The following is a 68,804-nucleotide window of genomic DNA, read 5'->3' as shown; positions in this document are numbered from 1 at the left end:
GCCGTCTCAATTGGGACGGATTGCAAAGCGCTGCATTTCTTTTTATTTTATTCTATTTTATTTGGGAGCCGTATTTTTATGAGTATAATTTTATTTATTTTATCAGGTATTGTTGATTTGAACTCATTTCTATCAACGTATAATTATGAATAAACATTTTATTTTACTTAATCAGGTATCAAGTCGTGGCAAATTTTAGCTGTTGGCCTTAATGTACCGTAAGTCAGGTATGGCTGCATGAATCTGTGCAACTACTGAATCAGTAATCTAGTTTCTGGATGCAGGCAGACACCAGCTTCATATCAGTTAAAAACAACCATATAGCAACATATTTGGGAACTTTTTGTTATTATTCATCACTACAATGAAAATCAAAAAATACTTACAGCGTAACTGAAGCGGTTCAATGGGGTATTTGGGCTTTTGCCAAGGCTTTTGGAAGCGCTACAATAAAACTACATTTCCCAGGTATTGCCTTCATTGCCTCTTCTGCTAAAGACAAAAATAAATTGGAGCATCCCATAGGTAACATTAACATACGCCCATGACAAGACATTTTAAAAGACGATGTTTTCTTATTTCATTACTGAATAAATTGCTGTCTTGTAGCAACGACGATGCTATAACCAAAATTTCACGTCATTTCACGTTTCCCGGAAGTTCCCGAATGCCATGAAGAAGAACTGTCCAAGGTCCCTAGATTGTAAGTGTTTCGCTGCGCCACTCTAGCTTGATCTGCACATCACACATTTTTATGTTGCTTGCACTATGTTATCTACAGTTAGCATGCTATATATACACACAACACGCGCGCACACACACGCGCGCGCACACACACAAAGGGAATAATCCTAACACCTTCCTTCCTAATGTACATTTTGCTTTCTTTCTTTTAAAAGGCTACTAGATTTTGTTAAAAATGGATGTATCTCCAAGGTCCCCCCAATGTTTCACAAGCAAATGGCCTCTGACAAGTAAATCTGATTTCCAACAAGGCCCCGGGCCCCCAGAACGCCAGACCCTTCTCCGGACAGCTGAGTCCCACAGCCTGCAGCTCCTGGCTGCGCTCAGGTCATTTCGAGAGTGCAGCTTGATGTTTGACTTCACCATTAATGTGGCGGGACGTGCTTTTCCCTGCCACCGTTGTGTTCTAGCTGCAAGCAGTGATTTCTTCAGGTATTCTTTGTTTCTCCACATTTGGGCAGGAACTGTATTTGCATGCTGATGAAGGGTGACATCAGCTCTGAGGGATCATCATCAGTTCAACGTTTAGTTCAATATTTTAACTGATGATCATTAATAATGCCATAGGTGCTTTTGTACCAGAAAATTGTCAAAAAATTGTCATAAACTATGTATGTGATATGGTTTTCTCTGTACAGCATCAGATTCCATAGTTATCTAGATAACTCCCACATGCTTGTTTGGGGTTAGGCCCTGGGATTCTGTAAAGTGCCTAGAAACAATTTTGATTGTAAAATACGTTATATAAATAAAAATTGATTGATTGATTGATTGATTGATTGACATCTTCACTGAGATCTACCAGAGAGCCAACTGGACTGTTGAAAGAAAGTGGAAGACATTTCTTTAGAACTGAGTATTCTCCTAAATGTTAAAACAGTCCCATTGAGGCTGCCTTAGACTTTGGTCAATTACTCTGACCTCCGTTAATGAAAAACATTTACTCTTCTGTCAGTGAACCCTGATCTGATTCTAATGTTGACTATCCTGCTGTGCCCAAACAGAAACACAATTTTTACATGTAAAGATGAAATTCAGTTAGTTAATTAAGTTTTTTTCAGTTGATTGGTTTAATATACTGTTGAGATGAAGCGGTAACGTGTAAGGTTTGAAATATTTACCAGATACAGTTCAAGCACATGTGGCTTTCGGTCTCTGATCATTTGGAAATCTTTCTTTAATTACTGACACCATGTTTTTGGGTTATGTTTTGCTGTCTATGTTATGTGCTCCTGTTGGTTTAGGGCTATGTTTGAGGTGGATATGCTAGAGCGTGGTGATGGTTCAGTGACTCTGGATGACCAATGTCTGGACGCAGTCAGCGCTTTCCTGGATTTTGCTTATTCTGGAGAAATACTGATCACCAATGGCAACGTAGACACACTGTTTCAGCTTGCTGCTTTTCTTCAGGTAAAATGTGGAACATTCTTTCTTTCCATTTTTTTTCTACACATACGCAGTACAATATACAACATTCCCGTCAAATGATGCCATCACTGATGTCCTGACATTTAACTGAATGTTACTGAGTGGTACGGTTTTATTTCGCTGTTCTCAGGTCTCGGTTCTTTTGCGGGCATGCACCGAATTTCTGATAGGAAGTCTGGATCTTTCTAACTGTCTCTATCTGATCTCCATCGCTGAGGCTTATGGCTCTGACTCCCTCCTCCAAAGTGCCAAAGACTTTGTGGTTCAGAACTTCTGCGATCTCTCTAAAACTCAGGACTTTCTCAACATGCAGGTACTGAGCATTGCACAATAGAAAGTGGTGTGCTTTAATCTGATCAAGTTTTAAAAGAAACATGATTTTATATATTATCATTTAGGCTGCCTCAACCATGGTTTTACTGTCAATATATAAAAAGTTGTTTTAAATGAATGTCCTAAAGACATTTGACCACCTGAATGATCTCAGATGTGTCTAAGAAAACTAAAAGCTTTTATTTAAAGGAAAAATGTCCAACAGAAGGAGATTGCATGCAACAATAAATCCTCATCCCATTTAAAAGATATGTAAAACCCCACCTATAATATTATTATTGTTGGTATTGTTATTATTGTTAGCCAGCGGCTTTTACACCACGGAGAGAAATCAATGTACAGTAACAATTACTGTTACTGAGTAACATTCTGTCTGGTTCTGTTTTTAACTGTAGGTGAATATCTTAGAAATTTGCCTGCGGTCTGATGCTTTAAATGTGCCCAGTGAGGAAGATGTAGTGACATCACTTCTCAGATGGATTCACCATGACCGACCAGGAAGAGGACAACTATTGCCCAGCTTGTTGTCCTTAACCAGACTACATCATCTACCATCCCTGGAGGTAATATAACATGCAGCTGGACATGAAACTAGAAAGCTTTGTAGCTTGGACTAATTATTCAAAACCCTTTCTGTCAGACTCTGCATTCAGATGTTCTCCTTCAGGAGAGCGAGGCCTGTTGCACGTTGATCTCACAGGCTCAGGACCAACAGGAACAGCACAGTGGCCTGCACACCGATGCCAGGCCGGCCACCACACAGTCCTACATCTACATCCACAAGACAGAAGAGAACGGAGAGACCCGGCATGCCTTCTGCTACTGTCTGGGAACCAATCAATGGAAAGATTTGGGAAAAAATCTCTTGGAGGCAGCTGTCATGTTTCCAGACCCACCAGGATGCTGTTTTACTAGCTATGCAGAAAAGGTATAATTTACTAGTTATAATATGTATAAAGCTTATCAGGAGTTTCATTTTAGAAATATGTCGAACAAATTGTGCTTTTAAAGGATCTGCTATATGTAATGTTGTGGCCAAAGCTGCTACTGCAGCAGCTGCTATTGGTGACCTCCTCCAGTAGAGATTGTCAGTTAGGTTTCCAGATTCAGCTAGAATGTACTACAAGGAGCTATCCTGGCACGCATGGAATTTTACACTGTAAGTTTATCATCTGCTGATTATGTTTATGCTTTGTGAGTGATAGTCCATGCCTAAATGAATTAGAGTTAAGTTAAACAAACTTAGCTGAGTCTTACCTGTCCAGGAGAAACGGCGTCGGTGATCTAATTGTTCATCGTTTTTCAGCCATCTCCATCGAAGGCGACGCCTTTTCAACTTTACTTAAAAGGGTAATATTCTGGATGGACTACTGTCGTCAGTGATACAAATATTTGAAATGATTGAGATTCCTTAATCTCTGCTGACATACGAGTGCCATTTTATGACTTGACATACTTTGCATATATTTTTATATTTTAGTTGCTTTAAGTGTGATGAACACAATATCCTATCTGTGGAAGATCTTTGTGACAGGTGGTTGCCGGGGGAGCTGCTGCCGTGCAATACATCTACATGTAGCTCAGCCATCCCATGATGCCACAGACGAGGCCTGGTGCTTCTGTCCGGTTACCCTAACCTGTACACCCACTCCAGCCATGCTGAAAGCTAGAACCATGCATGCAGCTGTCACATGTCTTGACAGAGTGTATGTCATAGGAGGGCGGACCAGAGGATCTACAGGGGAAGCTCCCAGTCTGGTTGAGGTAAAAACATCACTTTTTTAATACAGAATATGAAAATTATTTTTAAGTTTGTATGTTTTTAATGTCTATTTTCCAGGTGGAATATTACAACCCTCTGACCAAGACCTGGTGCTCAGTCAGCCCCCTCCCCACTGCCATCTTCTACCCAGAGGCAACTTCCTGTGGCAGCCTCATCTACACTCTGGGATCTGAGGTGGAGTTCACAGAGACATTTAATCCCTTACTGGACTGCTTCTTCTGCTATGATGCTCAAAAGGACCAGTGGAACCGTCTGGTTGCGGAATTTGGTCAGTTCTTCCACGCAATTCTAGTCAAGGCTGTGTCAAACAATGATACTCTTCATCTATGTGACCTGTCCACATATAAGGTGAGTCAATCAGAAGAGGATAAACCAATTTTTTCCTTTGAGTTTTCAGGTGTGTTTTAATAGTATGCTAAGATGTATGCTGTCTTAACAGGTCTACAGCTTTTGTCCAGAGACCTGCGTATGGAAAGGTCAAGGGTCATTTGAGTGTGCAGGGTTCAATGCTGGAGCAGTTGGTACCAGAGACAGAATCTACATCCTGGGTGGAGACTATTCACCTGATGAGATCACTGATGATGTTCAGGTAACCCAAAGAAATAGCTTCCTCCTATTTAGGCAGCAAATCAGCAATTCATCTTGAAGCCTTTAATCCAGTTTGGAGGCACTTTTGTAGCCTGTGTCAGAAGATCTGCTTCACATTCATTGTGTTTTGTTTTCAGAGTGTTCGGTGTAAATTCATATTTATAATCATTTAACATGATGAGGCCTGGTCAGCCTAACATGCTGTTGAGACGAACAGCAGAAGGTGAAAGATGATGGTTCTTCTCTGGTGCAGGTGTATCACAGTGAGCGGAGTGAATGGGAGGAACTGAGCCCGATGCCCAGAGCCCTCACCGAGTTCCACTGTCAGCTCATCAGCTTTACCAGACACAGAGATCCCTGGGATGCTACACTGTGACACACATAAATCATCCACATACAAATGAGTCAGTTATTTTTATTGATTGTTTCAATGTTTTTAAAGCTCTTCAAAGGCTATTGCATCCTCTATGGAGGTGCAAAAAGGGGTGTTTTATGGAAAGAAGGCAACATAAATATAAGGTTTCATCATTTGCATTGCTTTACAACATGCTTGTTTTTTCATATTTGCCTTGGCACCGTGATACCGTAACATGATTCAGAGCTCACACATAAATCTCACAGTGATTAAGGCTACAGTCTCTACAGGCTCGAATCGTTTCCTTAGTTAAAAAAATGTGAAGAGAAGATTCAAAGCTGACAGTTATATCCTCCTTTGTTAAATGTAAGTGAACTTAATAGTACAGATATCTAACCTCTTCAAGTTAAGACAGTGGCTTCAGTTTTACTTGTTTTGGCCTTGTTTTGGCCTGGTGATTTCGTATTTCATTAAGAGCCACATTAAAAATGCATCAGATTGGAAATACGGACGCCAAGCACATTTGTCATGGATATTCTGTTCTTCTGATTGTGGCCAACGTGTCTGCTTATCTTTTACGTCACTGTAATCATGGAGCTCTCCATGAGACTGGCAGCCAAATGGTTAAATAACAAAATATTATCATGGCCTTGTGTGAAAGGGAACAACTCAGCAAGTCCCTTGATCCTCATGCTGGCAGTCTCTCCACGGCGCTTCAGTCCTGGTAAGTTTTCACAAGTAACCACATCAGCAGCACAGTGATTAAGACGATCATGAAGTTGAGGAAAAGCTCCCTGGCTGAGCGCTCCATGCTGATGCCTCAGAAGTGACAAAGTCGAAGAGGAGGAGATCAGAGCGCAGCGCCGATGACACTGTTATGTTGCCTCTTGGGACCGTTGTCCTTGACCTGACAAGTATGCAGTGATAGAAAATTACAAAGCATCTACAAGGCGAATACACGCACCATTAGTAATGTAATACTTCAGAGCCTCCGCTGCATTTGTGAGCGTGTGTGTTGCCTCTCTTATCACAGATCAGAACGATCAGACTCATCAGTCATCAGCCAGGTGGCTTGCTACATCTGTTACCAATGACCAGGGCCAACATTAGGCCTCGTAAAACACGCTGCATGTTGCACAGATTTAAAGGCCAAATTATAGTAATAAACCTGTAATACAGACATGATCAGATTGATGATGATAGACTCAACAATGTATGTTTCTAGAAAAAGACTGAAAGTGACTTCAGTGGAAGATGGTGAAGCAAAACTTACACCACTGGAATGTCTTCCACTTTTTTGAGTTTACTTTCTTAAAAGTAAGTTTTAACAGAAGTATTAAGCATATCAGTGACAGTAGGAACAAATGTTTTCAAAAATCAAAATGAAAGTATATATTGATTGAATTACAGGGTTCATCAATAACAGATGAAATAGAAGCTTCAGTCATTCCTAAAATGAAAAAATGAAGTAACTACAGGCTGATTTTCTTGTGGCTTTCTACATCATGAGACTGATTGTTACCTTTCCTTCGTCAGCCACGGCCGTTCAGTGATCAGTCAGAGGAGGTGACAGATGTGGTGCGGGTCGGGAAGCCTCTCTTCTTACTTCTTTGTTATTACTATTATTATTATGAGCATCTGCCTGTGTGCAGCATCTACAATAGGCTGTGCTGACCAGCTTTTCTCTCCCCTGCCAGAGACCTGGCGCTTTCCTAAAGTAGCCATCCAGAGAGGACCGCCCATGGTTGACGTCACACAGCAACCAAACCACCAATAGATAATGTTATATTTTCCACAATCTTCTCCACTGGAGTGTTTCCCATTTGTAACCAAACACAGTATCCCTCTCTTTCTCTCTGAGACACACATGCACAGCAGAAGGGTTATTTATAAAACATTAATGCAACCACTTAAAAATGGACTCATGTGATGCCACAATTCATCATGCTGTCACAAAACATTGTTTTCTTTCTAAAATGAATTGGACACTTTGTGTGTTATTAAAGAACTTAAAGGAAATGTGTGATATTCATGCATATTTTGTCATTTTCATAGTAGAAATAGTTTGTTATATTAAAATCATCTTAAGACAAGGAAACAGCAGCTACTATTTCAGTTTGCATGACAAATTTCCACACACCTGGTTTTTAAATTTGTTTGACAATGCTGGCATCACTCCTATCTTACACTTGTTTTCCTTTATTCTTGCATTAGAGCTTTAAAGTTTCTTCATGATACACTTGGTTGTTTAATCTCTTTAATCTAAACTCCAATTACACTTGTAGCTGCTGAGGGTTTAGATGTAACTAGAAACCTTTGTCCCCTTGAGATTTTTGGGATCTCAGCATATTCTATTTTTGCTGTCATGCATTTGCACTCACTAGGACTGTAGCTGGAACGTACCTGCTCAACTTTTGAACTACTTTTCCTTTTGAAACAGCCCGATGGGAAATGTCCGAGTGATTCAGCACCGTTAAAACACTACATCTCTCACTTGCATCTCGCATCAAGTTGATGTATCTGAAAAGTAATATTTCACTTTTGCACTTTGCAAACACAAATAGGAATTCTATTATTCTATTCTATTATTATTCTATTATTTCTTCCATCAAATATTCAACAGCCCTCTCCAAGAACTTGCACTGAGGGCGGCAGTTTGACAGCTCACCTCTCTGAATTTCTCAGCTCATCTAACATTTGACAGCTGCTTACAATGGTGTTATCTAAACCCCTTACACACACACACACACAAGTCTTACACACAGAGGTCAAAGGGGGATGAAGTACTGGTTATTGCGGCTCCCTCAAAATGTTCCATTACAGGATTCCAAGGCCATCCCCAAGGGATTTAACAGATCAAATGACATCTATTCTGTTGCTCTTTGTCTGACTGCCAGTAGTCACAATTTGACCCTGGGATTCCCATTGTCACGGAGATGCGGCACTATGGTGATCAAATTAAAGATTGTGAAGTGTGCAGGCATCTCAGTGTGGAGTGGACTGTAGCCCAGTGTGACAGCTGCTTGTGTGTGTTTAAGATAGAGTACTGGCTGTGTTTTCCTGTAAATCAGCAGATAGACAGAGGGGGTGTCAACATGGCCCCAGACACACCATTCCACACATTCTAGGACACTCTGTGTGTGTGTGTGTGTGTGTGTGTGTGTGTGTGTGTGCGTGTGTTTGTGTGTGTGTGTGTGTGTGTATTTTCTTGTTTGTGCGACATACAGTACTTAGCACCAAAACGTTCATTCTACGAGCAAAGAGGACATTTTGGCCGGTCCTCTCAACTTCAATATACATGTGTGCATCTGTTATTAGCTCTATTGTTGAAGAACAGGCAGGTGTAAGAGCATGAAATAGTGTCGTATTGATTCAAGACCTAGTATGCTTTGTATTTTTGTGCACCGGCAAACCTTGTGTTTACTCGTCTCCCATGTCTCGTGTGTCATATCCTTGGGGAAAAAATGACCTGTCCAATTTTTTGAATAGCTTTTTATTTGCTTTTAAATTATATTTTATTATTTTATTAGTCATCACAAAGAAGAGCATGAGATTTTCTTACAGCCTTTAAAAATAAAAATTAATAATGAGCCATTTTTTGTTCTTCCCATTTCAATGTATGACTCCGACTATTAGAAAGGCAAATATGTCATCAATTTGTGTGCTCACTTGTGAACCTCTATTTTAAATGGCTCAGCTTACCAAAGCAGTTCAGGTCTAACCTTTTTCCAGCTTGGCTGATAAAAGAAAAGTCTATTAATAGGTCTAAATTGCTGTTCAGCCTCTAGCAGAATACTGGTCGCCTCTTCCCTCACAATCACTGTTGATTAAAGGCTGAACAGCTTTGAAGCCTGTTTTTGAAACTGTGTTTATGAGACATTATAACCTGCTGATGAGCCGTTCATAACTATTCACTGAGTGATTATCTGCCATTCTGATATTTTCTGTAAAAATATTATCATACAATATATCGTGTATCTCCACAACAGCCCTTATCTAGCTCATATTGCTGTTTATCACCCAACGCCCATTAAAGAAATACATTTTATTACACTTTTTAAAAAAAAACTTCATCAAACGTTCATACTAGGGAGGATGGCCATGGTCTCCTGTTCAAACAGCTGTTGTTTTGCAGACTAAACACAGTGTGCTGTTAAGACAACGAAGCAGTCCCTTTGGCCAGTAGCTCAGTGTGACACCAAAATGGTCAGGCTGTGCCATTGGAAATTAGAGGGCTGGCGACAGGTGAGGGTTTCATTGCACAATCCCTCCACATATTAATTCTCCAACCTCACTCTGGTGAAATGTACATGCAGCTAGAGGAGCTGCACAGTCATTTATCTGCACGGAATTCCTACATGGGAATAGACCAACGGGTCCAGGGTGGACCATAACACAATATATAGATAACATAAATGTTTTGTTCCATAAAAATGCTGCTTAAATGTTTCAGTCAACAACACAATCCTCAGATAAAGAAGGAATATCTTCAATGTGGGATGATGAAAAGGAATGCCCAACAGTCTCTCCAGAGTCACTCCCCTTATGTTTTTATCCCTTTGTATCATGTTAGGCTGGCCTATAGAATGATCCCTGGAGAATTTGGTCTATCTTTTGTGAAGAGATTAAGAAAGCATGCAGCATGGATTTCCCTGCAGTGTGTTTGTCCTCTATATTGGAAACATATTTCAAAACATGACACATTGTGGACTTGAATACCAACTAACAGTGAACACAACAAAGCTGGGCAATTAAGGAAAGAAAAACAACTGATATAGTGCAGAATTAGAGCTTTCCAAAGGAAAAAAAAAGCAAAGTACTAAATAACTGCATTTAGTTTTCCCTTTCACCTCATAAAACATTATATACAGTATACATTTATACATTCAATATATAACATTGTACTGTTGTGTTGTGCATTAGTGATACTTGTATACTGATAATTTTTTAATGATTTATTCATATGACTTTTGGACAAGAAGTTAAAGTAAACTCACACAAAATAATCCTGAATTAAAATATTGACATGTTTTAATCGTGGAAGAAAAATAATATCGTCAAAGCAAATCGAAAATACTGTAAACAAAAGGTGGAACAAGGCTTGTCTTCAGGAACCATCGGTCGCGCCTTTTTAGTACACGGACAACTTTAAGTAACGGACAATGGCTGACACTGTAGATAATACGATATTCGTAAAGAGGAGTAAAGTGAAAAAGAAAATTCTTCGAAAACAGTTAAAAGCCAGTCATATTTTATTGAAGCATGAAGGCATCAGTACAGTGTCACAGCCTACCAAGGTAATGTTTAGTCGACAACTTACGAGGAGTTACCGTATACAGCTGACATACGTCTCAACACATAAATGAGCCATACTGTCAAATTCGGTATTCATTATTATTTGTAATGCATCCACGGCAGAGTTTGGTAGTGGCAAACGGTGGCCTGGGTAATGGAGTCAGTCGTCAGGAGTTGTCTGCAGTCCTGAAAGAGTTCGGAGAAATAGAGAGGCTGGTTATGCCCCCTCAGAAACCGTATGCTTTTGTCACATACAGGTACTTCATAGACGAATTTATCATCACAACCTAATTATCACAATGCGAGACCAATAATCCTCTTATAGATTCTTTTAATCGTTGGTGTTTGTTTCCAGATCTGAAGCGGGTGCTCAAAAAGCTCATGCCCAACTCAATGGAAAATCGTTAAAGTGTGAAGACAATGTTGTGACACTTTATCTCAGTTATGTCCAGTCAGGTACGTTGTAATTTTGAGCATTTAAAATTCATTGGAATAACAGAGGCAAAATTACCTTTGAGCCAATTGTGTTGTAACAGCTGATTGATTGATCTGAACCCTTGTGTGGTTTGTGCAGTACCCTGTGAAGAAGCTGGATCCCTTTCTTTGCCAGTGGGGTTAACCTTGTTGGACAGTTTCGTGTCTCCAGAGGAGGAGGCTTTGCTGCTCGCTGCGCTTGACTGGTCCCCAGGTAACGATGAGGTTACTGGTGAGTTGCTGCTCCTGGATTTTTCTGTTAGTTCCTGGGTTGTGAGTTCCAGCTGTAACAGACTCACTCCACTGTAATGTCTCTGAAGCTCAAAAAGCCATGAAGCATAGAAGAGTCAAACATTATGGCTTTGAATTTCGCTATGACAACAACAATGTGGACAAGGACAAACCATTACCTGCTGGTATGTCTTCCTTTTTTTTGGTATCAGGTACAACAACACTTTGTCAAAAACCAGTGTCAGTATTATTTCTATATTTTGATGGAATTTAAATGTTCATTAAATTTCTGTGATCTTATAACTACAAGACTGCTTCCAATTGTTAATAAATGCTATCAAATAACAATTAAGATTCATAATGACATTATTCATCTTTGTTTGTTTCAAGGTATACCTGCCGAGTGTCTCCCCATTCTGGAGCGGTGTCTGTCCAATCAAATCATTGACATCCTGCCTGATCAGCTGACTGTCAACCAGTATGAGTCTGGACAGGGTTGGTTACTTCAGCCATCTAAATGAGTGTATCCAGCCTCTGAACCTCACTTAAATGAGGCAAATACACTCAATAGGCCACTATGACACTTGCTATTTCGAATGATAATAGATAAAGCAGTACACTTGTGGTTATTAGACAGAAGTACCCTGATGAGTAGAATGCTCGAGTATTTATGAAACAAGATATTATAATTCTAAATGCAGTTGCTGCATTACTAAGTTGGCGATCTTTTCCAGGGATTCCTCCTCACATCGATACTCACTCTGCCTTTGAAGAAACGATCCTGTCGCTGAGCCTGGGGGCGCAGGTAAGCAGTACTGTCCTTATTATTCATTCATTTGGACAGAACATTTAATGTATTCGCTAAAAATCTTCAGATAACACTGCAGCAACTGTTCAAGAGAACATTTAAAATGTCTACTATTCCCAAATAACCAAAGACATTTAATTTCAGTGAACTGAAAAAGCCTCTTGGATCAAAGGGGAAACATCTTCAAACTCTAACACAAGCCCAGTTGACTTCTCTTCAGCCAAGATGTCTCTTCACCTACTGTAGACACCTACTGTCTTCATGTGTGCCTGTTCATTTTAGACCGTGATGGATTTCCGTCATCCCGATGGTGGCCTCGTTGCTCTGGTGTTACCTGGTAGGAGTCTTTTGGTGATGAAGGGAGAGAGCAGATACCTGTGGACCCATGGGTGAGCTCCAATTTGTTATTCCGACCTGTTGCTTTTTTCCAATTCAATTTACGTTCGTTTTATTTATTTTGCATCAAATCCACCGAAGAGTTTCTCTAAGTTGAAAGCCAGAGCCTTACCCCCGTGCTGGCCTCTGTTCTCTCAGGATTACTCCTCGCAAGTGTGATGTGGTGCCATCCTGTGACCCACAGTCCTCTGCTCCAGTGCCAACTGACAATCAGACTCAGAGCAGGTTGACTTTAAGCAGGAGGGGCACCCGCACGTCCTTCACATTCCGCAGGATCAGACACGAGCCGTGCCGCTGTGGTGGGAAACTTATTGTCCTCTAACTGTCATGTGATTTTTAACTGGCAGCGATTTTTCAGCACCTCTTCCTTCCCTTAGGTTTTCCCTCTGTTTGTGACAGTCAGAGAGTATCAGCAGTCCCTGAACCGTCCCTCCCCTCACTACCCACTTGCCATGCTGACGCAGCTCATTTGGAAAAGGAATATGTCCACAGAGTATACAACTCCATCGCCCCCCATTTCAGTAGCACTCGTCATTCTCCCTGGCCACGTGTGTGCCACTTTCTGTCCTCGCTCCCCCCTGGCAGCATGGTGGCTGATGTGGGATGTGGAAATGGGAAATACCTCAGTGTAAACCCAGAAGTGATTGCAGTAAGTATTTCATTATTGTCATTTTGTGTTCCCACTGGGATGTTTCCTCTCAAATTCGATCTATCGTTAGTGTAACGACTCCAGGGCTGAGGCAACTCCACAACATTCACGCAGTTCTCCCTCATCTGCTCCTGCTTAAGGGTGTTCACTCATTAACAGGAGAACCTTTACCTCAGTTTTTCATGGAGTTCTTTGCTCCATTCAGCCTTCAACCCTGAACATTGAAGCCCTGCTGTCTTACACCACAGCATGATGCTGCCAGTTCCAGCGGAGGGATGCTGTTGGACCAGTAATGAGCAGGGCCCAAAAAACACCACTTAGAATTTAGGCCTGAAGGTTCAATCATGGTTTCATTTTCATCTGGAATATGTGATTTACATGTTATCTTTATGCTTCAATAACATTTTTTTTTTTTTTTTAAATAATGTAAGAATCTTCAATAGAAAAAGAAGTACGGTATTTCTTGAAAGAATGTGATTACAAATCTCTGAAATGATGCCCGTATTTTGTATTTTTCAGGTTGGCTGTGATCGCAGCAGTGCACTTATTCAAATCTGTGCAGAGAGGGGTTTCCAGGTGTTTGTATCTGATGCTCTCATGCTCCCTTTGCACTCAGCCTCCTTTGATGCTTGTATCTCCATAGCTGTCATACACCACTTTTCCACCCAGGTAATGCACATGTCTTTGGATCCATTTAAAACAATTTTGGAAAACAAATGCATCTGCATATTTTTAGTCCCTCAAATATCTGTCATGTCATCAAACAAATATGCAAATATGGAATTGAAAAACAATTAATTCAATTATTTTTCAAATCCCGCATGGCATGCTAATGTGGGCTTGTGTTGCAGGAGCGACGACTGGCAGCAGTAAGAGAACTGGTCAGACTTTTGAAGCCTGGAGGTCAAGCACTTATCTATGTTTGGGCTTATGAACAAGAGTACAACAAGCAGAGGTCCAAATACCTCAAAGAACAGAGCAAAGAGAAGTACAGCATGACTAACAGCACATCAAATGGTACCCAGGATCTGTGTGAGAGGTCCAGTCAGCCTCTAGAAGATAAGCACAACAGTGGAGAGAACATACAGTGTGTCAGTAAACTGGCTGATGGGAAGCTTAGCATACACACTAACCGCACAGCCTTCAAATCCCAGGACCTCCTGGTTCCCTGGCATCTGAAAGATGAGAAAATACAAAGAGGGGAATACTCTGGGGAGAATTTAGAGTACAAGGCTTCCTCAGGTTATGGTTTGTGTTCTGGTAACAGGTCCGACTGTAACCCAGGTTCTGATTTTAAAATATCCATTGGATCAAGCCTTGGCCTCAGCTCAGAGTCTCAAACCTCACCAGATAGTGCGACTGAGCGCAGTTCAGTTACCGTGTTTCACCGCTATTACCATCTGTTCCAGCAGGGGGAGCTCGAGCACCTGTGTGGTCAAATCACTGGAGTCAAAGTTGAGAGCAGCTACCATGACCAGGGAAACTGGTGTGTTCTGGTAGAGAAGACAGCTTGACGCTTGGTTGCTTTTTTATGTAATGTTATAGGTGATGCAATGACAGATTTAAAGGAAGGTTTCCCAATATGTCTATGGTGTTCTTGTTCATTTCTTCAATATTACTTTATAGTTAATCATGATATTAAAAAAATCAGCATGGTGGAATCTTGCCTCCACGCTTCTTGTCACAAGAAACAGTAAAAATAGGAACAGATGAAGATTGATTCAAAACTGATCTTTGGGGGCTACAGTGATTTGATAACAGATTAGAAAAGCAACTTTTTATGGACATAAAATGAAGTAGTGACTGAAAACTTATCTGTTTTTACAGGAAGAAATACAGAAATCACCATTTTGAATATTCAATGCGATTGAAATTGCCAAAGAAAAAAATTAAATTCTCCCTCTTTTATCCTGAATGGATGTATTTAGCCTGTCTTGAGATTCACCACCATCTTTGTGAATGTAAATTTGCCTCCGTTCTTTTCTGTACCAGATTGTCTTTCCCACTGGGTTTCACTCTACGTGCCCCCCCCCCCCCTTTTTATATATATATTGGACTGTATTTGTGTTTGAACCAAAGCGATCTGTATAATTGTATCCAAAACTAATCTATATGGTCTATCTTCTTCTTATAAAGTTATCTCAAGTGTTCATATGAGTGTCCAGCCTTCTTTTAAACACATTGTCTGGTGGCCTTTGCCACAACCCTCTTCCACCATCCTCCACCACCATACTGTCGTCTGTAGACTGAATCTTCACTTTGATGGATGTGGCTGCCACCAAGTCATGGCAGAACATCAGAAATACCAGTAGTTTGAGATATGTTTAATAAAAATATACAAATATTACAAGACGAGTAAAGACAAAAAGTGCTGAGTCACTGAAGCCAACAATGGCGCTGCAGCTGGGTCAGGGTGAGACGATCCTCAGGTGCTCTTGCCAAACACTCATATAGAAACTTCTGGCAATCTATGGAAGACAACGATCATGAATATGAATCAGCACCATTGATGGCACTTTGAGAGGTTTGCTTGTCCCTCTAAATTCTGTACACTGAGATAGCCCCGTTTGGATCTGCAACTTATTTTGGAGGAATCTGGTTGTCTCAAATGTTTCCCCGTGGTGAAGTGTTTCGTACAAGATGACCCCAATCTGCCACACTGTGGAGGGCCCAGGCTTGTAGGAGCCATAAAAGTATTCGGGAGGTATGTGTTCAACGGTACCTGCAAGGTATTACAATGACAGCAAAAGTGTTTCAATGGATATACTGGAGACGATCACACTCAAAAGTCCAACTCCTTTATTTACCAAAGAAGATGCTGTATGAGAACCTTTTGGTAAAGAAACAGCTCAGGCCAAAGTCAATTATTTGAACCTGTGGCACTTCAGAACCATTCTCAACCAATATATTCTGCTGCTTGATGTCCCGGTGAAAATTTTTTGTTCCTTTCAAGGTCTCTTGCTGCATCAACCAGCTGTTTTATTATAATCTGCGATGGACCAAAGACAAACTAAAGCTCACAGTGGATGTTCACTGCAGTGACAAACACACACACACACACACACACACACACACACACACACACACACACACACACACACACACACGAGCATCTCACTTTGACCTGCTCTTCCTCTAGGCATCCTCCATTGACCTGGCAATATACGTTCAGGTCTTCATATGGTACTGGTCTCTCTATCACCAGTATTAGCTCCTGTTCCAGGTCATACCAGTCCAAGAGTCTAACTGGTGCCGACTTGGACACTTGTCTTTTACTCCCTGAAATTTTCAACATGACAGCAACTTCAGACGAAACTCATTTCCCATTTTCAGTCTGAAACAACAAAACAACAAAAATGGAAAACAGCCGATGAAACACCCTTAAACAAATCACAACATAACACATTTAACCACCTCTGTCAGCGGTGGGGGAGATTACAATAGTTGTACATTTGTACTCACCTTGTTTTTGCACAACACCTTTTCTTTGGCAACGTGTTTGATGGCCACCTAATACCAGATACCAGCGTGGCTTTCAGCACATCCTGATTAAACTCTGCATGTCCATCCATCCATCCATTCTCTACCGCTTATCCGGGGTCGGGTCGCGGGGGCAGCAGCCTAAGGAGAGAAGCCCAGACTTCCCTCTCCCCAGCTAAACTCTGCATGTACACATGTAAATGTCTGAATGTGCTTGAGGACAAAAGTTTAACACTTACAGGGGAATGACTAGATTTATTGTATCCAGCAAAAACAAAACCACATCCTCCTTTACCAAGAGGTTGCAACTCTTGATACTTGGCTGCAAATTCAGCTGTGACAAAAATTAAACAAATTAATGAACCCCTTGGCAAATCAATGATTACATTTTTTTCATTGCAAATCAAAGTCATCCTGCAATGTGCATGAACATAATTATATCCTCCATTCATAATTCCTGACCTCTCTGGGCTTCTACAAAGCTATGTTTGGCCTTATGCTGGTGCGAGACTATCTTTTGTTTTGAGATTCTTCCACCTCCATCTCCAGCCTGCTTTCTTTTTCTGCACCTCCTGATCAAATCAGTCTCAGTAGAAGACTTTATTGTGGTGACTGCAAAACACAGAAAGCCCTCAATTCATTGACTTTCAGCTTTTTAAAACGGTAAAATTTAAAAATGGTAACATGGTCGTCAGGGGATGCAGCAGTTACATTAGCTAAGAAATAAGATATCAATCAACAGGCTCACAGATAGAATGATAGACCGTCACCCTTACAGTTTCTACATAGACATGGAATGAATATAGAGCTAACATTTTTTCTCTGAATCACAATGATTCCTACCACAGCCTTATAGATGCTCTCACTATATATTTGGTTCTACTTGTTTCTTACCCGAGTCACCATTGCTGCGAAAAGGCATGAAATACAACACAGTGTCACCATCCATTATCACTATATAATAACTTAAACCCCCACACTCCATTTGGCACTAGACCTTGTCTCTTTGAGCTCTCGTATAACTTTTATTTACTTAAAATCCTTGCAGTCATACAAAATCTTTTATTTTATTTTGGTTTTATTTTGAGAGCACATTTAATTTAAAAGCATTTTGTCTTAATATACTTTAAACTAAAATGAACATAAAAGACACAAACACATTCTCTCATGGTGAAATTGTTTAGTTAAATTAAGTATATGAGAGATCAAAAATCAAAAACAGCTCGGTTATTTGTGAATTTTCACTGAGACTACGATCAAATACATGCATGCAACACTTTATATACGGTTATCACATATCTGTGGCATCCCAGCCACTTGCTATTGCGTCAGCACTTTACGACTTCCATCAGAGCATTTACGGCAGTGTCATGGCGGTCTAACCTCTGAAACGCCGCACAAAGTGGAAGTGTCATGGCGGCAAACAGTGGTTGTTTTGAGAGTGCAAGTAATATTGAGGAAAGAAAATCTCTTAGAAGACAAGCACGAAAAGAAGCGGTAGAAAAGGTAATAACCGTAAGGTCCGTAGAGCCATTCGTGTTAAGTAGAGTAATTGCTCTATTAGCTTCCAACGAGTTAACCTAACAGCTAGCAAACCGCTAGCCAAGCCGCTAAAGTAATGTCAACACTCTGAAACGCAGCCAAACTGAACTTGCGACATTAACGGTAGAATCATATTTTTATCATCAAAATATTAACTGTGTTTATGTTTGATAGGCGTTATTAGAAAGCGATTGGCGTCAGTGACATCAATGTATATCAATCAAAGTTGTCAGAATCATTGTACTGTAACTTCGTTTAATATGCGGAGCTTCCACTTTATATAGACTATATTTCCTTGATTTATTGAAGTTGTGAGTTTTCTATCTATCTGTCTATCTGTCTATCTATCTGTCTATCATTGTACTCGTAGCTAATAACTATTGAACATAAAAGAAATATGTTCTTGCTCAAAACTGATCAATTAATAGTACCTCACAGATGCTCCATCAAGAGTTTTATTTTTTTTTTTTGTAAATTATATTTCTACTTATTTGTCCCCCTTATCATGACCTACAATTAATTTGCCCATTGAGATGCTAGAAATTCAGATTCACCTTATGAAGGCAGCAAAACACACTGGGTCTCGTTCATGAAACGTGAGCAGAGCAAATTTGTGTGTAAACTGTAGATGTAAATTTACATGAATCTAACATTTATCAATGTTTTAGTAGCTCAGATCTGTTTGTAGCTACTAACAAAATCTACACATGCTTTCAAAACTGCATACAAAACTGCTGTGGGCTGCTATGCGTATCACTTTTTAAAAATGTTAGATAGCTCTACATTCCGACAGCTATCACGGATTTCACGGATCAATTATGCACAATATAACATTGCTGGTTTCACATTTCTACTTAAATCTGGAGAGAAAATTGTCCAAATTGTTTGGGACTGTACAACCTAAACTAAATTGATCACAAAACTATCTGTGATTTTTTAGAATGTAGACTATTGTGACACAACATTTATTACCTTACCATCTGGGGGTCGCTCTCTCCGTCAGGGATGATTCCTGACAAAGCGATCGCCCCAATAATTACTGCTATTTCTGTATTTGACAATTTAGACATTGAGCCTCCTTCTCCTGTGACAGATCTATTTTTTCAAATATGTTTTTGACCTCCATTTTTATATTAAACCACTTTCTTTTGACTTTGGTTATGGCTCTGGGGATGGCAGAGATCCAATTAACTGCGCCTCTTACCTCCTTTTTGGCTTTTGATTTGCCTGTCCCTTTCACACCACTGCTAATTGATGACAATTTTATTTCAACTCAAAACAATTCTATCTCTGCTTTAGACTAATTTGTTCTGCTTCAGAAAGTTAAAAAACTTTCATTCTCTCTCGTTTTGCTTGCCATGATTGACAGGTAACCCAGATGCATCAATGAACACCTCCTTTTATAGTGCTCATTGCCAATTCATGGGTGGAGATTTATGCAAATAGCTGATTATCGGGAGTGCGCTGTCAATTTACGATCATTTGGCATTCATGGTCTACACACGTGTTTACAATCAGATTTGAGTTTCCCCAAACACATTTTGACGTGTTCCTGAATCCAGGGTAAGATTTTAGTGGGATAGGTTTTTATATGTAAATGTGTTCACAAATTTACTAACGTTTCATGAATGAGACCATTGTCTCTATAATGTCTTCAAGAACTTTTCCCTATTGTCAGTGTGTTAGGATATAGATACTAATGTTGACATCAGTAATTGTGTTTTTGCTATGGGCCATAAATCATCATGATAAAAGCAATGTGCATCCAGAAATTTGTATATTTGTCAAATAATTCTTGCCTTTCAGAAACTTGCATCTATGGCAACAGTTTGACTTTCCTAAGTTACAAAAGATCAAACCAAGATGGATGAAAGTTAGAAAAGAATCTTTTGAAATGAGTGGTGGGACAGAGATTAATTGCCAGGAATTAAACTGCAGACAGAAATGATACAACAAATAAGGCTGGGGCTATTAGTAGCCCAGCTGCTGTTTGTCGTGGTCACAATGACTCCCAGCATAAAGATTGATTCTCCCTGTAATTCATAATCACATTGACACACACCTGTCTGTTATCTTGATGTGCAGCTGTGTTTGCGCTACCATAGAAAGGAGAGCAAATGTTGTGGCCAAAAAACAGTTGCTCAACATGGCTTCAGTTGCCCAAAAAGAGAAGCACAGCTCACCTTTTCTACTCTGTTGTTGTTTCAGTCTTCTTTGATGTTTGAGAAAGGACTTGCATGTCTGCAGTATCATTGCCTCAACACCCAGAACAAAACTTCAACTGCTTATATTGTTTGTAGCTCAAATATTTGACAGCCATCTTACAAAAAACAAACTGCAATTTCATCTAGCCTTTCACAAGAATACGCTCAGGAGAGGTAGCAGGACACACACGTCGTTCACACCGAGGAGCTATTTAGAATCTTCAATTAACCTGACTCTTGACTCTTAACCTTAACTCTGATGTTCAGGCCAAGCAGCAGTATAAACAGGAGGAGAGGAAAAAACAGTTGAAGAGGCAGAGAGGGGAGGACACTTGGATGCTCCCTGAGATCAATCAGAGACTTCAAGAGATACAGGATGTAAGATACTTTGTTTTACATAAGATTTGTACCAGTGATTACTATACAGTGTAGCTTATAATACTATCAAGATTGATTGACAAATTTATCTGAACTGAAAGACTGTCTTATGCTTCACTATTGCCAATTGCAGAAAGTAAATGGGTAATAAAAACCTTTGCCTTTAAATCCTACAGGCTGACTCTTTGAAGCACAAGAAGAAAAAAGAGAAGAAATCTAAAAAAAAGAAGAAAAATAAGGCCAAGAAGGAGAGGAAAGCTTCAGGAGAAGATGACACTAGTGATGGTTCAGTGGTAAATCACTGAGCATTATTCACAGCACTGTTTTTTTTATTTTTTTTTTTAAATTGCTGTTTAAAAAAACTAATTCAGAAAATGTTCTTCATTCTGTATTAGGATTCAGGGGATGAGTGGGTGGAAGCTCAGCCCCAGACACAAGCTGCTAAAGCCTGGCAGGTTTCTGAACAGTCCAGGACTTCAGATAAAGACACCAGTCCAGCTCAGAAAGTCCAGGTAACCTCCTTTTCACACAGTTCTGGAATATCAGATCTACTCTATATTCTAGGTGTAGTTCAGCCTGGCTAGTCAGAAGCTGCCCCTCATTGAAAGTCCCACTTGAAGTTTTCACCCTGAGACTATGAAAAACAAGATTCCTTTGCCTGTTGTAGCCACCTTTGGATTTATTTTAGCCCTAATTTAAATTGTTTGGAGGATCCTGATTGATCCCTCCTCACCTGCCCAGGGCCACCCATACAGTGAAGCATGGTGGCTGATGGATAAGGTTGCTGAATCATTTTTACTGGATATGACAAAATGTGAAGCTATTCTGACTGTCATGTATGTTAGTTGAGATGCTATGTCCCCAATGTCCTTCTCATAGAGAGACGAATGGATGACCTTTGACTTTTTGGCAATGAAAACTACATCTACAATGGAGAGAAGGGCTGAGAAAGAGCGGCTGAAAGAAGTGGAAAGAGCAAAGGCGCAAACCATTGAGCAGGTGATGGCATGTCTCTTTTCTCATTTATGTATAAGGGAGAGGAAGCGTGGTCATGTAAGCATGTTAGGGGTTAGATACCACGACAACACTGGCAAGTACTCTGGTTCCAACTGAGGTTACTATAGATGGCCTTAGTGCACAGTTTAGTCTGCAGTCTCCGTTTTCTTAAGTAATATTAATAAGTAACAGTTTTTTCATATAGGCTGGTTTGCACAAACTAGAGTTAAACCCATACTGGAAGGATGGAGGGACTGGACTGCCTCCAGAGGAGATGGCTGGCCCTTCACAAAAAAAAGGTAGCTACTGCTTTATGGAGATTCTTTTGGCCATTGATGAACTTATACATATATCAAATGTGTAATGTAAAGGCACATTTCACACATTGTGACACATTTCAAACTTTCACCTTCTGTTATGAGGTCTAATAAAATGCGCTCAAACTTATCTACAATTTAAGTGGTGTTACAGTGTTGATAATTCGTTTCTTAAATTTTGGTAATCTTACCATATATAGGGACAATCTTTAAACACTAAAATTCATACATGTGCATTTTTATATGGATGGGTCATCTGAAATGTAGTACAAATCCTTACCTGGTTTATACATTTCAGAGACAGAAGTGAGGAAAAATGACATTTTATCAATGAAATCAGAAAAAAGTATTTTTATTGTAGTGTAAAATGTTATTGATTTACAGCGTATCACTCACATTATGGATAAAGTCCTTTTACTGATACATAATTGTTTTTTTTAATATGTGCTGTAATGCAATGATGCATTGAAGTAAGAGACAGCTGCATCTAAATGCCTTTCTTGTTTTTGTATTGTTTAAGATAAGTCTTTTAAACTCCTCTTGTCTTGACATTTTTTTTTACCTGTGGTCTTCTTTTGTAGGACCATTGGTGAATGATGGTGGTCTGAGCTGGCTGAGGAAGAGCTACCAGAGAATGAAGGAGCAGGCAGAGAGGGAATCTCGTAACCTCGCTGATCTGGTGGTTGAAAGATATGGAGTGAGAATTGATGCTACATTGCAACTTTCAAATGTTCCAGGGTCCATTATGTACACACATCATTATATAAAGAGGATTCTGAGTGATATGTAGTGAATGAATGCATAAGTTAACACTTTTTAACACTTAGTTCGACACAACACACAAACATTTTGGTACATTTTTAAGTTAACTTTCAAAAAAGGATATTTTATCATTCTTTCTTTCTTCTCTGACAGTCGGTGGAACTGTTTGAACAACGACTTGCAGATGCTGAAGAGGCTGTGTATGGACAGAGGAGAAGAAAAGAGGGAGCTGAGTGGACAGCAAGAAGTGAAAATGAGTCTAGAGAGAGATGGAGGAGACAAGAGGGAGACAAAACAGAGACCAACCGCAGGAGAGGAAATGAAAGAGATTCATCACCAGTACATGAAGAGAGATACCATGATAGAGGAAGAAAGGAGGGGAGAGAACATCACGGAAAAGAAGACAGGTTCAGGGATAAGGATGGAGGAAGAGAGAAGGATATTGAAAGAAGTAGGAAGAGAGAGAGAAGTACGGATAGAGAGAAAGAAAAAGAGAAGTGGGGTGCTTCTTCAGCATTTCGGAGTTATCAGTCTTCCTCTTTTGGGTCACACAGAAGTCAGTTTCTCAAACCTTCAGAAGATGATGGCAGAGGTGAGGCCATACGAAATATTGTAGTGATGAATCTGTGTAAATACCTTGTGAATTAAAAATGCATTCTATGACAAATGTACATTTTATTGTGAAGAACATTGCAGAAGGCTTAACGTTTCTTTCCTGTGCAGCACCAAAGTGTTATTTTCCCCCAGCTCAACTGTCCAGGGGATTTTTGAAACCAAACTCTGATGATGAGGACTCTGCTCCAGCCTGGAAGAAGAGTAGCAGACCTGTTCAAGAAGTCAACAGTGTGAAGAAACAGCAGGAGAAGGAGATGGGTCCTGAAAATAACAGTGATACAGGCGCAGTATCATTGGAAAGGTGCTGTAAACTCACAAGAATAAATTACTTGAAGTGTATCTGACTAACTCATTCTATGCTTGCATTTCTTGCATTTCTTTTTTTATCCAACTCAAACACAAAATACCCTCAATACCCTTTGAAACGTGTTCTTTTAAACTACTTTGTTTTCTTGTCTTCTTAACTATCCCTTTGTGAACACTTCCATTAAATTTAAAAACAATAACCATGTGAATGGGCATATCTTTATAGCACATGACCACTGCTGTCCTTTTAAAGTACAAAAGACTTTAGAGACAAAAAACTTTCTAAGCCGTTATATTCTTTTATAGTCATTGACTTTATTGTTTCCATGGCAGTGTAACACATGGCATGGTTGTAGGCCAGATGTCAGAGTATTTATGCTTTATAGAGCCGTCTGACTTCTGTGGAATGCCTCATTAGGTAAAGTTGTTTGGGTAAACCAGCACCCATATCCTGCACAGCATGAAATGAGTCTACAGCAAGGAAGCAGAATGAAATCAAGCTATGAGAGGGTTAATAACCCAGAACGATGCTTCCTGGGCTGCAGCTTATGTCCTTCCAAGCAAGGCTGTAATGATCTCTGGTGGGGGGAGAAGGAATCTAATGATTCAGAACACATGAGCTTCTTCTGAATTTAGAAGAAAACAACTGAATGTTTAAAAGTCAATACATTTTCAGCAGTCATTTTGTGTGTTAGGGTGAGTTAAAGGCAAACCCTAGAGGAAAGATATTGAAGATAAGAGTCCAGTTGACAGAGAAAACTACCTTGGATACAATGACCTGGATGACTGAGAATTTACACAGACATTGAAGATAAGAATATTAGAAGTTTTGTTTTATCAAAATAAATGTGAAAAATTCAAGGCTTTCCTGGCATTTTTTTTTACCAATTGACTTTTATCCAATATTTTAACTTTTTCCTTCAAACCCCTCTCTTTTACCACAGGAGTGAGAGTGAAAGTGAGGTGGAAGAGGTAATTCATCTGCTGACTGAGGAAGATATGAACAAACTGGGAGCAAAACTGGTGAAGGCGGAGATCATGGGCAACACGGTGAGATTATCTTCTATGTGAACCAGCTCCCTGTCCAGGTACGGGAGGCTGACTCCATCGCTACTTTTAAGATCAGACTCAAAACCTACCTCTTTGAAAAAGCTTACTTTTACTAATTCAGTAGTTCCAGTTACTATCATAGACAGACAAATTATCATACTTAGGGGGTCGTCTAATCATTAGGTCACATTCTAGCTATGCTGTTATAGGCCAAGGCTGCCGTGGTCCGGAAACATGATCACCTGACAGGCCTCTGTCACTCCACTGGGTCATGGTTTCCTCTCCTTTCCTCTCCTTTCCTCTCCTCATCAAGCAGACTAGTTATGCTGATTCTTGTGTAGTTTTTCTGCTTCTCCCCCCCCCCCCCCCCCCCTATCTATTTGCAGGTATCACTGCCATCGGAGCTGCATAATGACCGCCGGCCCCGTTGAAGTGATTGTGCATATTTTTTGTGTGTGTTTCTGTGCTCTGTGCCTCTCCTCTCCCTCTCCTCTCCTCTCCTCTCCTCTCCTCTCCTCTCCTCTCCTCTCCTCTCCTCTCCTCTCTCCTCTCCTCTCCTTCTCCTTTTCCTCTCCCTCTCCTCTTCTTTCCTCTCCTCTTTCCCCTCCTCCTCCTTCTCCTCTCCTCTACCTCCCCTTCACTCTACCTCTCATCTCCTCTACCCCTCTCCTCTCCTACCTATCCTATCCTCTACCTGTCCTCCCTCCTCTCCTCTCTCTTTACCCAGCCGGCCATCAGCAGGAGGGTCCCCCTACATGAGCCTGGTCCTGCTCAAGGTTTCTTCCTGTTAAAGGGGAGTTTTTCCTTGCCACTGTTGCTTGTCTGGGGTCAGGCCCTGGGATTCTGGAAAGCGCCTTGAAACAATTTTGATTGTATAAGACGCTATATAAATAAAGATTGATTGATTGATTGATCATAATTTGAATAAATAAACTTCTTCCCTTACGTCTAAAAATGCAGTACAGTATAACTGCAGTCTTTTCAAACATGATGTGACTTCACCTATAGATGTATACAGCAGCTACTGAAACAGCCGTACATGCTAACAACAGCCCTACGCACAGCAACTGAGTGACTGTTAAATTATGTATCTAAATATATGATAGGATTTCTATGTTTGATACAGGGTATATTTCCTATTTTTCAGGCCATGATTGAGAAGCTAAAGTCACAATTGGAGGCAGCACACAAAGTCAAAGAAAGCCATGCTACCCAAATGAAGCTAAGAGAAACATCTACAACAAAACAGGTTTGTAATGTCTTGTCTTGTTTTGTTGGCATCAAACTAATACTGATGTAATATGCTCAGAAAATAAAAGAGTCTTTTAAGTTTGTTGAGGGTTTTCTTCTGTTAACACAAAGTCAAAATGCTGCTTTTAAGAGTTTAATAAGTCAGTCAGAACACATGCAACAACAGCATGCAGAGAGATCTCTGCCCAATGTAACAAACATGCTTAGCGACTACGCCTTTCTCTCAGTACTTTTCCATCTACTTACTTCATCGTCACAAGGTTAGCATGATAAACTGTAGCATTTTGAAGGTTGCTGACTCGCACATCTTCATCATTTTCTAAGGAGTCTTTGTTCTACAACTCGTGACACCTCGTACACCTGCACAAGCATCATCAAATGAACTTGCTTGACCTTACTGGTTTAAATGATCTGCTAAACAAACAAATAATTTCTTTTACAGGTTATTTATAGTTAGTTTTGCAAGAAGTTTAGCAGGGTTTTCCAGCTGTTCACAACGCTTATTTTGTACTTTATTTGCATGTTTGTTGATTTCAGGCAATCAAAGTTGTTTTCTATGCCTCATTTTCAATTTCATTGGCAGCTCCTGAGGTGACATTTGACTTCAGCCTTATAGGAAATGTGTTCTGGCAGGAGCCGGAGTTTGGCCTGATTATTTATGCCCCCTGTAGGACCCCCCTTTGGACTCTAGGCCAGATATAACATTTGAGAATGATATCTTAATTTGTACAATTGAATACTCTTATCCATTAAGAGACATTTATACTTTGAGTACTGTTGAGTTGCAGTACAGAACTGTGAATGTGTTGTAGATATGGCTTGGCCTCAAAAGTGGCAGCTGCTGTAGATGATTAATTTCTTTGTGATGGTCCCTCCTCTTATGCATCATTGTGTATTGTATTATTACCTCATCTACCTATGCAGTCCTTATTACCTGTGGCTATTTCCTTCTAATCAGAATGTAGTTGATTTTTTTCACTAACAAAACAATACTGAGTTAAACCATTTAAGACAATTTGTTATGTAGTGTGCAAAGTAAACAACTTCCACCAATAAATACTTGATGATGATAATAAGGCGTATTTCCAGTGTGTAATAGAGTAGAAGTTTCTCACCATGCTGAACTCATCAAAAGACCCATCCAACCCCTTTAAAAACTATCAGTTTATATTTATTTTGATTCTTGATTGTATTATTAATAGTAATTAAAGATGAGGATAATTGACAAATTGATCTCATGAGAAATCAGTATACAAGAAATAATAATTGTATTATTTTGTATTTATTTTTTACACATATTTAAGCAAAGGTTGAACTTTTGCATTTATTTGGATGTTTTTTTGTTTGAAAATTCTTCAGGATGATGGCAGCTCCATTCTTGACCAGGAAGTCTTGCTGTTTAGGACAGACGATTCAGGTCGAGCTTGGCCAGTTGCTGCCCCCTCCGGAGCTGTAGAGCCACACAGAGGGAGAGGGAAGAAAAAACAGGTATTACAGGCATAAACTGGCAGCTGACAACTAGGTCAACAACTGTGTTGTCCTCAATTTCAGAAAGGCTTTAAGAATATGAAAGCTAATTCTCTGTGCACATGGTTCCTGTCACCAGGTTGAGGTACACTGATGGAGATCAAGACAAGTAGCGAGAGGCTTTGGTCTCCTGACTGCACTTTCTTACTTCTTTGGAAGATTTAATGTATTTTCCCTTATCGTCCTGCTATAGATTGAGACCCATGTTGAAGGACAGCGTGTGCGCTACTTTCAGGATGACGATCAAGTGGGATTGAAGGAGATGGTGAGGAGGGAGAAGATGAGCTCTTCACAGGATCAGAATGCTCTTTACTCTCGCATGGCTGCTAAGGTAAAACATTAAGTAGGACTTGATGTAATGTTGCAAATCTGCTCACAAAACATTACCATGACAACATTCACCACAACTCAGCAGAAATGAATATAAATGGTTTCTTAAAGGGAAGGAAAACCTATATATTTGTTACATACGTACATACAGTTTGGTTTAACACACTAGTTTACTTGGACAACTGAGCTTTTCGTCTCTTGCAGCTGAAATATCACGGATGTAATAAATGTTGGAGTTGTGAAGCACATGTAGCACATCTTCTCTGAGGAGAGACCAAACTGTCAGAACTACATGCATGAATGATGGAGTGAATGCTTTAAAATATATCACCAAATATCTCAACCATACACATGCACACATACATATTAATCACACATGCATAGATTTATAAATATAAGCCGATGTTCTACACCTTCAAAGCTAGTTACTAAAAATACATTTACTGTTTCCATGGCAGGATTTCTATAAATAACAGATTTGTCCATTGGTCAGAAGCTGGCTGTTAGGTTAGCCAACTGCCATTGTCTGAGCATTTAAATGATGTTTTTTCCAGGGAAACTTCCCTATTACCCTGTCTTGTCAGGTCCTCCAGGTTGTCTTTAGCCAAGGTTAATGTAGAAGCAGCATGATCACTTAAAAACTGTGGGGAGTATTCTGAGTTGGCATGTGCTGCCTAACTAGTCTTTGTTATTTGTTTGCATGCGCATGTGGAAATAAATGCCTCATGCACACTTGAGGGCAGGCCTTGTGTGCGTGCAGATACACACCCTCCCACACTGTCACTAACATACAATTTTTACTCCCTAACAAACACTCTCCTACACAGCGAGTCATAGATACACTTCATGCTGCCTCTCACTCCCTTACACACAGCACTTTCAACCTGTTGCCTAGTTGCCATGGTGACTAGACTTGGACATGGAAACAGCAAAGTCAATCCTCTGTACTGTATCACAATATACAGAGAAATCAACTTCCATACAGCAGCACTCACATGCTTTTACGTATTTTAGTGATTACGTTGCTGTTGAAACCTGCTCTTTGTCTCTGTCCTTCGTCACTCTCATCTCATCATTTCTGCTGCACCCTACTCTCCAGATGATGGGGAAGACAGATGGTGACAACTACACGCTGGATGACATGTTTGTGTCGAGTGTGGCGCAGGAGGAGGGCGAGGGGCGTGAGGAGGAGAGGATGAGGAACAGAGCCATTAGGGAGAGTCGGAGAATGGCTGCGTCCATGGATAAATGCCAGCACTGCTTCAGCAGCCAAGAGCTCCAGAAGCACCTTGTTGTGGCCATTGGGAGCAAGGTGAGCGCATGAATGAATGTCATACCTTTATGCTCTAAATTACATGGGTAATTGATTAAACAAGGATTTCTTAATTTGTTTTCACAAATGTAAAGGACTGCATCCATTGTGTCCTGTTCCACTTCAGGTTATCATTTTTATCACTATACATATATGTGAAAAGTACCGCGGCCACTCATTATTGGTCTGGACAGAAGACACTTTATTCTTTGGGAATATTCTCTGAATCTTAAATATGTGAATTTACTAGCTGTGTAATAGAATTCTAATTCCATACATTTTCATTCCTATTTTTCTTAGATGAATATTTGATAATGAATAGTGTGTAATGTTTGTCACAGGTCTACCTGAGTCTTCCTGCTGGAGTGTCCATGGCAGAGGGTCACTGTCTCATCTGTCCTCTCCAACATCACTGTTGTGCCACTGCTTTAGATGAGGACGTTTGGTCTGAAATCCAGGTCATTAATGCTCAAAATCCTGATCTTCAACTTAAAAGGATATTTTTGGAGATGTTTCCTCCAATGTGTAAATCACAAATCCTCAATTTCTTTTTGGCCTCTTTAACCTTTGAGCTTCTTTGTTGTCCTTAGCTGTTCCGACGTAGTCTGGTACAAATGTTTAAGTCCCAGGATCTGGACTGTGTCTTTATGGAAACGCACATTTACCCACGTCAGCAAAGACACATGGTCCTTGAATGTGTTCCGTTACCACGGGAACTGGGTGATATGGCTCCAATTTATTTTAAGGTCTCCATCTCTTCTGACGTGGCTCTCACAGTCAAACATTTATGACGTCCATCAACCAACCTTTAGTTTCTCTTCAGAAAGCTATCATGGAGTGTGATGATGAATGGGCCATGAATAAGAAGGTTGTGGACCTCTCGGCAAAAGACATCCGTCGATCTGTACGTCCTTTCCATAATTGTACAGAAGAATTTCGAAACATTGCACCCTCTTTATATCATCCTTGTTCAAACTCGTAGGTACCTCGGGGTCTGCCCTACTTTGCTGTCGATTTTGGACTCCAGGGAGGTTTCGCTCATGTCATTGAGAATGAAGAGATGTTCCCTCATTACTTTGGCAAGGTCAGTGTGCACAGTAAGGAAGACTGGTCTGAATGTTTGGATTTTATATCACCATCGCTTCCCAAAAATGTATTTTCTTTGCTTATTGTATTACTTTAAGAAACCAGGTTATCAACTAGCCAGGACTTTATCTTTATTAAATAATGCTGTTATTTCATGACAATCCATCCGATCTTCCTCCAGGAAGTGGTTGGAGGTATGTTAGACTTGGAGCCACGACGCTGGAGGAAGTTGATCAAGGAGAATTTTGATGATCAGAGGAAAAAAGTGCTCCAGTTTTCACAGTGGTGGAAACCATTTGACTGCCGCAAGGCTGGAAGCTGCAGCTCACGGGATACGTGAACTTGGTGCATATGCATTACCCAACCATACATCTTTATTAAAGTAGCTTTTTAAAAAGACAGATATTCAAATTGTTGTGTGTTTTTACTTAAAGTTTTTACTATATTTTTGACTTTCAAAATGATTTCCAAGATTCCCACATGTAAAGGCTAGACAGTAACCCTGAAACTTTCTTTCAGTGGCGTCGTTGGTCGGACCTTCATCTGCAACTTCTGTGGCATTTTTCCTTGCTTTGCACCTATGTGTTAGTTCTTTTTTGTGTGAACACCTAACAGCTAAAGAGCTAAAAGCTAAAGGTCATGTGCTGTGGACGAGAATGTGCTACATATCCGCAGCACCTGAGCTAACAGCTCGTGTAAAAGGGATGATAACAACAAAACTACTGAAAACTGAAGGTTATTAGTCTTAATGTAATTTACTGCCCAGCAAATACACTTTTTGTTGATACCACCAACAGTAGAATACTGGCAGAAATGTGGATGTTGTGCTCATACTTTCCAGTGTAGACAATTTATGTCCCAGTAGGCTAGACACTGGAGCTTCTAACCTAACCCATCTTTCTTAAGATTTATTGTTCTTGGTGAGCTTTGATTGCTAGTGTGAAAATGATCTGGAACAGTGTTTTATTTAGCTTTGTACGTGCTCCAGTTCACTGTACTAGATCATTTCAGCATGGCTGCCATCAGCTGACTGCGGCTACAAAAACTCTTAACTAGATACCACTTGGGTCCCAAAAACATGTTTCCAAAGAACATCCTTTGGTGCAAGAGAAGCTCATCTTTCCTCCTGGACTACTGGGTTCTTTTAACACAAGTTTCCTTTGAGTTTAAACAGTAAAACTGACCTGCACGCTCATCCAAGTGGGATGAAAATAGACACTCCAATAATGAGTGCTGCATGGTGGTGAACTGCATTTCTGTTGAACATAAGGTTCCCAGCAGTGGCGAAGCACTTCTTCTGTTATGTTGGAGTGGCTGAGTGCTTATGTCTGGGGAACAGCAGCAGGTTTTGATTCACTCGTGTGTCAAAGGGGTGAAGCTACTCTTATCTGCCTGCATACCACATCTACATGTATTTCAACTCTGCTTAGTGGGAGCCGTCTCCCTTCCATATTTGTCTATTTATGGTCCTTTTCCTCCCTTCACCATTGATATATATATTTTTTCTCCTGGCTTTGAAAGACCTACATCTTCAAAGATGTACAGAATAAGATGCTATATCGGTCTGCAAAGACACTCGAAGGAGTCTTGCAAAGAATTCAAAGTTTTCTTGGAGAATTATGGAACAAACCCGAACTTATTACAGTACAAGAGGAGAAATACTATTGTAATGTATCATCATGTATTAGTGCACATGGTGTCCTTAAACAAATGTTGATGGTTGTTATTCTCACACTGTAAATGTAGTCTTTGTGCAATTTTAATTTTTAATATTTTAGTTTGTGCAATTTGTAATCGTATAGTGTTGCAGGTCATCAGCTTATATTCATCAAATCTTCGGAAATGTGAATTTTTATTTTTGTGGAACCTGTTTTCATAAATATTTCTATCTGTTTTTTATTGTTAACTGCAACAAAGCTAAAGAAGGTGACATCATTCTTTATATTTTGGAGTGTCCAACAATTTGTGCAAAATGCCTATCTCATGCTGCTCCCCACAGTCAAATGAATGAGCACATTCCTCCAAGAGGGAGGGAAGGAGGGAGGTAGGTAGGTAAAAATTCTGTCCATAAAAGTTATGAACAGAAACGGTGACAAAGGGCAGCCCTGGCGGAGTCCAACCCTCACTCGGAACGAGTCCGACTTAAAACCGGCTATCCGGACCAAACTCCTGCTCCTTTGGTACAGGGACTGGACGGCCCTTATCAAGGGACCTTCCACCCCATACTCCTGGAGCACCCCCCACAGGATGCTCCTGGGGACTCGGTTATAAGCCTTTTCCAAGTCCACAAAACACATGTGGACTGGTTGGGCAAACTCCCAACTCCCCTCAAGCACCCCAGCAAGGGTAAAGAGGTGATCCGTTCCTCCTCGATCAGAGGTTCGACTATCAGTCTAATCCTCTTTTCCAGCAACATGGCATAGACTTTCCCAGGGAGGCTGAGGAGTGTGATCCCCCTATAGTTGGAACACACCCTCTGGTCCCCACTCTTAAAAATAGGGACCACCACCCCGGTCTGCCAGTCCAAGGGCACTGCCCCCAATGTCCACGCAATGTTGCAGAGGTGTGTCAACCAGGACAGCCCTACAACATCCAGAGCCTTACGATACCCCGGACGGATCTCATCCTCTCCCAAAGCTCCGCCGCCGGGCAGCTGTTTCACTACCTCGGCAACTTCTGCTCCGGAAATTGGATGGTCCACCTCCTGGTCAGCCGACTCTGTTCCACCTTGAGGATACATGTTGGTAGGATTGAGGAGCTCCTGGAAGTATTCCTTCCACCGCCGGATAATTGCCCCAGGAGACGTCAGCAGCTCCCCACGCACACCTAACACGGTGAGGGCGAGTTGCCGCCTACCGCCCCAAAGCTGCCGGACAGTTTGCCAGAATCTTCTCGGAGCAGACCGAAAGTCTTCCTCCATAGCCTCATCGAACTCCTCCCATGCCCGAATTTTTGCCTCTGCGACTGCCGCGGCCACAACCCACTTAGTCAACCTGTACCGGTCAGCTGCTTCCGGAGACCCACAGACCAGCCATGACCTGTAGGCCTCTTTCTTTAGCTTGACGGCTCCCCTCACCTCTGGTGTCCACCATCGAGTACGGTGATTACCGCCACGACCAGCACCAGCGGCCTTGCAGCCACAGCTCGCGACAGCCGCCTCGACAATGGCAGAGCGGAACATGGCCCATTCAGACTCAATGTCCCCTACCGCCCTCGGAACACGATCAAAGCTCTGTCGGAGGTGGGAGTTGAAGACCAGCCTGACGGGTTCCTCCACCAAGCATTCCCAACAGACCCTCACTAAGCGTTTGGGCCTGCCAGGTCCGCGCGGTGCCCCCCCCCCCCCCACCTGATCCAACTCACCACCAGGTAGTGATCAGTTGACAGCTCTGCTCCTCTCTTCACCTGAGTGTCCAAAACATATGGCCGCAGATCAGCTGACACGACTATAAAGTCAATCATTGACCTACGGCCCAGGCTGTCATTGTGCCAAGAGCACCGATGAACAACCTTATGTTCGAACATGGTGTTAGTTATGGCCAAACTGCGACTAGCACAGAAGTCCAATAACTGAACACCACTCTGGTTCTGATCGGGCAGACTGTTCCTCCCAATCACGCCTTTCCAGGTCACGCTGTCGTTGCCCACGTGAGCGTTGAAGTCTCCCAGCAGCACGATGGAGTCCCCAGTTGGGACACTGTCCAGCGTCTGTCCTAGATCCTCCAAACAGGGCGGGTACTCTGAACTATTGTTTGGTGCATATGTACAAACAACCGTCAGAACCCGTTCCCCGACCCGAAGGTGCAGGGAAGCAACCCTTTCGCTCGACCGCGAGAACCCCAACGTCGAACTAGAGAGTCTGGGGGCAAGCAAAAAGCCCACCCCCGCTCTCCGTCTCTCACCTTGAGCAACTCCAGCGTAGAAGAGTGTCCAACCCCCCTCAAGGACTTGGGTTCCTGAGCCGACGCTAGTCGGTAACGCTCAACCTCCCCCACAAGCTCCAGCTCTTTCCCCGCCAGAGAGGTGACATTCCATGTTCCAAAAGCCAATTTCCATAACCGAGGATCGGACCGCCAAGGCCCCCACCTTGGTCCGCCACCCAATCCACACTGCACCGGACCCTTCATGCTCCTCCTGCGGGTGGTGGGTCCACTGGAGACGGGAGTGTCCACATTGCTGGTTCGGGCTGGGCCCGGCCAGACCCCATGGACGTAGGCCCGGCCACCAGGCCTGGCTTCAGGGTGGGGCTTTTAGATGTTCCATGATGGGTCTTGAACCATTCTAATGACTGTTGGTTGGAGTTTTGTGCGACTCCATTTCCATTTATGTTCTGTGGAACAGTCACAAGTTTGGTGAACTTCAAAAAGCTACTGTTGTAATGAACAGAAAGTTGGCGGCAGAACAATCCCTTGAGTTCACCTTGAACTTTTACATTGTAAATATTTTTTCATGTGGCTGTAGGAAATACAAGCCAAATTCTTTTTCATGAAAATGTTTTTTAATCTTCTGTTGGGAAAAGTTTGGATCATTGTAATTTGCCAAGTCATTTTTAGGAAGTACTCAAGAAAAATGCTGTTGACTCCAAATCAGGAAGCAACAAAAAAGCATGTTTAAGTCACTTTTAAGTAACTGTTCATGATGTCACATGCTGGCGGCTTCTTGGTTTTTACTGTTTGTTCCTCCTTTATGTTGAAATTTGGACTCTGACAGCACAGATTAATAATGTTGCATTTTCTTCCTTCAGTTTTGGAGATAATTTGTTCATTTTTTGGAAGAATGCAACAAATACTCCTTACTTTCTATTACAGCCACTTCTTCATTAATACGCCAATCTTCTGTCCATCCGGCCATCATGTGATTGGTTTGCTGTGAGTTTGCGGCATCAGCTGCACGCACGTCTCGCTCACCTCAGCTGTGCAGCTCGTGCTCTGCAGGATCGTCACCGGAGGAACCAGAACCAGGAACCCCGGAGGAGGAGGAGGAGGAGAGCGAAGCGGGTGAAGGAGGACGCACTGGCGGATGCATCGGAATTACAGTTGCGGACAAAGGTGTCGACGATGGAGACCGGCCGCCTTTTGAGGGGGTAATTTCGCCTGTTAAGGTAGATCGATTTACCAGCGCGTGTCAAAGTTCTCGTGCACGCCAGCAGGAGTAAAATTGGCTTGTTGAAAGAGAACTGTCGTCGATTCTTCTGCTCTTCGCTGGAGACCATTTCTTCTCCCAGGAAGGAACCAGGGTGGATGTGTTCTGGAGGTTGAAGGTGGACGTTCCTTAAAAGACAGGACTCCCCCCCCCCTTATATAAATGTTTGCGTGCTGTTGGTGCCGTCTTTCGGTGTCGGCAAGTCTCACAGCCAGACGTCTCATATACACCAGATAGACATAAAAATAGCTGTGCGTGATACCCTCACATGCATGCACATCACAGGGAGAAGCTTTACAGCCCCTCACCCAGCTAACCGCCCTCTTACCCCCTCTACCTACACAGCCCTCCTTTCACCCCCCCCCACCGCTCAGCTATCTAATGCCTCCGCGGCGCAGAGGTGGACATGATACGGAGCCAGTTGTAGCAGCAGCAGCAGCATCCTACCCACCTTCATCATCAACACCTTGCTCCTCTTCATCACCGCCATGTCCTCGTCTCGAAAGATTTCTTCCGAGTCCTTCAGTAGCTCGGTGGGATCGGACTGCGGGCTGGAGAGTCCAGGGCGCGACGGCAGTTTGGAGGCAACAGAGGAGAACCGAGGTTGTCCGTTCTCCTCGTTTACATCCTCGCATAGATCGGTGATCTGGAACGGCCGCAGCTCCAATGACAAGCCCGCGTTTCCAGCGGTCGAAGAGCAGGGACCCGTCGGATCTCAGAAAAGGGTCACCCGGAGGAGACGGGTCAACCTGGACTCATTAGGAGAGAGCCTAAGACGACTGACATCACCCATGGTAGGCTTGTCTTCAAGCATTATTTAATACCACACCAAAAAATATAAATAAACCGTCATTTTTGCTAGTGGAAGCTGTCGTATTACTGCGTGAATTATATAAGCCTGTTATGTTTGTGGTGCATCAAAGTTTGGACATGACAAGAATGTCCCTGTCCAATTAAAATGGGTTAAAATGCATATTCCCTTCACAATAATCTGACAAGACATAAAATCGTGAAGGTCGTGTAATTTGACATCACAGAATAAATGTATACACTGTTTCAATTGGACCCCCCTGAGACTGTATAGAAGGTACCACTATGGCTTAGAAGAGTGTGTATTCATCTGGATGATGTCACGCAGACCACTACCAGATCATACTATTGGTGTGTGGATCAGCTTGTGACCTTGATGCGTTAGATTGTTCCACATCATTAAATGTATCACTTAGCCTATGTGGCAGTCATATAGCTTTAAAAGCTATACAGGCTGATTTCTTTTGGTCTAAGAGAAGCATTTAAGTTTGTGCAATAAGATTTTTGTGAAGGTGGCAGCCATCATATCCAGCACAAGACTGTGGGAAACCTTGGAAAAATGCCAGCAGGGCAGCATCATCACATAGAAAATGTGGACAATGTTTGTTGCTGACGTAAAGAACAAATGAATAACGTCTTCAGTTTTCAGAGCAGCCATAACATATAAAAGCCACATTTATCTGTAGACTCATAAAGCAATCTTTTTATTGATCCAAAAAGCTCATTGTTGTTAAAATAAAAACAACTGATAATGACAAAGAAAAAAATGCTTTTTACTTTATTACATTGAGGAGGTACAAAACAACATCAACATCCAAAATGATTAACAATTTATATTAATCAATGGTAATCAACATGCAGCTTAGCTTTGGATCTCATGAACACATATTCTGTTCCTTTTCATGCAAACATATTTTCAACTAGTGATTGATGGCATATTGATGGTTTATTATTGTTCCAGCACTTGTGACCTTATGGTGCATCTGTGCCCCAGCCGGCAGTCGTTAGGGAGCTTTGCTGATGCTTCCTGTCTGCTGTGACTCTGATGTTACATCCTTTACTTATTTTCTATCTACTGTCATTAGACTGTTTTTTTTTTTACTTTGTGCTTAAAAATAACAATTTTAAAGTTGAATTCTTTAAGGTGAAAATGCACATGTTCACATTGTGGTTCATTTTGTGTAAACATTCCAAACACTCATAGCAGAGAGAAATGCAGGAAAATGCATGATTGTCTCAGTACCTCTTTAATTACCATAGTCATCCTTCCTGCTCAAAATGGCTTCTGCCAATCCAAAAGGCCTTGTTCCAACTGAAAGGCCCATTGATCAGGTTTCTCTGCTTGTGGTGACACCATGTCTGCAGGGTGGAGGATGGGATGTTCTAACATGCTAACAATTAGATAGTTTCAACTTTTTCATGTTGTTCTTTATTGTTTAGCTCACTTTTTTTTCTCACCCCCTGACACACACACACACACACACACACACACACACACACACACACACACACACACACACACAAACACAGGTTGTGTGCAGTGTCGGTGTCTGTTGTTGACTGCAATGGACCGTGACAAAGAGAACAGAGCACGCTCTCTCTGTGGCTGAATTCACTCTGATCACCCTGACCCTGAAACTAGAACACTCTCACGCACACACTCTTGCACGTGAATACACATGCGCACACTTAGATGTGTGTAAACATGAATTTTCTGTCTCTTCCCTGTGTTCCCTGTATGAGAAGTGGCATTTAAGCAATGACTGAACAAAAGGAGTGTTGGCCTCGGATGAAACGTGCCGATGTTCACACGCACTTGTGCGTGCATGTGAAACCTTTACTGTCATGGCCACATTTTATTTAGGTACTTCGTTAGATAGACCTTTTGAGGCCTTGAACATGTCATTTGTTGTCTATTGGCTCTTATGAGGATGATCACAAACACCATGGACCAAAGGTCTCGCTGATTATGGTTAGTTAAGACCATTTGATTGAAGTCTTCTCTATAGAACAATTCTCTGAATTCGGTCTGAGTCGTTTACTCTCAGACTCATTTTGCATTTCTCATTGAAAAGCTGTTCAGAGGACATACCTTTGAATGAATATGCCAAGACTTTATTAGTCTTTTGTGGGACATATCAGAATTAGACCGTATGTGCTGTGAGGGGATGCTGTCCTAATGTATATTCTGATCTTTTGTTTCCATTATATACAGAAAGAGACATTACCAGACGCGCAGGACATTTTCTGTTGTGCATCATGTGTTAACAATATTACAACCCTGCAGAGCAGGAGTGCATCTAGGGTGATTAGGGTCTATTATAGCTGACCAGTACACCGATTTGACACAGGAAGAGACTGTATTTGTACACCTAACACAAACTTTAGATATGTTGTTGGTGCCCTAGTGATGCAACACTTGTTCCCTTGTTAATTCAACCATGGTGTTCCCAGTTTGTACAATCTAGGTGGGGCTATGACACATGAAGCCACAATGTCCATCCCAAGAAAATTGAACATAATTGCCTTGAGACCAGTGCTGTGTGAAATAGTCTTTATTTCTTGCCAATATTAACTTGAGGCATTTTTATAGAATGAACCACACCCCCTTGTGGTAAAACTGCACATGCTCCTCTGTGACTGCCACATGGCTGGGAGAATGAAGATAATCGCCAGGTGTCAAATATGGTGACGCTGATTGGATACACTCCTGTTGCTATGCACAAATCTCTTGTCACTGATTGGCTGGTTGCTGCACGGGCTGGGCGACTTTTCCCTGTCACCCATGAATGAGCAAGGAAATATTTTATGAAGCTATAAATTCTGATTTATGCAGTTTTGTATATGACATATTGGTATAAGATTATTGCTCTTTTTATGTTCCAGTTTCCCTTGTGCTGACAGCTTTCTAACCATGCTTAAGATCTGATCACTCTGTGACCATGATTGTGGGAGGAGAGGGATGTCCCAGATAGAAGAAAGAATCGTGGACTTGCGGCACTTGTATGCCAGTTGGATGCAATCAATCAGAAATTGCAGTTGGGCTCATAGAGCTTTTTAAAATAAACCAATGCAGGGCAACAGAGTAAAAGGAATGGCTGGTGCATTGGTCAAATTCTGGTCCCCTCCCAAAGTAAAGAAAGAGCAAACAAAACAGAAGAGACAAGAAAGAAGAGGGAAAAGAACAGAAGAATAAAAGAAAGGAATTGCACAATAATCGTATATTATATGGACCTGTTGTGTGTAATATGAACAATCTACTGCTGAAATATGTGGCCCTGTTTTCTCAGGCGTGTGCTCATGTGTGGTTGATAATTATTGGTGCTTGTGTGTTTGACCATGTGTCTGGAACGTATGTACACACACGTCATTGAATAGCTGAATCAAGGATGTAGTGGCGTAACTGGTGAATACTGAGAACACTCGCAGATTTCTGCTGTACTTGGGCGCTCCGTGCAGGACGTGGCTAGTTGAAAGCAGTTTAAGATCTTCTGTAAACACACTAGTTTCTACTGTTGTTTTTTCCTTTATTGTTGCTGCAGCAACCACAGAAGAGACAGTTTCAGCTGGAAACAGATATAATAGTATATATACCTCACTAGACTTTACATTAGACACACACAGACACACACACTGATGATGACCTCCAAAAGACATGCAATTGGGGGGAGGTGAAATGTGATTATCCCCCCAAATACATTACTCATTCCTTGTTTGTACCACTTCGAAATGTCTATTTTGAGACAAGGGTGGAGAGATTGTAAAGTACAATATGAAAAAAACATTTCAGGTGGTTGTCGGTGTCTTTAAATGGTGCAGTTTTACATGGAATGTGAACATGCCTGCCTGATAATCTGACTTCTGCTTGCAGACCCAGTCTGTTCAGGAGGCTCTGCAGCGAACTCTTCACTTTTATAGGCAACATGAGATTAGGTAAGACTGTGATGGAGCTTTTTTGTACATTCACCTGTTTTTAAATTATATGTTTTGTTCGCAGAAATATAAATACAATACACTACTTGCACTTTTTGCTCAACTTTATAATGACACTGAGTGGAATAATATTTGGAATCAATGAAAAGAAACCAATAATGTATTTAAAGACTTTACCTTTTTATACAATTTTAATATTAAATATCTCTAAAAAGCTTCACTACATCATTAAAGGAAGAAATTAAGTCTGCTTCTGTTCAATTAATGTATAAGGCATCACATGTTGTTTCATTCCACTTCCTATTTGCTGACCTAATCCCAAAATAAATATTTTTTGTGGTTTACAGGTGTGGGGAAGACATACAGGAACGAGAAATTAAAGAGAATAAATGTGTATTTCTAGAAAATTCTGGCTCAGAAGAACATGTTTTACAAATACTTCAGTACATGGCCACCATACTAGGTAACTCTGTGTGTGTGTGTGTGTGTGGGGGGGGGGTATATTGTGTATTGTGTATGCTAATTTTAATTGGGCAAAGATTCACACCACACTTATTTCACACTTTTTATACTATTCCCAGCATCAGAAATGTTCATAGCAGAGTATAATAATGAGGTCTCATTTGCGAGCCATATGGTTGTCATGGCGATACTATTGTATGTGTTGTTTTATATCACCTCTGAGCCTCTAACGTGTTAATGCCAGAGGTTAGAGGAGAACAGGCCAGGGTTAACGGTTAGGTTTGGGGCTGGGGTTAAGGTTAGGTCAGGGGTTTGATTAGATTTAGGGTTAAGAATTAGGGGTTATGGTTTGGTTAGGGATTAAAGGATAGGGTTGGGATAGGGTTAAGGTTAAGCATTAGGGGTTAGAGTTGGGTTAGTGCTTACAATTGGAGCTGGGGTTAGGGTTGGATTAGGGCAATGTGTGTGAAATTACGGAGAATTCATTGACCACTGGTTCCAAACGTGTCGGTGAGTTCTTCTTAAACGGCCTATGTAGACCTCAATCCAGTAAGACCCATTTAGTTTGTGGTAGGACAGAAGATTTACTTTGAGATAGAGAGCAACATTTAAAACAGTTCTGGATGCAAACAGGCTCCTAACTGCTTGGAGCAATGTCTTATCAGTGGTTGTACCTTTTAAAATACACGTGGAATGGAACCCAGGTGTTTTGTGCTGTAGACACAGTTTTATGGTCAGCAGTAACTATTATAGTTGCAAAAGAGCTAAATTGCTCTTTTGCACACTAACCTTGGCTTTTGACGTCTCTTCTCTAAGGAGTACCGTATTGTGAGCTGCGAGAGCGTTTTGGGGAGGAGTTCTTTGGCCTCTGCTTTGAAGAAAATGAACGAGTACTTCGAGCTGTAGGTAGTAACCTTCAGGACTTCTTCAATGGCTTTGATGCCATTTTGGAACATATTCGAACCTCCACAGGGCGCCGTGCCTCATCGGAGAGTCCCTCTTTTCAGTGCAAGGATCTGCGTGAGGAGAGAGGGATTCAAACTTTGGACAAAGCTGAAGAGCAAAGGGGGCATGGACAGAAAGGCAAAGTATTGCTGCTTCATTGTTTCAACCCCGCTCCTGTTGTTGGACTAATTATGCCTGGATTAATCCGAGCTGTTGCCAAGAGAATCTTTCATTCAGAAGTGGAGGTGGAAGAGGTTCCCCCGTTCACTCCTTTGCTGCCCATTAGAGACACAGAAACTCTGGACGGTGACTCCACCATCCCGATCCTGGGTGGCTATTCCGTTACCTCACCCCCTTCCTCTCCAACATCTCCCCCTCCTTTCTTATCCTCTGTAGCCACAGGTTGCTTGTCCTTTCAAATACAAGAACAATTCCCTGTTTCCATCCCCTCATTCCCAAAGGCTACATCAGTTAGCTTTAAACGGTCTTCAAGCTTACTGTCAACCAATCCCAGCGATCTGCGCATTGGACTGGCCACGTTTTGTTGTGCCTTTCCCTTTCACCTAGTTCTGGGGCCTCGCATGGAGCTTCTGCAGCTTGGAGAAGGACTGAGGAGGCAGGCTCGCATAGATCCTCATCGCAGCGTCTTATTCAGGGAGTGTTTTGAGATCATCTCACCCAAGATGGAACCGTCATTCCAGGGTATCCTTTTGAGGCTTGCATCCCCGTTTACCATCCGCACCAGACCTGATGCCACACAGGCCGGAACCAAGGAAAAGGTACAGCTCTTTAGCTCATTTTTGTTTCTCATTAAATAAAAATTCATTTTTGCTTCTTGAGAGAGAAATAAACTATGAGATCTATACCATGACATAGGAAATAAACAATCAACAGGAATTTAGCTGAAGAACTCTGGCTATTCATACACAAGATAAACCAAAGATAACAGTTCCAACTGGTGGACAACGATCAGACTCAAAGCAATAAGGAAGAAGTCGCATTTCTGGAGGAAATAAATGCAGCTAGTGAAACGTAGCAACAGTAGTTGTGATGAGGAAGAGTAAGATGTGTGTAGTGTGTTGTGGTGTATTTTCTACAATCTCATAATCTCAGCTTTCTGGAAGAGAGAGACCAACCACGTCTGCCAACGTGTGATCACTTTTAAAAGACCCACTTTGTTGAAAACAATTAATCAGGTTCACCTTTCAGCTCTGATTAAAGTCTCCTGTGAGCTGAAGACACATTTGATGGTTTTAATGTCAGCATTAGAAAATGTGCCAATAATAATAGCGTAAAGTAAGACTGTATGGAAACTTTAGATCAGGGGTTGGCAACCCAAAATGTTGGAAGATCCATATTGAACCAAAAAAAACAAGAAAACAATCTGTCTGGTTCCGCAAAAAATTAAAAGCCTTATATAGGGCTTATAATGAAGGCAACACATGCTGTAAGTGTCTATATTAGCTGTATCAGCCTACTTTCCAAATGATAAGTAGGCTACAAATACATAATGAGCATTCATGATGAAATGTTTATTTTCCCCGCAGCGCGTCCTGGAGAGAATGACGCACCACGTGGCCACTCTGCTGTACGATGGCGCTTTAAGTTTAACTTCCATTATAATGAGATGTTGAAACTAAATATTTATTATACACATTTATACAGCATTAGAAAACTTTAAGAATGTTTGTCACGTTTTTCCTCCTACAGAAATTATATTAAAACAATTTCCATTTTCATATTTTTGAAAAAGCTCCAGGGAGCCAGTAGGGCAGCGCTAAAGAGCCGCATGCGGCTCCAGAGCCGCGGGTTGCTGACCCCTGCTTTAGATCAACATCCTGGCGGCTGCTCGACATTAAAGGATTTGGAGACCAAACCATCCAAAATCCCATTTCAATATGAAGAAAATACAAGATATGATGCTCACTGTCTTCACGCTGCTTTGTTGAGTCTCAGCTTCATCTACACGGGATCAATAATGGCTTAGGACGGACGGACGGACAGAGAGACAGAGAGACAGAGAGACAGAGAGACAGAGAGACATTTTTAAAAAGCATTAACTTAAACAGGTAACTATTTGGCTTTCATAGCCTACGTTAATTAGCATTAAAACCCTGATGACCCATCAGTAAGATTAGACAGATGAGTGGATTTTTATCATCTTTGTTATTAAGAGATTCACAACAATGTTTTCATTAACAACATTACAGAACATATTTGCTTTTCAAGGTTGATTTTAGATATTTGGATGAAAGGACTTCTAGGTGTGAATCTCTGAGGCCTCCAGGCCTGACTGACTCAGATATGAGAAAGAAGAAGGAAAGAGGAGATGACCTTTTCACCATAAAGGACAGTGAGAGAAGGCGACAGGCCAAGGGAAAAAGACAAAACAGAATGCTTCTCTCTTTGCATATCTGAGAGGACTTCTTACCTTCTCCATATGCTCCATGTACACGAGGGTCCCACTAAAGCTTTTAATACTCTGTGCTGACACCACAGCCACATCGTCAAAGGACTCTGACCCCCCCAACAAGCAACAAACTCCCATTGAATGTGAAGGAACCTGATACAGGACCAGGCTCATACTGTATGTAGAGTCTGTTTTTAATACATCAAATCATGGTCAAAATAATTTTGGTTTTTGGAAAGAAAAAAGCTTCTTTCATGGTATTTTATGATTTCTCTCTGATAAACTGAGGCTTGACGCTAATTCTTGTTTCCAAAAACCAACATTACGCTCCTTGATCATTACAGTACTTTAAAAATAAAATGAATATGAGATCTTAGGCACAGGTTCTTTGATGACTTTAAACAGAGAAAATCTGCTCTGGGGAAGAATCTGATCCTCAAAGAAACGGATGAAGGTCTGTGAATGAAGGTAGTGATTTACCATTTTACCAGGAATACCTCACCAAGTTAGTGGTCTCTTAAAATGCCTCATCCCCTTTACATTCATCAGCCAATAGATTTAATAGGACAAGCAGTAAAGCTACAGCTATTCACCCTGAAGAAAACCAACAATGGCAAAAACACCACAAGCTTTAATTACTGCTAATAACTTTCCGTCAGCAAAATATAGCCAACTTAAACAAGCTGGTGTTGTAGCTCTCTGCTCTCACCTCTCTCCCTCCCACCTTCCCCCCTCTCTCTCCCTTTCCCTCCCTCCCTCTCTCTCTCTCTTTCTCCCCTGCTCTCTCTCCCCTCCCTCCCTCTCCCCCCTCTCTTGCTCTCTCTCTCTCCCCCCTCTCTCCACCTCCTTCTTCCATCTCTCTCTCTCTTTCTCCCCCCTCCCTCTGTGAGTGAGAGACTGACTCATTGACTGTATTAAGTGCTTGTTCGTGCTAATGAGTTTGTTGATGTGCCACTTTCAAAAAATGATCCATTAATTGTGTGTTCACTCTTTCCATCTTTGTGCCCCTCTTACATGTTGTTTTCTATCTGTTCTCTCTCTCCTCATCTCTGGTTGCCTAGATTTTCTACTTTTGTTTATTGTTTAAGAAGAATATTCGGTCATTCCATTCGGTCAATAATGTTTTGTCATCAATTCTTTATTGGTTATTCCTAACTCTACCCTCTCTTCCATGATCATGTGCACTCGCTCTCACCTGCATGCACTCACCTCATCTGCTGTGATGGTGGAGATGCAGGCAGAAGGGGAGGAGTGCTCAGTTAATCACAAGTGCACAACTGGGCCAATGCAAGTGCCTCCAGGGGTGTGTGTGTGTGTTTGTGTGTGTGTGTGTGCGTGCATGCGTCTGATTGGTATCTATGTATATGCATGTGTGAAACAGAGAAAATCAGACTTTAGATGACCTAAAAACCAGAAAAAATGTTGAAAATAAGTGAAGGGATATAGTACAAAGTAGTCTCTCAATGTAACTGAAGAGTACAGCATTTAAAGATTCCATATATTACTATGATGTTGGTATGAACAATAGCCATCCTGTGTGGACTCCATTTTGCATACGTTTATATATAACTGCAAATGAAATGTATAGCGATGTATGTATGCCAGACAGGAGCACTGTGTATGTCTCCCTCTTGGACACATTGTGTGTGTGTCTGTGTAGATGTGTTGACTGTTTGTATTATGCAGTAGACCAAGGAGAGCGTGGTGCTATAAATAAAACAGGACTGCAGTGTGCTCGCTGGCAGAACAATCCATGTGACTCTATGAAAAAAGAGAGGGAAAACTAAGTGAAGAGAGCGTAACAGACAGAGGGAATGTAAAATCAGATGACTTGGAGTGAGTGGGAGAGGCAGCCTCTCCAATGGCCAGCACTTCCATCCAAAGGCCTCTCTGTACTCTCCATTGATAACCCCAGTCCCCTTCAGTCACATTAAAGACACATTTATAGCTCCAGCACAGCTGCTACGTATTGAAAAAACCTGCAGAGAGGAAGCTGCAATTTATGCAAATTCTAACAATGATAATGCTCCATTGGTCCAATCGAGCTGTTCCTATATTAGTGAAAACAAGCACAAGAAGTCTTTGCTTTGTTGTCTTGCAGCCTCATTGATGGAGCTGTTATTTCTTTATTGCTTATTGTGATCGGTAGGTGATGGAGTTAAAGGGTCAGATGATCCACGTGCCCGAGTCATGCTCCTTGATGTTTCTGGGATCGCCTCGCGTTGATAAATTGGAGGAGCTGATGGGAAGAGGACTTTATCTATCTGATATTCCCATCCACGATGCTACCCGGGATGTTATTCTGGTGGGGGAGCAGGCCAGGGCCCAGGATGGACTGAAGAAGAGAATGGACAAACTGAAGGTAAAACAGTTGCTTTTTATACTTCTTGGTTCAAACTGTTCATATAACAATGCTGTAACTACTTATTATCACTCCTGACCAGAACCCTCTGACCTACTTTAGCTGATGTTCTATCGCCTCAGGATAGCAGGAGACAACCTGACCATCCATCCCCCATTTTCTTATATGTTCCTTTTGTATATATCATGCTTAGTTTTATCCTGTGACGCTTAAGCTTTATCATATGACGCTTACACTTACGCTTATTGTAATCTTACATGTCCGTGTACTAGTATAAAAATAAACCTCACCAGGGCCCACACTTGTAGCTCACACTGCAGACGTGTGGTTGCCTTTTCAGCATGTAAACTGAAGCTTCCGTCTCATTCCTCTGATGGCAACAGCACGGGAAGAAAACTGATCACTTTCTTCTCAACACTTTTCTTTACACTGTAAGAGCAGTTGATGGTTCTTTGATGAGACCAAGACAGAAGCAGAAATGTCTGGAAAAATCATAAAACGGCAGTTTTGATTCAGACCACTTCAATCTCCTCTATCACCTCTGAATGAAAACTGCCGTTCTTCTCAAATCACCATGTCATTTAAACAAGAACTAACTCCTGGACTGTTCTGTAGGTTTACATTAATGGCAACCACACATTCAAAGCTGTATATTAACCTTCCCGTGTAGATAAATGTTTATTCTGCGTCAGGCCAAAGAGATGAAAGAAAATGGCTCATGGCAGCTTTAAAATTTGCTTTGATGGTATCTTGATGAAATAGCAGGTTACTGCCGTAGCCATCATGCTTCCACCTGCCTCTGTTATAAATGAGGGTAACTTTGTGATTAGAAACAGTATAAATGAACCGTCAGCTGGCTTCTTGCAAATTTTCCAAATGTCCTGTCCCAAACTAACTGGCTCTGTCTCCTCTCAGGCCACATTAGAGAGGACTCACCAGGCTCTAGAGGAGGAAAAGAGGAGAACAGTGGACCTCCTTTATTCCATCTTCCCTGGAGACGTGGCACAGAAGCTGTGGCAGGGTCAGCCGGTACCGGCTCGTAAATTTGACGACGTCACCATGCTATTCTCAGACATCGTGGGTTTCACTGCCGTCTGCGCCCAGTGCACGCCGATGCAGGTCATCTCCATGCTGAACGAGCTCTACACACGCTTCGACTACCAGTGCGGCATCTTGGATGTTTATAAGGTCAGACTATAGAAGAGGACACGTGTGATCGAGCAGCTATTTACTGAGACCTTTCACAGGAAGATGAGCTGCTGTTATTGTTCTGGTTTTTAGTAGTGGGCTACTGTGTTGTAATGATTAAATGAGTCTGAGGGAGGTGTAAATATGGCGCCCGTGAGCTTGCTGTGGTGTAAAGAATCCTTTTGTCCCATTTTCTCTAGGATCAGGTCAGCATATGTATTCCCTGTTCTTTTCATCATCAGAGCTGCTGTCATCTTTGCACTCATGCTCAGTTGCCCAGAAAGGCTTAATCTCCCACAGTGCCAACAGAAACATGCATTTCCTCTGTTATCACTGAGATACAGAATTGCCCTGAGAGTTTATCTGAGAGTGAGCGTGTCTGTAAAATAGAAGCTATCAATAGGAGGACGTGCTGAGGAGTTTGAGGCACCCATACGTTGCCATTGCCATAGTTACTGATGAAGAGGTTTAGCCGGCAGGAGGCCTGAGTGAGAGGGTTTTTACTCAGAGCTTAGTTCCCCTGCAGATTTGTTTTAAACCAAAAATCCAATTACAAACATTAGCCGAACCAGCCACAGCTACACATTTTTGCAGTATGCAGCAGAACGGTTTTAGTGTGTTGGACATGGTTAGATACTGAGGCTGATACTGTTCCTGCCTGTCTGTAACAGGAGAAATGGAGCTGCCTTTTCTGAGGTTGACTTCATGTGTTCCCAATGATTTCACCCCATTTCTATTCTGTCATCAACCTGATTCAGATCGAGACGATAGGTGATGCCTACTGTGTGGCAGGAGGTCTTCACAAAAAGGTTGAGAGTCACGCCAAGCCGATAGCTCACATGGCCCTAAAGATGATGGAACTCTCTGAGGAAGTGCTGACGCCTGATGGAAAACCTATAAAGGTGAATTTTCATTCAGCCTTTGCTGTACCTGTGTTTACTGTAACAATATTTGTACGAGAAAGTATTGAATATCATGGTGACATGTAGCTAATATAGATAATTTGGACACTACTGAGTGACTCCTAATAATGCTGCTGTGTAGACGTGATGGATGGATGGATGACATTTTAAAAAAAGAAAAAATAGAAAGTCACAAATTTGGGGGTGGAGAGTTCAGGGTTAGTTGAGAGGGTGTATTTAAGAGTTTAAGAGTATGTTCTCCTCAATCTGTCCAGTTGCTCCTGTTTCCTCCGAAAGTCCAAAGACATGGGGGACAGTTGAGCTGATGCCTCTGCCTTAATCCAGCCTTGTTGTCCTGGGTGTTCCCCTCACTTCCATCCCAGCCCTGGTCCCCAAGGACAATATTAAGACATATTCACTGGTAGAGGAAAAAAAGGAAGTAGATGCCACTGGTTTCCGTGGTGATGACGATGTTCTACATTCTCTTGAGAAGTAGCTTTTCATTTATGATTGTGTAAAAGTTTACAAAATTTATATAAAAGATTTATATAAAAGGAAATTTATATAAAAGATTCTTATGTTCTTTTGCTCTCCTCTTTGTTCTCCTCTCTGCTGTCCTCTCCTTTCTCCCTGGTTTCCTCTCTGTTTTCCTGTATGCTGTCCTCTCTATTCTCCTCCCTGGTCTCCTCTCTGTTATTCTCTCTGTTCTCTCTATTCTCCTCTCTGCTCTCCTCTCTCTTCTCTCTCTTCTTCTCTCTCATCTTTCTGTTCCCTCTGTTCTCCTCTCTGTTCCCCTCTGTTCTCGCTATTCTCTTCCCTCTTCTCCTCTCTGTTCTCTCTGTTCTCCACTCTCTCCCTTCTGCTGCTGCACCTTTTGTCCTCTTTGGCTATCCATTCTGTGTCTAGAGATTTCCAACAGAAGCTAAATGCTGTTCACTCAGAGCTCAAATCCAGCCAACATTGCTAAAACTATCATGAGAACTGTGAGGGAGGGAAAGGGTTTGCTGGAGGAAACACACTCATGTGTGAGTCCTCAGGAGACAAACACACAACAAAACACACATGATCATCTGGTCGGCTCACTCAGGCCTGTTTAGTCGCTTCTTGCATAAACGTGAGACTATCCTATCCATTGTGTTTGTAAAAATCAACACACACACACACACACAGATGGAGGATTTACACATTATACACTGGACCAAACTCTTTCTGCACACCACTCAAAACAACGTTTTTCTGCAAGATGCCATAATGTGCATATTTTACTTCTATATTTTTATCTATATGAAATGGACCATGTCATGAACTGTGATCACAAATATCTGATGTATCCTTTGAAGTAAACTAACTTGTGACACGTCTCCACAAGATGCTTTAAAATCAAATTCTGAAAAACAAAACAGAAGAAAAAAATTACAATAACAATAAAGGATAATACAGAGCAACATGTATAAACATAGATTCAAATGGTGCATTACATGTATTCTATATATGTGTATATCTCAGCATAACCGGCGGCACCGACATGAAAGGATGGTCCCTGATTTGCTAAGTGAATGCCATGACCGATTGACTCTCACTCACTGCAACATCAGAGAGAGGGAAGAGCAACAGCTTACGCAGCAGTGTAACATAGGGACAGACAGACAGGCAGACAGACGGGTGTACGGCCATCTGTAAGGAGATGAAAAATAGGTCACACTCACCCGCACTTCTGCTGTCAAGGTTTCTCTATCTAATTTTAAATTTGTTCACACCTCCCCCAACTTCTTATTTTTTTTTAAATTGTCTTTTTATTTTACCTTGCTGCCACCGTCGTCTGCTGTTGCCATGGCGACCTGACAATGTGATTGCATGTAACACAGTGGCATTAGATTGGAGATGTGATGAAATGCTGAAACAGATCATGACGGATCTACTGGACCTGCATCTGTTGGAGGAAAATCCAATAGTTGCTCCAGTGGAATTGAACCAATCAGGGTTGGGCTGAAAGGACACGTTGACAGAGTCTATTTTGCCTCTTGGAGGGTTCAGATGGGAACCAGCGTCATCTTGCTGCTCCCTCAGAATTATTGTGGATTATTTCCAGTCTCTAACCTATTTTAAATACCTCCACAGTTAAAAATGATGCCGTGAGTCAATTTAAACAGCTACACTAATTGAAACTGATGGATCCAGTGTGTGAAAGTAACCACAATGAAACAATTAATTCCTATTTAGTGAATTGGAAACCTGTCAAAAAAAGAAGTGTCACATATAGAAAACACTTCAGCTGCATATGGGGTATACTGTAGAAGTGACCATCAATAACACCAGATTTATTTCCATTTTTGTATCACCTGTGTATGTGTGTGTGTAGATCTTAATGGAAAGCATTTCTGTGGCTTAAACTGGAAGTTCCAATTTCTTTAATGTTCTTCTGTTCTCCCAGTTAAGGATTGGCATCCACACTGGCTCTGTGCTGGCAGGCGTGGTCGGTGTTAAAATGCCACGATACTGCCTGTTTGGCAACAATGTGACACTGGCGAGCAAATTTGAATCAGGGAGCCATCCCCGGTGCATAAATGTTAGCCCCACTACGTACCAGTAAGAGATGGCGCCTCACATCCACCACATACAGCAAGTCCTTAAATGTTCTCCTGTAAATGAACTCTTTAATCTGGTTCCCCCAGGTTGCTGAAAGATGACCGCTCCTTTTCATTTGTCCCTCGCTCACACCTGGAACTCCCAGACAACTTTCCCAAAGAGATCCCAGGGACGTGTTACTTCCTGGAGGCAGGGACATCCCGCAGTCATGCCTCTCTCACCAGCTCCCGCTCTGCTCCCCCAGCCTCTATGAGGAAAGTCTCCTACAGCATCGGGACCATGTTTCTAAGAGAAACCAGCTTGTAGACCTCATGCACTGACTTGCACTCACTTATTGTGTGGATGGCTGAATCAGACTGGCTGGACCAAAGTGGGAACTAAAAAAACTAAAACTAAGAATCCAATGATTTAGCAGCTCCATCACTAATCTCTACTCCCACCATGGCTTTGGTCTGGAGAGGTGGATGGTAAGAGCAAACCTAGAGGGAATCATGGACACAAGCACTGTTGCACAATTCACAACAGAACTACTATGAACAAGAACAAATTAACTTTGGTTAAACTACTGGATGCTGAAGAACACAATTGTATGGACTATCCAAGTTTTGGAAGTATTGGAAGTACTGCACCATACTAAAGAAGAGAACGTAGGCAGAAGAACAAAGGTCCACTGAGTTCATGCTTTACTAAACATGCATCTGGCTGTTTGTCATGTCCGTTTGTAAATCTGGGATCAGTTGATGAGAGGTTAAAACAGGCTGTCACACTAGGTAGAAACCAAAAAGGTTCAGGTAAACCTGAACTTGGAGCCAATATTGCAACCAACAGCGATCCAAACCTGGGAAGAATTTTGTCTTTACAGGTAACATTTCGAAGCTCAGTGCCTTTTTACCATTCAAATCAGGACAAATGTGGAGCAAATCTATTATTTTTAAAAGAAAACTTTAGTTTTATTTATCATATTCATTTATTGAGTGAAGAGGAGAACAGAAAGGTGTGAAGGACATGTGGGTTGTTTTAAACTAGTGGTGCTCCCAGTACAGCACTCCTAGGTACTGGAAAGTTATGTCTTTTCTTCTGTCCAACCAGTAAAAGACCAGTTTCACAACTTCATATTTACATCCCTTTTCTTGCTAAATCAGAATTTTATTCAACATCCATGTTTAGGTTCCACACTTCTTATTCTATGGATACCTGAGTTATCAACGTAAACTGCATCTAGTCGTAACACAGATTCATCAACAGTGAACTTCATCATCAGCTTAATATGACAATCGAACTGACTGGATTTACAGACCCACAGAACCATTTTTATAGGCAGATGTTTGGAGGTATAGAACAGGTAGATTAAAGCTGCTGCTTGTTATTCAGCCTGTTGCAATGGTGGAAGTGGTGCAGCAGCCTGAAGATAATGTTCCTCATCCATCTAGGTAGATGCCAGGTTTGAACACAGTGATGTCACCACAGATAATTTCTGGGAAGTAAACGAGTGAGAGTGACCGCTGATTCTGAGACCAGCATATGGAGGCCGTTTGCTGCTGATGGTGCACAGCATGAGCAGCAGGGCTGTGGTGGCACATGATATATTTCTCCATCTTAGCAGGAGAATAAGGTGTTCTTAAATGGTCATCTATAGAGGTTCCACGTCTCATTGGTGATGAGAGCAGCCTGGAGGTTTGATGCGCCTGTTCTCTGAAATTCACCCAATGCTAAATTTACTTTGCACACTGTAAAAAAAACAAAAAACAAAACTTGTTTTCCCATCTGGAATCTGCAGCAAAACTCTGTTGGTGCAATTGAGAAGGTTCCATTTTCCCTTTAATCAGGAGGTACCTGACTGATACACACACAAAGTCAATACCAAGAAGCTTTTTATTCACAATAATATCATAACACAATATCATTATTCATTTGAACATCTGACAGTGTCCCCTACACGTATAGCCTGTGAATTGACTATCATTCCACCTGATCAGAAATGGTAATTGCTGATTTCCAATCTTAATCTCTAAAATAAAAGACCTATAAAGGCCCGTTTAATGAGGACGTTGAATTAGTGAAATAGAAAACTTCAAAGGGAGTCGTTCAGAATCAGAAATGAATGCTGGGTTGTCAAAATTGTGCCGTCTCATATTAGCACCAGCATCTGTGTCTATATAGAATTCATCCTGAAGGTTACAATAAGTTATGAATCATGTGAATCATTTTATGAATTAGTGACAGGAGCTACAGAAAGATTTATAGTTTGTTCTGTATTGATAAATGTTGGTAGCCTATTTTCATACCTAAAGACACTATGCAGTATAAAAATTACAACTATAGAAAAAAAGGAGAGTAAAAAGTCAATTTGTGAAATATCTGAGAACCTGGTTTTCATCCTGAAACATGAAACTACAAAAGTTTTGGATTGCAGTTCATGTTTGTTTTAATTGATTTACAGATTAAAGTGCATCAAAAGCTGCCACATAAACCCTGCATAGATTAAAGCCTCTGTTTAGCTCACTATTTGGTTATATTATGACACAGTATTTAATGTAATTTCTGACTGACCTGCCTTACCTGGTTCATTAGAAATAAAGGATAAGAGTTCAGCATCAACCTGACATTTGGATTAACCTACATCTACTTTTCCTGTCAGATATATTCTGGTGTCAACACTTGGGTTTCTATACGAGTACATGGATGGATGGATGGATGGGGGGGTGGATGGTTGAATGATGGGTGGGTGGTGGATGATGGATGGGTAGATGGATGATGGGTGGATAGATGGGTGGGTGGCTGGTGGATAATGGGTGGATGGATAGATGGATGATGGATGGATGGGTGGGTGGATGATGGAGGGATGTATGATGATTGGTCAAAGGGTGGATTGTGGCTGGATACTGAATGGATGAGAGGTAGGTTGATGGATGGATGGATGGATGGATGGATGGATGGATGGGGTACTGCCATATTGGCACCAGCCCAGTGGCTCCAGTGCTGATGCAGAATGGCTTGTTAATGGTGATGCTAGAGACGGCTCATCTGCAGATCAACCATCTTCTTCAGAAGGAACCGCAGAATTCTCCAGTAGCATTCCCTCACCAGCAGCTCAGAGCTGCAGGAACAGGAAGTGAGTCAAAGGTGAATATTGGCACTGGAAAGCTTCAAACACCTTCATACAACATCTGTAAGTGATACATGAACAGCTGAGACTGTGCAGCAGTGGAGGAGCAGAAGAGATTCCTGTAGGAACTCAACAGAAATACTCACACAGGACCAGTCAGGTCAGTGAATGCAGGTGAAAGAGAAGGGTTGGACACATCCTTAACATAGAACCCTGATCCTTCGCTCTCTTGCATTTACTCAATGTTTTGACCTTATTCTTCCTCACAGACTGTGTTTATGCTAAAAGGCTCTGGGTGCTAAGTATGCTAAATGTATGCTAAGAGACTCTGTTAGTGTGTGTTTGTTTCTGATATTTGATTGGATTGAAAGAGTTGAGTTTAATGAATTGCAACATTTCTTGCTGACCTGTGGCCTCTGTAGCAGTTTTGAATTTCCAACAGCAACAGAAAACAGCAACATTTTCTCATTAGTTCCATTTTTCACTTAATGACTATTTTTTCCAGACTAGAATAATGTTCATGCTTGGGAAGTTCAAGGAAATTCAATTTTTATCCATCTCAAATAGCATTAGTTTATTGGATGGAGCTCTTGAACAGATTAAATGTTGATTAGTTAGCGTAGCGAGCTGCTGGCCTTCTTCAGCAGTGGGGGTGGAAATATCCTGGGGGTGAGAGCTCCCTCCCCACAGTCCATATGTGGTGTGGTGGACAAGCTTCCTCAGGAGATGGTTAGGATTGGGGGTGGCAGGAAGAGGGTGAGCAAGCAGGGCTGGAGTTCCTGGTGTGGAATTTCAGGACCTTGGGAGGACTTTCATAGGCATAATACATAACCCCGTCCCTGACCCAGAATCCCCAACTACACCTCCAACACCCCCAACTAAACCTCTAACCTGCCAACTAAACCTCTAATCTCCCAACTAAACCCCTGAGCCACCAACTAAACCCTGAACCCCACAACTAAACGTCTAACCCCCCAACTAAACCTTTAACCCCCCAACTAAACCTCTAACCCCCCAACTAAACCCCAATCCGCCCAACTAAATCCCAAACCCCAGCATGTACCTCTAAACACTCATATGTGCTTGAATAACACTTAACATCTTACAAATGTGCCATTGCTAAATAATGTCAAAGTTTGTATAGATTGTTTTCTAATTTGAAAGACACCTTTGAAACTATTCTGCATATTCACCTTAGGAAAAATTAAAGAATGTCGAAAGCAATAGAACCAACAACAATCTGAACTTTTGATGATGCTGTTGCAGGTTGGTTTAATTCACCTCCTCGGGTTTGATGCCAGATGGCCCGTGAAGAGGTTTGATCAGCCATACCCGGTCACCCTGCAGTGTGTCTCAAACCACCCCCCCCCCCCCCCCCCCCCGGATGGATTTGACCCTCAGTATTGACTGCTGCATCTGTTCTTCCTCACCTCTCAGCTCAGCTCTTTCTCCCTGTGGTTTCAGCCCAAGTCTGAGACATTAGTCTCATTATGTCTTCTCGGCTCAGGGACCGACTACGCTCCTTTAATTTACTCCCAAACCCTGAAGAAGTGTTACCTGATCTTATCAAACAGGCAATAATCCACATGTCCTACATCATTCTGGCCTTTGGAAAAAAGCTGATCAGGGTTGGAGGATTAGTGGTGATCCATGTAAATGAGAAGATCCTGGATGAGGTTGTGGGCACAATGCCCTCAGCTTGACTCTGAGACTTCTGCTATCTGCCTGAACACGGGATATGGCTGAAATTTGGTTTCCATTAATTTTGGACAAGATCAATGTTAACGTTGATTTTTGCAATTCTGAAAAAATGTGCAAAATATGTTGGCTCTATTTTAATATTACTGATTTTTATAATTGCAGATTTACATCTGATGATAATAATTAATCCATACCAGCATGAGTGTGTGTGTGTTTGAGATTTAAGGGTATGTAAGTGAGATCCTCCCACTTCCTGACCATCCTGTAATTTAATTATTCTGCTATCATTAAATCCTCATTTAGATCAATCACAGTGTTGCATAATCAGATTATTCTGTTTAAATGATGAGGGAGATCCATCATTACTGCAGCGCCAGCTCGTTACAAACACACAGCCTGATGTGCATTGGGCTTTTGATACACTGAAAGATTTTACACACCTATTTACAGTATCTTCTTTGATTTTAATAAAAAGCACCTGTTGACATGTTTGTTGTGATGAGTTTAAATGTGTTTCTGACAGACTTTACACAACCTTTGCCTAATTTGTCCACTTGACAGCCAAGAGGTGTGTGTGTGTGTGTGTGTGTGTGTGTGTGGGGGGGGGGGGGGGGTAATGAAAGAGAAGCGGTAATGAAATGATAGACGAAGGAAAAGAAGAAAGGCAGCAGCTGTTGGGGTTCAGGTGTATGATGCACCCTGCAGGCCAAAGACAGACACAACCCAGAAATCCCAACAGGTTAACTGATATTTAAAGGATGAATAATGGATGTTTAACTAATGTTTAAGTAATATCCAACGGATGTTTAACAGATGCTTAATGGGTGCTTAACTGATGTTTAATGGCTGTTTAAGAGATGCTTAACAGATCTTCAGCTGATGATTTACAGATGTTTCACAGATGTTTAATTGATATCTAAAGGATGTTTAACAGATGTTTCACAGCTGTTTAACTGACATCTGTAAACAGGCAACATCCCAGACTAAAGTTTGACCTCTTGTGTTCATCCTCAGCTACACCAACAACTGTGTCTTAAGAAAGTGAAAGAGACGTGCACGGCCATTTATTCACATGTGGAACATCCTGTGTAGTTGAAGCCGTTCTTAACTTTGACACATCTGTGCATTTCTTTTTATTGGAAATATTTTATCTTGCCTGAAAATGACAGATTACATCTTCTAAGAGTAATCTATAATATATTGTTAGATAGAAAATTATTGTTAAACAGCAAAATAGAAAACAGCGTTGGCTGAGGGAAGTTAGAAAAGGTTCAACTTTCTGTTGATTCTCCTGTATGAAAGACAAAGTCTAGCATATTTTGGATATTGATATATATTTGATGAGTTGCTATATTTGACATCCAGGCATGTGTGTATACATGCACATGTGCTGGTGTGGCTCTTTGACATGCATGATAAGAGCAAGTGAGGTTTTTGTTCCAATATTCATGTTCTCCAGATCACAGACTCTTTATCTCATTATCTTGGGATATCAGGATTAACAGAGATTCTGAATTTGTCCCTGTATTTTTGGGTGGCCAGCCTCGTCCCACCTCCCAGTTAATGGATGAGGCCAGACCGGTTTTGTTCTGTGCCTCGGGTCCTTTTTACTTCCTCCACTTTGGCGTCAAATTTGCTCCAGATCTGATTTCTTTTGGTGATGTTTTGTTTTGTTGACCACTTCGTCCCTTTGGGGATCATAGGGAAGCCCATCCTAGCAGCATATAGGTGAAGGCAGCATCCACCCCTTGATGGGTTGCCTGTTCATTTTGTGGGCCTGGTTCCTTACGCAATGGTACCCTGGCATTGAACCAAGGACCTTCTGCTTTCCAGCCTGGTCCCCAACAGCCTGAGCTACCGCCGCCCTGATATTGGAGATGTTTTAGGTGTGTATTGTCTCTGTTGAACCTAATTTATTCCTCCCAGTGACTCGGTTCAACGTTGCACTTTTCACTATTCTAAAATCAAAATTGGGTCTTACTGATAACCAGTCCATTAACTTGTGTGAAAGATTCAAATATAAGGGCTGACAGGACACGTGTCCAAATTACGATGGAAAGCAGGACAAAGACAGCAGTGATAGTTATGAATCCTGAGGCCACATGCACTATTCTCAGCATGTCTACATTTAAAACCTGTGTTAGAATTCTCTTGAGAGTATATTCTTATATTAAATAAAGCAGGATTATCTAGTTTAATCTGCGACAAAACAACTGACCGATTACCCGAGATAATAAACACAAGATTATTTTGAAGTTTATTTTGCAAAAACAACAATAAAACACAGATTTTTGTTTTGCAATAAAAATAAATCATATACAAGAATTAAATCCTTTTATATGAATTTGGGCCTGATTTCTGATCTGGCTGAAAGGCTCCTTGCATGCTCATACCTATAGGTAATTTAGCAAAATTCAGCATAATGTGCTTGTTGTGGACTGTTGGAGGAAACCAGAGAACACATGTACACACGTGGGGGCACCAACCTCACACAGTAGGGCCCCGAGATAGAAAGAACCATGAGTGAGTTTAACCAGGGGACCATGTGACCATCCCTACAACTGTTTCACAGGGTTCTGGGAATTTCAGGATGTCTCTGATGGAGGCGTCAGGTTCCACGTAGCTACTCTGGTGTGATGTTTCCATCACCCATTGGGCTGCACAGAACACCACCTGACCTGAGCTCAGTATTATTTCAGAGATCCAACTAAACTCTTTGAACAGCATTTTATCCATCAGACATCTGGAATAAAACACATGTAATTCAAGGTTGGTATCAGGGGCAGAATAATCAACATGCTCCTCTCTGAGGAAAGTAGTGAACTCCAGGAACTTTTATCTTACAGTGGCATTGAGGATTTCTGTGCACTAAACACTTTGCACAGCTTATATTTGTTCCTTCAAACCTTGTAAGAGAATATAATGTTGCCAGAAAATTCCAGGTAAATAGTATGGTTCTTCTCTGGATGTGAGGGTCTGTTCATGTGTGAGAGAAGAATAAACGTGATGAAACCAAAGTTAGCAGGAGAGTCCCACGCTTGTGTCTGGCTGTCTCTGCGGCGCTTCAGCCTTCGTCTTGAAGCAATCCCAAGAGGCCACGTCTTCCTGGGTCAGGGGTGAGGCTGAGGCGATGAGATCGCAGAAGGTCAGCTGTGTGAACGCGGTGGGAGGAGAAAGAGGACGAAGAGTCTAAACACAAAAAGAGTTATAAGAGCAATTTTCAAAGAGGAACAAACTGCTACCAATAATAACACAATATGATAAAGATATCAACCAGCTCAGCAACACAAATCAGAAAGATGTAAGAGCAAGTTTCAAAGAGGAACAAACTGCTACCAATAATAACACATGTTAAAGATATCAACCTGCTCAGCAACACAAAGCAGAAAGATGAAGCAAATATACTTTTACTCAAATATTGGATTTGGGTGCAGATACAGATGACAGCATCCATGTAGAACACACATCCAGCATCTGGATGAAAAATACTTACAGCAGACTCTGGCAAGTTAGCAGGTCCCAGGGCGACAGCGACGTGATGATCAGCATCCAACAAACTCTCCTGTAGAAAGACATGGATCAGGCTGCTGAAGAAAAAGCAGTCTCCTACGCCCCCCCACACTTTAGTGCAGAGCAACAAGTGTATGTGTCTGTCTGTCTGTCTGTCTATGTGTGTGCGTTTGTGTGTGTCTGTGTGTTCTGTGGCCAGATGATTAGGCAAACAGAGCAAACTGGAATGAGCATGTTGTTCTCTCCTAAGGCTGATCACATTCATTAAATGGAGTTCCTCAAAAAGTCAATGCAATCAGTCAGTGATCTCCTGTAATGGTGCACAATGCTGTTCAGAGTGGAATCAGGAGGCAAGGAATTACAACGCATTTAAAATTTGATCAAAAAGATAAAGTGTCACGAGTGACTCGCTATCTGAACCAGCAGGGAGCTCCTGTGTTCTTCAGAACAAACCATCAGAGGAATGATTGCTTATGTATCGTCTATCTTCTGTTGCCATGACCCCACATTTTGGCCTCACTGTGCCAACACAGATGAAGGCTCTTCAGAACAGCAGCAGCAGCTACTTGAAAATCTTCCTTTCCCTTGAGACCACAGCAGGACAGGAAAGAAGGGCAAATCAAATCAATCTTTATTTATATAGCGTCTTATACAATCAAAATTGTTTCAAGGCGCTTTCCAGAATCCCAGGGCCTGACCCCAGACAAGCAACAGTGGCAAGGAAAAACTCCCCTTTAACAGGAAGAAACCTTGAGCAGGACCAGGCTCATGTAGGGGGACCCTCCTGCTGATGGCCGGCTGGGTAAAGAGAGAGGAGAAGGGGGAGGACAGGTAGAAGACAGGATAGGTAGGAGAGGAGAGGAGAGGGGTAGAGGAGAGGAGAAGTAGAGTGAAGGGGAGGTAGAGGAGAGGAGAAGGAGGAGGGGAAAGAAGAGAGGAAGGGAGAGGAGAGGAAAAGGAGAAGGAGAAGGAGAAGGAGAGGAGAGGAGAGGAGAGGAGAGGAGAGGAGAGGAGAGGAGAGGAAACCATGACCCAGTGGAGTGACAGAGGCCTGTCAGGTGATGATGTTTCCGGACCCCGGCAGCCTTGGCCTATAACAGCATAACTAAGATGTGACCTAACGATTAGATGACCCCCTAAGTATGATAATTTGTCTGTCTATGATAGTAACTGGAACTACTGAATTAGTAACAATAAGCTTTTTCAAAGAGGTAGGTTTTGAGTCTGATCTTAAAAGTAGCGATGGAGTCAGCCTCCCGTACCTGGACAGGGAGCTGGTTCCATAGCAGGGGGGCCTGGTAGCTAAATGCTCGGCCCCCCATTCTACTCCTAGAAACTCTGGGAACCACAAGTAGACCAGCATTCTGAGAGTGGAGCGGTCTATTGGGCTGATAAGGTATCACTAGCTCCTCCAGGTAGGATGGAGCTAGGCCTCTGAGGACCTTGTAGGTCAAAAGAAGGGTTTTAAAAATTATTCTAAATTTAACGGGCAGCCAATGAAGCGACGCCAGTACAGGAGTTATGTGATCTCTTTTGTCAATACCTGTCAGAACTCTGGCTGCAGCATTTGGGATCAACTGGAGGCTTCTTAAAGAGTTGTTTGGACACCCTGATAATAAAGAGTTACAGTAGTCCAGCCTGGAAGTAGAGAGGAGATAAAGGGACGAGGGTGATCGTTAAAAGGCCAAAGCTGCAGCAGTTCAGACTGAGCTTCCATCTGGGTTATGTGTCTCTGTAGGACCTCTTGATGTTCACCAGCAGATGCTTCCCTGGGGAGGGCCACTTAACACAAACTTCATCAAAAGATTAGACCTTCATTTGTAATTACAGGTCTAATCTTTTGACGACGTACTGATCGTAAAAATGTCAAATGTAAATCTGTAATGTATCGTATAAATATCTGAAAAACGGAATCCCAAAGAAGCTACCTTTCAAACCAAGCTTTGAAAGGTATGAGTAATGGACCAATTGCTGCCAGTCATCTAGTTTCATATGTGTGTAAGAGATAATCTGAAGTATCTAATGTGTGTGCAGCTCCAGTGAGCCTCAGAAAGCCTGAGGACGCTGCCCTCTAACCCAACCCCAGCCTCTTCAACTGGACTCACTTCGAATGTCCAGTCCGATTCCTCCTCTTCATCCAGATACATTCGGGTCTGCCGGAGAACTCGGTCTTGTGTCAGCGCTTCAGAAGACAAGTGAAACTCCAGCCTCTGCAGGTTGAATCCCAGACCTGTTCCGATGGCTTTAATGAAGCTCTCTTTTAAGGCCTTAATGGGGACAAACCAGAGAAGAGAGAAGTCAGTCTTGACCACCAGTTTCACACCTCACATACATCACTGGAATAGCAGATTCAGATTCAGATTCAGATTCAGATCCTTTATTGTCCCACACGGGGAAATTTACAGTGCAACAACAGCAACAAGAGCACTCGGAGAAAAATAAGATAGAATCAAATAGAAATCAAATGGAATATACAAAGAGGGTGCATATTTACAATAATCCAGATAAATGGATACTCGGCCTCTGTGTACCTGTACATAGTACAGAGGGTGAATACAATTACATATCAGAATATATAATATTCAGATTGTGTTAGCGGTTGTTATGTTTATTGTGCAGTCTGACAGCAGCTGGCAGGAAAGATCTGCGATACCTCTCCTTCACACAGCGAGGGTGGAGCAGCCGCTCACTGAAGGAGCTGCCCAGTGCTGTCAGGGTGTCCTGTAGGGGGTGGGACGTGTTGTTCAACATGGATGACAGCTTAGCCATCATCCTCCCATTTCCCACCACCTCCACTGAGTCCAGGGGACATCCCAGGACAGAGCTGGCCCTCCTTACCAGTCTGTCCATCCTCTTCCTGTCCCTGTCTGTGATGCTACTGGACCAGCAGACTATCCCGTAGAAGATGGCTGATCCCACCACAGAGTCATAGAAAGTCCTCAGGAGGGGTCCCTGCACTCCAAAAGACCTCAGCCTCCTGAGCAGGAACAGTCTGCTGTTGCCCTTCTTGACCAGGGCGTCTGTGTTGTGTGTCCAGTCCAGGTTATTGTTTAGGTGAACACCCAGGTACTTGTAGGACTCCACCACGTCAACATCCGTTCCCAGGATGTTCACTGGTGCAGGCGGGGGGTTGTTACGCCTGCGGAAATCCACCACCAGCTCCTTGGTTTTGCCAGCGTTGATCTGGAGGTTGTTCCGCAGGCTCCAGTCCACAAAGCCCTGAATAAGTTCCCTGTACTCCGTATCGTCCCCGTCCGTGATGAGGCCGACAGCAGCAGAGTCGTCAGAGAACTTCTGGAGGTGACATGAAGATGTGCTGTATGAGAAGTCCGCGGTGTAGAGGGTGAACAGGAAAGGAGCCAGAACTGTTCCCTGCGGGACACCGGTGCTGCAGAGAAGCCGATCTGACTGGGAGCCCTTCACCCTCACAAACTGTGGTCTTTGTGTGAGGTAGTCCAGAATCCATGTTGTGAGGTGGTGATCCACCCCAGCTACCTCCAGTTTGTCCCCCAGCAGCCTGGGCTGGATGGTGTTGAATGCACTGGAGAAATCAAAAAACATGATCCTCACAGTGCTTCCAGCCTTCTCCAGGTGAGTGAGGGAGGTGTGGAGGAGGTAGATGACGGCATCGTCCACCCCGATGCTCGGCTGGTAGGCGAACTGCAACGGGTCCATGAAGGAGCTCACCAGTGGGCGCAGGTGATCGAGGATGAGTCTCTCCAGCGTCTTCATCAGATGAAACGTCAGAGCCACCGGCCTGTAGCTGTTGAGCTCCTTGGGGTGCGGTGTTTTCGGCACTGGGACGATGCAGGACGTCTTCCACAGCTGTGGCACTCTCCCCAGCCTCAGGCTCAGGTTGAACGTGTGACTGAAGATCCCACACAGCTGGTCTGCGCAGGACTTCAGGAGCCTGGAGCTGATGCCATCCGGACCCGTCGCTTTCCTGGCCCTGTTCTTCTTCAGGGCCTTCCTCACCTGGTGTGGTGTGAGGGACAGGCTGGAGCAGGGAGGTGTTGGTGGGGGGGATGGGGATGGGCATGGGCCAGGGTGTGAAGTGTCGGGAATGTGTGAGCTGAAGTTCATGAGAGAGGGGGAGGAGGGGGGACAGGAGGAACAATGGGTTGCAGGCACAGACAGTGGCGGGGGTAGCAGCAGAGGAGACTGGGCTGGGGGAGGGGTGGGTACCTGATCAAATCTATTGAAAAACAAGTTCAGGTCGTTAGCCCACCCCCGGTCGCCCACAGGTTGGGACTTCTGCTCCTTGAAGCCCGAGATGGTCTTCAGGCCCTTCCATACCCCACAGATGTTGTTCTGCTGCAGCTGGTTTTCCATCTTCCTCCTGTAGTTGTCCTTCTCCTGTCTGATCTTCCTCCTCAGTTCCCTCTGCACAGTCTTCAGCTCTTCCTTGTCTCCAGACACAAAAGCCCTCTTCTTCTCCTTCAGGAGGGCCTTTATGTCTGGGGTGATCCAGGGCTTGCTGTTGGAGAAGCTCCGTACAGTCCTGGTGGGTACGGTGTTCTCCACGCAAAAGTTAATGTAGTCAGTGATGCAGCTGGTGAGGTTGTCAATGTCCTCCCCATGGGCGTCGCTGAATACATCCCACAGGGTCGTGTTGAAACAGTCTTTCAGGGCCTCTTCGGCTTCTTCGGACCATTTCTTCACTGTGCGGGTGACAGCAGGCTGCCTCTGCACAAGAGGTTTGTACACAGGCTGGAGGTGTACAAGGTTGTGGTCGGCACGGCCCAGGGGAGGGAGTGGGAGAGAGTGGTATGCCTCCTGGGTGTTGGCATAGAAGAGGTCCAGTGTTTTATTGTCCCTGGTGTGGCATGTGACGTACTGGGTGAATTTGGGCAGAGAAGATGATGGAGAGGCATGATTGAAGTCTCCAGAGATGAGGAGGAGGGCGTCAGGGTGCTGTGTTTGCAGCCTGCTCACTGCTGAGAGCAGGACAGCAGGAACTGCATCCACATGTTTTTAATGATTTGATCCAAGTGTGTTCAGATCAACCCAACTCTCAAGTCTCACTGTAAGGCTATTCGCTATGGCAACCGCCAAACTCAGTAATTACCGTATTTTCAAGACCATATGGCGCACTGTAATAAAAGGCGCAGTCTCAGTTATGGGTGCTATATCTGTATTTAAAACATACAACATACAGTAAAAAATGACAACGGAAGTAAAACAGTGAGGAGAGGAGAAGGAGAAGGAGGGGGGGGGGGGGGAGAGGGAGAGGAGAGGAGAGGAGAGGAAAGGGAGAGGAAGAGGAAGAGGGAAAGGGAAAGGGAGAGGCACAGAGCACAGAAACACACACAAAAATACACTATACAACGGGGCCGGGGGTCATCATGCAGCTCCGAAGGCAGTGATACCTGTTAATTAATAGGTGTGTGTGGGGGGAAGCAGAAAAACTACACAGGAATCAGCATAACTAGTCTGCTTGATGAGGAGGAGGAAAGGAGAGGAAAGGAGATGAGAGGAAACCATGAAACCTGTCAGGTGATGATGTTTCCGGACCCCGGCAGCCTTGGCCTATAACAGCATAGCTAAGATGTGACCTAACGATTAGACGACCCCCTAAGTATGATAATTTGTCTATCTATGATAGTAACTGGAACTACAGAATTAGTAGTAGAATTATAACAATAAGCTTTTTCAAAGAGGTAGGTTTTAAGTCTGATCTTAAAAGTGGCAATGGAGTCAGCCTCCCGTACCTGGACAGGGAGCTGGTTCCATAGCAGGGGGGCCTGGTAGCTAAATGCTCGGCCCCCCATAGCCCATTCGTCTACAATCCACCCGCATATGATGGCATAACTTGCCCGCCTGTGCCTCATAGATGTGGCTGGGCGCGGTTATCTTGTCGCGGCAGGAGGTGCGGAAGATGGCCACCCTCTCCTGGTAATCCGCAGGCCTTGTGCGTATGGAGAGATGCCGCCTCCTCATTAAGCGAAAACGTCCATTTCTTTAGCAATCGCTTTGGCCTTTTTTCGAATGGTGACAGTAGAGACACCCCTTCCAGTTGTTCGCTGTTCCACAACCAATTGTTCCACTCGGTCTTCCAGCTCGGGCCACCTTGCTTTGTTCCCGCGGAAACTCAGCTTCGTCTTCCTCACTTCGTTCACTTTCTTGTTTTCTCCACTTTATGACCATGGACTCATTTCCATTAAAATGTCTTGCAGCTGCTCGATTGCCATTTTCAGCCACATATTCGATGGCCTGAAGTTTAAAGTAAGCCTCATACACGTATCGCTTGACCGGCGCCATTTTAGGGGATCCTTACGCGTAGGTGTGCCGCTAATCGATGGGCGGAGCGTTTACCGTAGTGCACCCACCAAAGGCACACAGCACATTTTGGAACTCAGTCCACACACAAGGCACGCCGTCGATTTTTGAGAAAATCTCAGTGTTTTAGGTGCGCCTTATAGTCGTGAAAATACGGTAGTCAACAGTGTGGGGATGATATCAGAGTTTGACGTCTCTGTGCCTCCCTCTCAATCTCACAACATCTTTACTGCTGTTGGCCATCTGTGTGTAAAATGAAAATACTATAAGTAAAAAGGACCCCTGTCAGGAGAACACAGTAGATGCCATAAAGGCATTAGTAATGCCATGTTGTCCCTTTAACCTTTGGAAATATACACTAAAGGCTACTTGTGTGAATCAAAGTTATTATGGCAGGGCAGTACCAGTGCCATTCTTACCCAGTGGCGATAGAACGCAGTAAGCTGCTGTCCCTCTGAGCCAGCGGAGTGGATGGTGCTCCACTCGTAGGCTGTGAACTGACGGGACATGATGCGAAAAAACTCTGGCACAGAGCTGCTACCTGGGTTTGGAGATAATCAATAAACCAGGTAGAGTGGGACAAAGAAAGGAGGTTGCAAACTGTGGTGGAAGTACAAGGGAGGCTCATAAAACGTGAAATACATCCGATTAGCCTTGAAATCAAGGCAACGCTGACACCTTGTGGTTTGATTTGAAAGTATATCAGTTTGGGAACCATGGTAGCAATGGATAACATAAATTATGCAAACATGATGGGTGATTAATAGGCATAATACAAGAACCACAAGATGCTACTTGTTATGTACGGACACTTTTAGACTACTGTATAGTAAAGTCCCACGATGAGTTGGTGACCCATCCAGGGTTTACTCCAACCCTCATATTAATTAAACACAAGAATCCGGCAACTTTTCATAAAAAAAAAAAAAAGATCGGAAATTTTTCTGTCACACTTTCTGTCCAGCCTACAGAGTAAATATTTAAAGCAAAAGGTAGTTACTGTGTTTTTAAAGTAATTGGAAACATTAATTTACTGTATTTACTACTAAATCATTCAAGGCTGTCGACACATATTTTATTTTCCCTCTAACCTGAACACTTACCTGGCATTGTGGTCTTCATTAGATCAACTCCCACCTGCAGTCCCCGCTCTGCCGCAAGCACGGTGAAGTCTCCTTGGTGGGAAAGGTTAAAACTCCAGACCGGTGGATCATGACCTGAATTTGAAATGACCTGGACATGTACACACACACAGGCAAATGTAGCCAATATTGAAAGAAGCATCTGCGATATCTCAAAAGCTGATTTAATCGAATATCATGCAGTCGAATATAATTCAAATGCAACAGATAATGTGCTCTTAAAAACTGAAGACCAAATACAAATTCATAGTTACCTTAATTGGCGCAGCCAGGTAAGGTTTCCCTCGGGGAGATCTCTCTAGTCTGATCTCTGACCACGGAACCCCTATTTTCTCACACACAAATCTTCTTAGCAACAATCTGCCAGCCTGGTGGGGTCAAACAGACAGACTGTTCAGTAATAGACACTGCAAATCAAAATCTTAAGACCAAGATGGGTAGTGTCACTGTTCTTGATGAGCGCTTCCAGGAAGCTAATGTTGCTCTAAGTGGTGAATATGGCTTCACGATGGGAGTCTATTGTCTGGAACTGATGCCCATTTTTATAAACCTGCCTTGCCATCATCCAAAAATGTCCTTCAATTGGATGGCAAATAGAAGAAACAGGCAGGAAGGTTCAAGACTGACCTTATTCTCCTGGGATAAGTTTTCAAAAATATGAAAATGGAAAAAAGATGCTGTGAATGTTTTTTTGTTTTAATATAATTTCTGTAGAAGGAAAATCATGACAGACGTTCTTAAAGTATTCAAATGCTGTAAAAATGTGTATAACAAATGTTTAATTTCAACATCTAATTATAATGGAAGTTAAACTTAAAGCACCATCGTACAGCACAGTAGTCACGTGGTGCGTCATTCTCTCCAGGATGCGCTGCGCGGAAAATAAACATTTAATCATGAATGCTCATTATGTATTTGTAGCCTACTAATCATTTTGAAAATAAGCTAATATAGACGCTTACGTGTTACCTTCATGATAAGGCTTTTCATTTTTTGCGGCTCGGACAGATTCGTTTTTTGGGTCCTTTCAACATTTTGAGTTGCCGAACCCTGCTATACACCATGTATTCTGGGTTACCGGTAGCTGTTACCTAATACCTACCATGGCGGATTTGGCATCTTTAGCAAACATAAACTGTTCGATTCTTTCTTTCTCCTCCCGTTGAATGCAACGAGCTGCAAACAGCCAGTCAGCTCTGCTCGGTGTCCAGGACCTACAACGGAAAGCCCAGCGGACAGAGTCCATATCTTCTCAATTCTGTCCCCAGAACACCCGATCAACCTTAGCCTGCGCATCGAGAACGGGCTAACCAAGGTTAGCACGAGTTAGCAGTCTTAAAATGTTGAAATTGACAGTCAAAACAACAATGTCTTGGGTATTTTGACATTTGTACCACGCAATCACTGGCAAAGGGAAATCAGTTCATAATACAGAACTTATGAAGGAAACGATCTCAAATATTTGCCTTTCCGTGTTTTTTAACGTGAACACTGTGCCCAAAGAGCAAGTTTCGCTGTCGTCATCAGTGGGCGCTGCCGAGAAACGACAAAAAGGAGCGACGGAATCGGCGAACGGCTCTCCAATCCGGTCCTACAAGGATCCACCAAGCCGGGTTTTGTGTCCTATCAGCTATAAAATTGCTTTCACCACAGAAACTGGGCTCCAGGGAGAACTGTCCTCTCCTGATGGGACAAAAGCCCCAGAAGGATTACGGCCATCAGAGGACTGTATTTGGACAAACACTGAAAAATAATACATTTTAAAATGCCAGTATGTACACCCTGAAAAGATTTGAAATATGCAGGATTACAAACAAGAAATAGGTAATAAAGCTTAACATGTAAGGCTTCACTGCCTCTTTGTTCTGTTAAAATGGTCAAGACTTTAAAAATTAGAAATGGATGTGGCCATAAACAGGGCTTCTCCCAGCATACTTCAAACATTGTCAAAGACAGAATTTTTTTTGGGTGTAACTGGAATCCCACAATGATAAATAAAATTAAGATGATTAAATTTTCTGACCATATCGAGTAAACAACTTGCCTACAAGGAAAATGTCATTGTCAAACCCCTCCTGAAGAAATC

The 68,804-nt window shown here is 42.3% G+C and overlaps 7 protein-coding genes and 1 long non-coding RNA gene across 15 annotated transcripts in view; 4 read left to right on the top strand and 4 right to left on the bottom strand.

Annotated features, from left to right (window-relative positions):
• fam168a (family with sequence similarity 168 member A) overlaps window positions 1–515 on the bottom strand; it is a 14,820-nt gene extending 14,305 nt beyond the window's left edge. The window contains exon 1 of the mRNA XM_029843369.1: window positions 387–515. The gene's annotated coding sequence lies outside the window, so the exon portion shown is untranslated. The remainder of the gene's footprint in view (window positions 1–386) is intronic.
• kbtbd3 (kelch repeat and BTB (POZ) domain containing 3) lies at window positions 408–5,287 on the top strand. Of its 3 annotated transcripts, none has more exons than XM_029843365.1 (11): window positions 408–525; window positions 610–703; window positions 900–1,176; window positions 1,989–2,154; window positions 2,303–2,485; window positions 2,901–3,068; window positions 3,146–3,433; window positions 4,027–4,269; window positions 4,346–4,636; window positions 4,728–4,877; window positions 5,130–5,287. In XM_029843365.1, the coding sequence occupies exons 3-11, from the start codon at window positions 920–922 to the stop codon at window positions 5,250–5,252; spliced, it is 1,869 nt and encodes a 622-aa protein (XP_029699225.1). In that variant the 5' UTR covers window positions 408–525; window positions 610–703; window positions 900–919; the 3' UTR covers window positions 5,253–5,287. The 3 variants fall into 3 exon arrangements, with proteins under 3 accessions (XP_029699225.1, XP_011616471.1, XP_029699224.1); XM_011618169.2 differs by having other exon boundaries at window positions 417–525; window positions 996–1,176; XM_029843364.1 differs by lacking the exon at window positions 408–525 and having other exon boundaries at window positions 608–703.
• On the bottom strand, window positions 5,276–6,953 carry sln (sarcolipin). Its single transcript, XM_011618162.2, has 2 exons — window positions 6,754–6,953; window positions 5,276–6,138 (listed from the first exon to the last, which is right to left on the bottom strand). The coding sequence occupies exon 2, from the start codon at window positions 6,040–6,042 to the stop codon at window positions 5,947–5,949; it is 96 nt and encodes a 31-aa protein (XP_011616464.1). The 5' UTR covers window positions 6,043–6,138; window positions 6,754–6,953; the 3' UTR covers window positions 5,276–5,946.
• Window positions 6,954–10,370: 3,417 nt separating this feature from the next.
• alkbh8 (alkB homolog 8, tRNA methyltransferase) lies at window positions 10,371–15,236 on the top strand. 2 transcript variants are annotated; one of them, XM_011618163.2, is made up of 12 exons: window positions 10,371–10,528; window positions 10,650–10,783; window positions 10,882–10,982; window positions 11,101–11,232; window positions 11,321–11,416; window positions 11,622–11,726; window positions 11,966–12,036; window positions 12,322–12,428; window positions 12,574–12,734; window positions 12,813–13,084; window positions 13,604–13,753; window positions 13,936–15,236. In XM_011618163.2, exons 1-12 carry the CDS (start codon window positions 10,394–10,396, stop codon window positions 14,596–14,598), a joined length of 2,127 nt encoding a protein of 708 aa, XP_011616465.1. In that variant the 5' UTR covers window positions 10,371–10,393; the 3' UTR covers window positions 14,599–15,236. The 2 variants fall into 2 exon arrangements, with proteins under 2 accessions (XP_011616465.1, XP_029699970.1); XM_029844110.1 differs by lacking the exon at window positions 11,321–11,416.
• On the bottom strand, window positions 10,571–12,671 carry LOC115251526 (uncharacterized). Of its 3 annotated transcripts, XR_003890092.1 has the most exons (4): window positions 12,548–12,671; window positions 12,294–12,414; window positions 11,038–11,284; window positions 10,571–10,712 (listed from the first exon to the last, which is right to left on the bottom strand). It is a non-coding gene; the product is annotated as an uncharacterized lncRNA (long non-coding RNA). The 3 variants fall into 3 exon arrangements; XR_003890090.1 differs by lacking the exons at window positions 12,294–12,414; window positions 12,548–12,671 and adding an exon at window positions 11,411–11,550 and having other exon boundaries at window positions 11,038–11,320; XR_003890091.1 differs by lacking the exons at window positions 12,294–12,414; window positions 12,548–12,671 and adding an exon at window positions 11,411–11,550 and having other exon boundaries at window positions 11,038–11,314.
• A 2,660-nt stretch (window positions 15,237–17,896) lies between the features above and the next one.
• cwf19l2 (CWF19 like cell cycle control factor 2) lies at window positions 17,897–32,170 on the top strand. 2 transcript variants are annotated; one of them, XM_011618165.2, is made up of 19 exons: window positions 17,897–18,070; window positions 20,578–20,688; window positions 20,865–20,981; window positions 21,084–21,200; window positions 21,568–21,687; window positions 21,890–21,983; window positions 22,583–22,698; window positions 22,917–23,355; window positions 23,511–23,679; window positions 24,629–24,734; window positions 25,882–25,983; window positions 27,345–27,473; window positions 27,706–27,843; window positions 28,942–29,154; window positions 29,496–29,612; window positions 29,745–29,900; window positions 29,978–30,058; window positions 30,137–30,238; window positions 30,422–32,170. In XM_011618165.2, the coding sequence occupies exons 1-19, from the start codon at window positions 17,978–17,980 to the stop codon at window positions 30,578–30,580; spliced, it is 2,679 nt and encodes an 892-aa protein (XP_011616467.1). In that variant the 5' UTR covers window positions 17,897–17,977; the 3' UTR covers window positions 30,581–32,170. The 2 variants fall into 2 exon arrangements, with proteins under 2 accessions (XP_011616467.1, XP_011616466.1); XM_011618164.2 differs by having other exon boundaries at window positions 23,487–23,679.
• A 2,970-nt stretch (window positions 32,171–35,140) lies between these two features.
• gucy1a2 (guanylate cyclase 1, soluble, alpha 2) lies at window positions 35,141–53,578 on the top strand. 2 transcript variants are annotated; one of them, XM_003977082.3, is made up of 10 exons: window positions 35,159–35,341; window positions 35,728–36,176; window positions 40,064–40,125; window positions 40,473–40,588; window positions 41,404–42,311; window positions 46,092–46,304; window positions 47,220–47,492; window positions 48,251–48,394; window positions 50,826–50,980; window positions 51,067–53,578. In XM_003977082.3, the coding sequence occupies exons 2-10, from the start codon at window positions 35,871–35,873 to the stop codon at window positions 51,284–51,286; spliced, it is 2,397 nt and encodes a 798-aa protein (XP_003977131.1). In that variant the 5' UTR covers window positions 35,159–35,341; window positions 35,728–35,870; the 3' UTR covers window positions 51,287–53,578. The 2 variants fall into 2 exon arrangements, with proteins under 2 accessions (XP_029699731.1, XP_003977131.1); XM_029843871.1 differs by lacking the exons at window positions 50,826–50,980; window positions 51,067–53,578 and adding an exon at window positions 48,670–49,062 and having other exon boundaries at window positions 35,141–36,176.
• A 4,454-nt stretch (window positions 53,579–58,032) lies between these two features.
• Window positions 58,033–67,999, bottom strand: aasdhppt (aminoadipate-semialdehyde dehydrogenase-phosphopantetheinyl transferase). Its single transcript, XM_011618167.2, has 7 exons — window positions 67,821–67,999; window positions 66,973–67,086; window positions 66,680–66,809; window positions 65,996–66,117; window positions 61,403–61,564; window positions 59,281–59,349; window positions 58,033–58,976 (listed from the first exon to the last, which is right to left on the bottom strand). Exons 1-7 carry the CDS (start codon window positions 67,962–67,964, stop codon window positions 58,806–58,808), a joined length of 912 nt encoding a protein of 303 aa, XP_011616469.1. The 5' UTR covers window positions 67,965–67,999; the 3' UTR covers window positions 58,033–58,805.
• Window positions 68,000–68,804: the final 805 nt, after the last annotated feature.

Source organism: Takifugu rubripes, chromosome 11 (genome assembly GCF_901000725.2).
Source record: "Takifugu rubripes chromosome 11, fTakRub1.2, whole genome shotgun sequence".
Taxonomy (NCBI): domain Eukaryota; kingdom Metazoa; phylum Chordata; class Actinopteri; order Tetraodontiformes; family Tetraodontidae; genus Takifugu; species Takifugu rubripes.
The sequence above is the reverse complement of the archived record's forward strand: the minus strand, read 5'-3'. Positions and strand labels throughout refer to the sequence as shown.

Coding starts and splice junctions, on each gene's coding strand:
- alkbh8 (XM_011618163.2), top strand. CDS start 10,394: ATGGCTGACACTGTAGATAATACGATATTCGTAAAGAGGAGTAAAGTG. Junction 10,983..11,100: donor TCTCAGTTATGTCCAGTCAG/GTACGTTGTAAT, acceptor TGGTTTGTGCAG/TACCCTGTGAAGAAGCTGGA. Junction 12,037..12,321: donor CGCTGAGCCTGGGGGCGCAG/GTAAGCAGTACT, acceptor TGTTCATTTTAG/ACCGTGATGGATTTCCGTCA.
- kbtbd3 (XM_029843365.1), top strand. CDS start 920: ATGGATGTATCTCCAAGGTCCCCCCAATGTTTCACAAGCAAATGGCCT. Junction 1,177..1,988: donor GCAAGCAGTGATTTCTTCAG/GTATTCTTTGTT, acceptor CTGTTGGTTTAG/GGCTATGTTTGAGGTGGATA. Junction 2,155..2,302: donor AGCTTGCTGCTTTTCTTCAG/GTAAAATGTGGA, acceptor CGCTGTTCTCAG/GTCTCGGTTCTTTTGCGGGC.
- aasdhppt (XM_011618167.2), bottom strand. CDS start 67,964: ATGGACTCTGTCCGCTGGGCTTTCCGTTGTAGGTCCTGGACACCGAGC. Junction 67,087..67,820: donor AAGATGCCAAATCCGCCATG/GTAGGTATTAGG, acceptor TGACCCCACCAG/GCTGGCAGATTGTTGCTAAG. Junction 66,118..66,679: donor AATGAAGACCACAATGCCAG/GTAAGTGTTCAG, acceptor CTCCAAACCCAG/GTAGCAGCTCTGTGCCAGAG.
- cwf19l2 (XM_011618164.2), top strand. CDS start 17,978: ATGGCGGCAAACAGTGGTTGTTTTGAGAGTGCAAGTAATATTGAGGAA. Junction 24,735..25,881: donor CGGAGATCATGGGCAACACG/GTGAGATTATCT, acceptor CCTATTTTTCAG/GCCATGATTGAGAAGCTAAA. Junction 29,901..29,977: donor TGGCTCCAATTTATTTTAAG/GTCTCCATCTCT, acceptor GTTTCTCTTCAG/AAAGCTATCATGGAGTGTGA.
- sln (XM_011618162.2), bottom strand. CDS start 6,042: ATGGAGCGCTCAGCCAGGGAGCTTTTCCTCAACTTCATGATCGTCTTA.
- gucy1a2 (XM_003977082.3), top strand. CDS start 35,871: ATGTCCTCGTCTCGAAAGATTTCTTCCGAGTCCTTCAGTAGCTCGGTG. Junction 36,177..40,063: donor GACGACTGACATCACCCATG/GTAGGCTTGTCT, acceptor TTCTGCTTGCAG/ACCCAGTCTGTTCAGGAGGC. Junction 48,395..50,825: donor CTGATGGAAAACCTATAAAG/GTGAATTTTCAT, acceptor CTGTTCTCCCAG/TTAAGGATTGGCATCCACAC.